We start from the raw sequence: 60,948 nt of genomic DNA, 5'->3' as shown, positions 1-60,948 counted from the left end.
TTTACAGAGGATCTCTGACCTACTTAAGAGTTTACTCTTGGGCCGGAGAGGTGGCTCAGAGATTAAGAGCACTGTCTGCTCTTCTAAAGGTTCTGAGTTCAATTCCCAGCAACTACATGGTGGCTTACGACCATGAGATTACCATGTGTAATGAGATCCAGTGCCTTCTTGTGGTGGGCAGAATACTGTTATTTATTATTTATACAGTATTCTGCCCAATCTTTAAAAAAATTGTTTAAAAAGAAGTTTATTTCTTGTGCATTGAGTGAACAAGTGTTTGGTTTACTATGGACCAGTACCTAATGTAATGAGCTGCTGGGTCTTCTGGAAAAGCAGCCAGTGCTCTTAACCTCTGAGCCATCTCCCCACTAGGTGTCCTTGCTAGATTCTAACCTAGTCTTTAATTAATTAGTTAAAAAAATTTATATGTATGCATGTTTTGCCTGCATGAGTATCTACATACCATGTACATGCCTGGTGTTCACTGAGGCAAGAAGAGGATTTCAGATCCCACAGAACCTGGGTCTTCTGGAAGAACAGCCAGTGTTCTTAACCACACGGCTGTCTCTGCAGTTCTAGTTATGATTTTTAGAAGTATCAGTATATATTTTGGATGCAAAGTTGTGTACTGTGGCATGAAACTTGCACCTTGAGTGGGGGTTTGCCCAAGTCTAGTCCCCTCACAGGCTTCCAGGCATCTTGTCTTCCATTCTGTCACAGGAACAGTGACTACAGACGTCACAGACACCCCTGGGTCTGTGGATGCAAACTGAGGTCCTCTGACACGTACAGCAAATGCATCACCCCCTGGGTCATCTCTTCAGGACTGACCCTCCTCTTTCTCTTTTGAGACAGGGTTTTTCTGTGTAGCCTTGACTCACTCTGTAGATCAGCCTGGCCTTGAACTCATAGATTTGCCTGTCTCTGGCTCCCAAATGGTGAGATTAAAGGTGTGCACCACACCAGATGAGATGACTTCATTTACTTTGAGACAGTCTCATTATGGAACCCAGGCTGCTCTTGAATCCAAGCTCTCCTGCCTTGGCATCCGAGGTGCTGTGATGATGTCTATTAAGTTAAAAAGGTGTGTGTGTAGCTATGGAATGGTTGCTTTTTAAACAGGATCTTTCTTTCTACATATCCCTGCTGTCCTACAACCATGTAGATCAGGCTGATCTCGAATTCAGAGATCTGCCTGTTTCTACTGGGATTAAAGGCATGCGCCACCATGCCCAGCTGATATTGAATTTTGTTAAATACACCTTCAGCCTAACATTATAATCTTGTATGTCATAACCCCCCCTCCACCCGCCTCCGGCCCCGATACAGGGTCTGTGTTAGCCTTGGCTGTCCTGGACTCACTTTGTAGACCTGGCTGGCCTCGAACTCACAGCGATCCACCTGCCTCTGCCTCCCAAGTGCTGGGATTAAAGGCGTTCACTACCAGGCCCAGCTCAGCTGTGTCTTTAAAAGTGTCTTATGAGACTACTGTGAATAGGCTGAGTCCAGGGTACACATTACCTGGGATCCTTAGCCATCTCTCCCAAGGTAGGAATTTGAAAGTAGCCATTTTCATCCAGTCAAGATCACTCCTGCCTGATGTTCCCATACTGATAAGGCTTCATTTAAGCAGAGTGGTAGTTTTAGACATGTCTTTTATTATGCTTTAAAGTTTCTGGGTGATAGTGGCACCTACCTTTAATCCCAGGCAGAGGCAGAGGCAGAGGCAGAGGCAGAGGCAGAGGCAGAGGCAGAGGCAGAGGCAGAGGCAGAGGCAGATGGATCTTTGTGAGTTCAAGGCTAGCCCCTGGTCTACAGAGTGATTTCTAGGACAGCTAGGGCTACATAGAGAAATCCTGTTTCAAAAACCAAAATCGAAAACTTCTGTTGGTGTTGCATATATTAATTTTGAATACTTTGGTACAAATGAGACGTGCTACACACACACACACACACACACACACACACACACACACACACACGGTTGGGCCAGCAAGATGGCTCTGTGGGTAACAGTGGCTGCTGCCATGCTTAGAGACTTGGGTTTGATCCCTGGAGGGTGGAAGGAGAGAAAAAAACCTCCAGGAAATTGTCCTCTAACCTCCAAATGGGTTCCACAGCACACTTGTGCCCACACACATTAATAATGTAATAAAATACTAGCCGGCCAGTGGGGCGCACCATTAATCCCAGCACTCTGGAGGCAGAGGCAGGCTGATCTCTGAGAGTTCTAGGCTAGCCTGGTCTACAGAGCAAATCCAGGATAGCCAAGACTGTTACACAGAGAAACACTGTCTCGAAAAACAAAAACCAACCAAAATATAAAACAACAAAACCCCAAAGTTATTGTCCTGTTAAAAGAATAGAACAGCAGTAGTGTTTAATTTTTAATGACTTTGCACAGATAGAACTTTATTGCAATTTATAACCCACACGTGCAGTGTGCAGTAACAACAGACTGTCAGCCTGTTAGTGTGGTGGCATACACACGTGTAAGCCTGGGTAGGATGCTCAATATCTTACTCTCTCACTTGCCACCCTATTTCCTTGAGACCAGGTCTCTTACAGCCACCAGCCCGCCCATGATCCTATTGTCTCTGCCCTCCCCCCACATTGCAGTGCTAGAGTTACAAGCAGGGACAAGGTCATGCCTGGCATTTTACATGGGTGCTGGGAGTCAGGACCCCATGCTTGTACAGTAAGCTACCCTGCCTTCAGCTAACTCCCATCCCTGAAGCTGCTACACAGTGGTGGAAATGCATTCCAAAATCTACTAAATAGAAAATTGGGGCAGGTCTGGTAGTGGCATAGGCCTTTAACCCCAGCACGGGGGAGGCAGAGGCAAGTGGATCTCTATGAGCTCAAGACTAGCCTGGGGTATATGGTGAGTGCCAAGATAGCCAGAGCTACATAGTGAGCCCTTATCTCAAGGGGGAAAAATTGGAGCATCCAAGAGTCTTAAGGTGGAAAAGCTAAATCAACTTCATAAATGCTTTAGAAATACTTTGGTGCAGTAGGTATACTGTGTTAGAGACTAGCAGCAGTGTCCAATGCCCAATTCTCTTCCTCAATAACAGAAACCTTGAAAAAAAACTACTCCAGCCTCCGCCTCCACCACCCGATCGTTTCCAAATGGCTCAGGTGCTTATGGGAAATGTGTAGTGAAAGTAGCTGTCTTCAGCCACTAGGAAGCAACACAGAGGGATACTCACTGTCACATTAGACCTGCGTGTGTGCATATTCATGTTTGTGCAGGTTTGCATGTGTGCCAGAGACTAACAATAGTTGTGTCCTCTTCCTAACTCTCCATACCTTTTAAAAGGCAGGGTCTCTCTGAACCTGGATCGCAACATTTTGGCTAGACTGGCTGCCAGCAAGCCCCAGGATGTTTCTGCCTCCCCAGTACTGGGATTATAGGCCCACTCTACTGCTGTTTTTTTTTTTTTTTTTTTTTAAATATGGGAGTTATCCACTACAGTTTAAGGATGGAGCCATCTCCATAGATTTTTATATGCAAAAGAAACAAATATTTTAAGTCACTACTGATAGGAATACAGCGTATCAACTTACCCACAAACCAACTAATGCATGTCAAATTATAGTCCAATTTCTTTGCTCTAAAAGGTCACACCTACTAAGATGACCTATGGTTGTTCCCCTTGGAAGGCATTATCACAAATGATCAACCCCACTTCCAGGGTTTCACTCTGTAGCCCTGGTACTTACCTTGTAGTCCAGGCTAGCTTCAAACTCACAGAGGTCTACCTGCCCTGCCTCCTGAGTGCTGAGATTAAAGCAACGTATAAACATTCCCAGCTGAAAATGCTCATTTTCAGATTTTTTAGCTTCAAATATTTGATTCTTTGGTGGCAAGTGCGAAAACAATGGTTTTACAGAAAGGAAAAACAAAACCCACAAATCAAAGGCCCGATATCTTACATAGAACACAACATAAAAGGACAAAGTCCCTTCCCACATAGAATATAACAAACAATTTAAACAAAACAAAAATGGTCTGTTTTATTTACATCACTCAGTGCATCTTACACATGACATATTTTCATTCCCCAAGTCTTCTGAAAGCAATTCCAATTCCAGTTTGTGCAAAGAGTTTACAGGAAAACCTTAAGATAGCCATTAGATACCTTAAACCTAAATGCTAAGTTTTGATATTTCACACTATATTAATAGAGGATTGTTTTTAATTAAGAAAAACTAAACTCAGCAATTAATTACTACCCTCTGGGATTTTTTTTTTTTTTAAAACTTAAAATACAAACTGAATTAGCCTATGAAATAATACCATTAGATTTGGATAAATTATTCCAACCTCCCCTCCCCAATAAAATGCATGCACAAATTAAACATGGTAAATTACATAAATGCTTTCTTTTTGGACTCTCTCAACTGGTTGTTTCTCAATTTAGGGTATAGATAGGGACAATGCAGCTGGAGAGCCCTGACATGTCCGTGCTCCGCTCCAGAGCAAAGGCTTTTCAGAGAGGCTTATTTTGGAGAGGCAGGTGGCACCAAGGGACCCCACCCCAGTCAGCACAGAGCATCAGGCCTTCTCCATTGCCACTCCCTAATCACCATTACCTAGATTCCAGAGTTTTCTGTTGACGACAGAAACCAGCTTCTCTGATCAGTGACAAGAAATCACTGTCTTGCCACATAAAGATCTATAAAGAACAATGTGAGAGAACTGGCTTAATTTTCACTCGGATAGCTGCCTCCTAAAAAACAAAATGAATGGCTCGGCTTGTAAGCCAGAGAGAAGGCAGGCAGGCACACAGGCCATCTCTACACTGACCCACCCAATGAGTCACTGTGCCTGCCCACTCCCATGATCCGCTTCTCCTCAAAAAGACGGTATTCTTGATACCTGGTATAAGGTCCTGTCTCCTATAAGTGATTGAATTGGGAGCTATTGAACTGAGAAACAATTTCATGTTTGACCTAGCCCAAAGAAGTCTAAGAGAAAGGAATGGTGAGGTAGAGTTGAGAGAGTTCAATTAAACTTGTGAGCACTGACCTTTTGGCACACTCTGTAATTACAGACTCCCCTTCAAATTCTCCTTGAGACACAGCGTGGCAGCCCCATGAGGGAACATGACGCTCACAGCAGCCATCTGCAGGCTCGATTCCTGGCACATTAATTGGTATTCACCCCAATAGTGAAGCAAATAAAAACAATGCTATCCATTTCTGAATTTATTTAAACAATTCAATTAATTTAGAAATCCCATTCAATCAAACGTAACTTCTGATGACATATAAACATACTGCCATGTTCCTGAAACAGATATTAACACCCAATAAAAAAGTTGTTAACTGCCTGTGAGGAAAGCTGTCCATTAATAAGGCCAGTCTTCAGCAGAACTAAAGCCATTTTACATCTTGTAGCTTTCCTAGTTGACAATACTATTAACTATAGTCAAATATAAAGACAGGATTTAATGGATAGATCAGTTCCATTGGTTATAGCTTTTAAACAGGGTCATTCCTGGCTCCACATGAAAACAAGCCACTCACATCAATAAATCATGGCTTTTTTTTAAAAAAAAAATCACAATTCACTAAGTGATGTTAATTATGGTCCTTGTCAAACACGTTTGGTAAAGGCTATTTACAGTGTACATGGCCGAGCATGCACTATTAACAGTTACAGAGAGGCCTGCCAGTTTCCTAGGGATCACACAGTGCCTGAAAATGGTGACAGATCACACATCAATTATATCAACACAGTTTCAAGCAGAAAATGTTCCTTTTTTGACCACAATTTAATAGTTAATGAAAATTCTTATAAAAACATGAATCCCCTCCAAGAAATTGATGCATATTCTACGCACTACAGGTTAAGGCAGTAAAAAGACGTATTCCTGATAACTGGAGGTCTCGACAATGTCAATTAAAGCTGTCTGACTACCTTCCCACTCTCTATCATATGCTCTGAAGTTATGAATCACTTCATTTTTAAGGTAAAAAAAATTGCTAGCAACAAAGAGTTGACACTGGAAAAATTGCTAGGGAAAGGAAAAATATTAAGTTGGATTTTGCCTGAAAAGTTTTCAAATCATAAACAAGAGCATTATTTGTTAGTCTCAGTCTTAAATGTATCAAACAAATAATATAGTTTACCTTTCTTAATTTAAAATATACTGTTACTTTGAATAATTCAAGTAATGTAAGACTATCAAAAATAACTTTGTAAGCCATACAAGTGTCTGTCAATTGCATTTTTTCAATGTTTGAATTAAGAACTTTTAAAGAACTGTAAACTAAACCAAGACAGTTTAGTTAAATGATAAATGACTTTTTATTTGCACTTGTGATTCTTTTAATACAAATCGCTACAACAAATACGTAAAGATATGGCAGATTATGCATTTGATCAAAGCACTTTGATTTAAGCATAAATAGATTCAAATGGTCTAAGTTCGTGCATAAGGTCCGAGGAGCTGCCTGCTGGTTTCTAGGCAGCCTTTTCTCTAATTAGAATCCATTATTCCTCAGCTGCAGGTGAGACAGTGAACAATCCGTTGTAAACAGGGAACTGTTGTAAAACCAGGATAATATTGTTAAATTAAGATCATTCTCGTTTAATTGAAAAGACTCTCCCAAGTGTCTTCCAGTACTGCAGTATGTATTCTGTTGACCTCTTAATTTCATAAATTAACTTTCTTTTGATTCCATCTTATGGTGGTTGTGTTCAGTTTTGTTTTAAAAATTGGTTTAAATTTATATAAAACTCTGTACATGTTCACAAATTATTGCATAAACAGCATAATCTTCAAGACAGTGTTTGTAAACACATGTCCAATTCAGAGGAAAAAATTCACGTTTCCCGCCTGGCTTTTTTCTTCTTTTTTATTTGTTTTGGAGATTCCCAGTTAGTTTCAGACTTGGCTAAAAGGAAAAGAAAATGGGGAGGGAGGAGGAGAGGAAAATATAAGGATGGTTGTACACATCAACAATATTAATCCCAACACTTGAGAAGCTAAGGTAGGCAGATCTCTTGAATTTGAGGCCAGCTTGATCTATAGAATGAATTTCAGGATAGTCAGGGCTACAAAGAGACCCTGTCTCAAAAAGACAAAAACAAATAAACAAAACAAAATAAAAAACCCACCCCCAAACAAACAACAACAATGAAATAAGCTTGTTTGTTTTTTATTGAAATAAACTCTTTTAAATATTCAAAATTTATAGTTTCCAAGTTTTCCAGTCTTGGATACTTTCAAGCTAGCTATTATCTACCTCTCTTCTTCTCTAACCCAAGTTATTAACTTTAACTGCTGAGCCAGGCGTGGTGGCGCACGCCTTTAATCCCAGCACTTGGTTGGCAGAAGCTGCTGGATCACTGTGAGTTCGAGGCCAGCCTGGCCTACAAAGTGAGTCCAGGACAGCCAAAGCTACACAGAGAAACCCTGTCTCAAAAAACCAAACCACCACCAACAACCACCACCAAAACAAAAAATAAACAAAACAAAAACAAACCACCACTACCAAAAAAAAAAAAAAAAAAAAAAAAAAAAAAAAAAAAAAAAAAAAAAAAAAAGAAAAAAAAGAGAGAGAGAAAAACAGAAAACAAAACAAAACCCAAACCAACCAACCAACCAAAACAAAAAACAAAAACAAACAAAAAAACCAAACAAAACACACACCCACAAACAAAACAAAAACCCACACCCACAAAAACTGTGACTGCTGATACTCAACTGATAGCAACCTACAGAAACTTTCTTCTTTTTCTTCTACTCCTTCCTGCCTCTATTTGAGATGGGATACCATTATATTACTTAAGCTGGCTGCCTGGGACAGCTGGTGAAAAGGTGGGAAAAAGTAACAGGAAGCCCCAGGGACATGTGCAAGTAGTCAATGGGGCAGGTACGGCCCAAGCTGGCTTCTCATTCTCACTGCTTACAGCTTACAGTATTTTAGCAATCTGACCGTTATAACTCGTCTATGAAGTTTCAAGGAACAAAATACATTTTCAGAAAGCAGGTAAAGAAAAAACCACAACAAGACAAAGTACTTACTCTGTGAGGGAGGCACACTGTTTTGTTTAGCATTTGACTTGGGTTTGTCTGTGTCTTGTAACATTGGTGGCACTTGGGAAGAGCTCTTGTCAGAGTCACCTTTTGATAAGGTAACAGATGGCTCGGCAGAGATAGCAGGTGGAAGAGTCTTGATAGGCTATTTTGGAATGAAATTCTCAGAATTTTGTATAAATTTCATATATTAAGTATTACAGCAGTATCCAGAGACTATTTAGCAGCAAGCAAAATTAAAATGGTTTATAGGTGGCACTGTAACTCATTTCTGCCCTCTAGTGGCAGAACTAAACATTACCTACAGTATCTATGAATATAGTTCAAGATTAAAAAAGATAAACATTGCCTGGCAGTGGTGGCACACACCTTTAGTCTGAGCACTCAGGAGGCAGAAGCAGGGGGATTGTTATGAGTTTTAGGCCAGCCTGGTATATAGAGCGAGTCCCAGGACAGCCAGGGTTACACAGGGAAACTCTCAAAAAACAAAACAAACCAGCCAAACAACAACAAAACACTAACATGTCAAGCCACTTTTTGCTGTAATCCTCACCTCTATGCATACTGAGGTATTCTTTACCTTAAAGGCATCAAATCTAAATGGGGAAGTATGACTACCACTACTTTAGAACAATACTGCTAGAGGGGCTGGAGAGATGGCTCAGAGGATAAGAGCCTGGCTGCTCTTCCAAAGGTCCTGAGTTCAATTCACAGTAACTGCATGGTGGCTCACAACCATCTGTAACGAGATCTGGTGCCCTCTTCTGGTGGGCAGGCATAAATGCAGGCAGAACACTGCATATATCATAAAACAACAACAACAAAAAACAAAAACAAAACAAAACCTGTACTGCTAGAGCTCCTTCTCTTAGCAGTACTGTTTGTTAGAGCTGGTCTGCTACCTGTGAAAGTTTCCTCAGAGCCGGGTGTGGTGGCACACACCTGTAATCCAAGCACTCAGGAGGCAGAGGCACGCGGATCGCTGTGAGTTCGAGGCCAGCCTGGTCTACAAAGTGGCTCTAGGACAGCCAAGGCTAACACAGAGTTCCAAGGCCACACCTCTTAATCCTTATAATCTATCAAAGAGTTTTATTTCCTCATGACTAAAACATTCCAATATATGAGCCTACAAGGAGGCTTATTCAAACCACCACATGCAGGTTACCCAATTAGAAATCATCTTTATTTCATGTCACTGATTTAGATCTTTCATAAACTAGTCTTCTCTGACTCGTCAATAGTTGCATGGCAGGAACATGATTAAAATACTTGTCACTGTTGGTACAAAGGTGGACACCTAAAATCCCAGCACTTGGGATGTGAAGGCAGGAGGTTCAGCAATTTATGCCAGCTATACAGTGAGTCTGAGGTCTGCCAGCGCTGTATGGAACCTTGTCTCAAACAACGACAACAAAGCAAAATGAAAACAAATCCTCAAAACTGTTATCAAATTTTTAGACAAGCCATGCGTGGTGGCGCACGCCTTTAATCCCAGCACTTGGGAGGCAGAGGCAGGCGGACTGCTGTGAGTTCAAGGCCAGCCTGGTCTACAAAGTGAGTCCAGGACAGCCAAGACTACACAGAGAAACCCTGTTTTGAAAAACCAAGAAAACCAAACCAAAACAAAAATTTAAACAAATGTTACATTTTGGAAAACTGATCTGGTCATACTGAGGTGTGTACTTTGGGTAAATGTGACTGGTAAGAGCTCTTTCTCTTGGGTCTTCTATCTTTTCTTTATATAACTAGATGTTTAGGAGGGGAAAGCATAGTGTAGCAATCCTCTTTTAACATTGGAGGAATCTGTTTTGAGGTCAGCAGTGGGTGCTTGAAATTGCAGGTAGTAAGAAGCAAGCCCTATGGTTTTCTTTCTTTCTTTTGTTTTTGAGAGAGGGTCTAGAAATATAGCCTTGGCTGGCCTAGAACTCATTATGTAGACCAGAATGGCTTTAAACTCACAGAGATCCACCTGCCTGTGCCTCCTGAGTGCTGAGATTAAAGGCGTGTGCCACTATCCCTGGCTTCTCTCATGGTTTTTCCCCCCCAGCACAGGGCTTTTCTGTGTAGCCTCAGCTGTCTTGGAGCTTCCTGTATTTTTCGGACCATAAGACGCACTTCCCTCTCCAAAAGTGTGTGTGTGTGAAATTGGGGTGCGCCTTATGGTACGATTGCTGTTTTTACTGTTTTTCTTGTTTTCCAACTCTAAAAACTGGGTGTGTCTTTTTAAAATATTTTTATTATTATGTATACAGTGTTCTGTTTGCAGATACACCTGCAGTCCAGAAGAGGGCACCAGATCTCATTGTGGATGGTTGTGAGCCACCATGTGGTTGCTGGGAATTGAACTTATGACCTCTCGAAGAGTAGACAGTGCTCTTAAATCGCTGAGCCATCTCTCCAGCCTAGGTGTGTCTTATAGTCTGAAAAATACAATACTTTGTAGAGCAGGCTGGCCTCAAACTCAAGAGATCCACCTGTCTCTGCCTCCTGAGTGCTGGATAAGAAGCATGTGCCACTGCACCTCGCTTTCTCTACATTTCTCTTTGTGATTACCGCATCTCATGTTCAGCATCGTACTTCAATAAAATATTAAGTATTGTACAATTCTTAAGGCAACACAACTTTATTATTCTTTTAAAATTACCTGGCTATTTTTGACAAGTATTTCAGCTGGATCACTAGTGCTCATGGTCTTCAGGGGAAAAGCTTTCTCCTGTTTTGGACGGGCTTTGGAGGTATTCACTGGAAGCTCTTCTCTAACGTCCTTTTCTAGTTCTGTGTCCTGCAGAACATAGTTGTTTACTATATTAAAGCTCTTGATGACTGTAATACCTGATTACAAGATGACTGTAATACCTGATTACAAGAATCATTCTTTACTGATTAAAATCCACTCTGCTTGTTGTCCTGAAGACATCCTAAGAAAATCATTTCCCTTAAAAATGGTGAGCATATTCTTGTAATCTCAACACCTGGGAGGTCAAGGTAGCAGACTGTTACAAGGCCAAGGCTAGCTTGGGCTATAGATCCTGTCTGCTTAAGTTACATAAACTAAAACACATCCCAGAATAGGAACCATTGTAATCAAATAGACAAACTCAAAGAGAATAAATGTGGCATTCCATTTATAAGAGGCACACAATAAAGAAGCTGATACTGGAGACAAAGCTTCAAACACAGCACTTCATTCAGCGACTTCTTCAAGGAGTAAGGTGCTCACACGTACATATTATGAAGGGTATACAGAGAATCCAATCTGGTCATGACATGATTTAGCCATGTAATTCCAGGGACACATCTCTTGGCTTCCTTCTGTTTTTTATTCCCTTAACTGTAAAAGTTTGCACAGCTAATTTCTACGGTCCTGTCTAAGTTTTAATGTGCCCCATGTTTACTGTTTATATTTTTAAAGTTTAACAAAATAATGTTTATTTATAAAAAGAACACAAGAATTTAGTGTGTATCAAGGCATACTCTAGCAATAGTTCTAACAACTGCACTGCAAAACTTTCCTTCCTGGCCAGGTGGTGGTGGCACATGCCTTTAATCCCAGCAGAGGCAGGTGGATTGCTGTGAGTCTGAGTCTGGCCTGGTCTACAAAGCAAGTCCCGGACAGCTGAGGCTACACAGAGAAATCCTATCTCAAAAATCCAAACCACCACCCCCACCCCCCACCCCTCCTTTCCTTCCTGGGCAGTGAGAGGGATCAGTGGGTAAAGACACCTGCTACCAGGCCTTGAGTCTGATCTCCAGCACCCATATAATGGAGAGAACTGACTTCCCTGACCTCCACACACATGCTGTGGCACATACACATGCAAATGCCACTAAAAAGTTTCCTTCCAATATTACTGTTCTATGAAATGTGACACATGGTAGTTAAGTTTTAATAGCAACTCAAATTTCTCATTTGTTGATACAGTTTTTTCCCCCCTTCTACTCCAGGCAGGGTCTCCTGGCCTTTACTCCCAAGATCTAGGATTAAAGGTGTGGACCACACAGCCAGCCACTTTTTAGTTTGTTTGTTTTCTCTTTTTTGAGACAGGGTTACTCACTGAACCCGTAGCTCAGCAATTTGGTGAGACTGGCTGGACACTGAGCTTCAGGGATCTGCCCGCCTCTGACTTTATCCTTCCCTGCTGAGACTGGGATTACAAGCACATACCACCACCATGTCTAGTTTCTCCTGTGCTTCTGGAGATCCACACTCAGGTCTTCGTGCTTGTGTAGCAGCAGGTACTTCACCAAATGAGCTACTTCCCAAGACACTACCTATCTTCTCGGTGAACTTGGCCATTTCATTTATAATGAAACACTCCTTGGGGCTGGAGATGGCTCAGTGGTTAAGAGCACCAACTGTTCTTCCAGAGGTCCTGAGTTCAATTCCCAGCAACCACATGGTGGCTCACAACCATCTATAATGTGATCTGATGCCTTCTTTGGCAGATAAAGCACATATACAAAAAAAGAACCACTCCTCTAGGAAGTCAGAGCTCAGGGAGGCGTAAGGGGGTACGGGCAGGACTGAAGAACCAAAAGAGTACATGGATCAGGTTTTCTTCAGGACCACACAGTTCTGAGGCTTCTGTTTTCTACTGTATTTGAAGATCATATTGATTTTTACCCTGTCAACCCTGCATGTCACAATCAAGTAGCTTGGGGAACAAATAATGCCTTTTTGAGCTATACTATCCTTGACTCCATAGTAGCTTAGAGAGGCCCACACATAGAAAGTGAAACGTGGCTGACAGCAGCCTCCGTCTTGGTGGACTACTTCTGAAGTATATGGAAGGTCATGGTTAGTTGGAAGTATGGACAGAGCCATAAAATGGTGTTGGCTGGTTTTGGAGGCAGGAAATAGGTTAAGATGTTCCTCGGGGATGTTACCACTTCAGAGAAGGATTAGAAGGTAGAAGGAGAGGGAACAGGAAGTGGACCCAGCCTGTTCCAGCACCTGGGTGCTGCTGAAGCTGAAGGCAGATCTGCAGATGCTCTGGCTTTCACAGTGATCTTGTACTGCTTTCCCTACCTCATCATTTCATAATAACCAGTATTGTGTAGAATTTGATTTAAAGGTATAAACCCTTGATTTATTTTTAGGGCAATGCAATTTTAATTGTAATAATATGATGCAGCAATTCTCTAACATGTCTAAATTCTCAAAAGCCCAACTTTCATATTTTAAAAACTCATTACAGGGGGCAGGAGAAATGGTACAGTGGCCAGGATCGTTTGTTGCTCTTGTAGCATAACTGGGTTCAACTATCACCATCTACATTGTAGTTCACAATCATCTGACTTCAGTTGCAGAGGATTTGATAGTTTCTTCTGACCTCTGTGGGTACTAGGACATAAGTGGTACACACCCACATACAGGCAGAACACTCACACATTTGATGGTTTACATGCTGTCATTTCTCTCTACATATTCTTAGTGCCTATACATTATAGTTCCATACAACCCACAGTGGGTACATCATAATGAACGGTCAATGTTCAGGTACTTTACCTGTGTGAGAAAGTTTTCTTCACCTTGCTTCTTCTTTTTCTTTTTTTTCTTTTTAGATTTTCCAGTTGGAAGAGCTCCCTCTCCTTTTTCTTTATCATCATCTGAAACCTGGTATTAAAAAACAAAATACTGAAGTAAAACCAACAAGTTTATATTATTCAGAATAATCGTGAAATAATTTCAGTCACTATGTTTGGTCTTTATCTTCCAAAATCCAAATAACAATAAGCTAATAAAAATTTAATTAAACTTTCATTATTTTAAAACTCGCTGGCACCCCCTCTCCCCTTGCCACCTGAGGCAGTTGAGAGAGCTGGCCCTGGGGGTCATGACTGCTGGCCCCTTGTCTCCTGTGGTGGTTGGGAGAGGTGGCTTGAAGTCACAAGAGCAGGAGAGCTCGCCCTGCACCTTGCCTGAGTAATAAACACAGTGGAGCTGGCCCTAATGGTGCGAGAGCAGGAGAGCTGGCCCAGCCTCTTGGCTGTAGTACTTGAGAGAGTAGGCCCTGTGCCTTGACTGGGCAACACAGGGGAGCTGGCGGTGTAGGTGTCGGTGAGCCGGTCCCGAGTGAGAGAGCTGACTTTGCCTCTTGCTAGTGGCAGCACTGGGCAGGCTAGCCACACAGTGCTGAAGAGCTCACTCTGGTGGAGCTGATCAGCTAACACTCAGGCCCAGATCAAAGGCTTTGAGTTGCCCTACCCCAAAATCTACTTAATCTGTGAAGTGTTGGAGAGCATGAAAGGGCTGGTCCTGCTCATCCAAAGCTGCAGACATCATGCCACAGGACAACAGCAGGATAATGGAAAGGAGTCCTGGTAAGGATTCAATATTAATAGTGTGGCAGAAGCCACAGGTCTTGAACCAGACCTTACTGCAATGAACATTTGCAAGTAAAGATGTGTGGACAGAGGAGCACACTGTAGGGACACATTGTGACACACTACTGCTAACAGGGCAAAATGTTCTCTGTGTTTGTTTTATTTGGATTTTGTTTTCTTTCGTGGGAGAAGGTTGCAAAGGCGGAGGGCGGATATGAGGGGAATGGGAGATGAGTGGGACTGGGTTGTATGATGTGAACCTCACAAAGAATCCATAAAAATTGAAACAACAACAAGAAACCAAACCTCACTGGATGGAAACAGGAGGATCAGGACTTTAAGGCCAGCTAGGGCTGAATGAGGCTGTCTCAAAACTGCCGCAAATCATCAACACCAACTCTCAAACTTTAGATCCCATTCTCCCAAGAGAGGACCATTACCTTGAATTTCTGTATCCATTCGATTTTCTAGAAATTTATATGAAGACATAAAATCTTATAGAAATATGTATTATCATTTAGCTTTTGCTTACTCTTTAGTGCATTTCTTTTTCTTTCTTTCTTTTTTTTTTTGAGACAGGGTTTCTCTGTGTAGCCTTGGCTGTCCTGGACTCACTTTGTAGACCAGCCTGGCCTTGAGCTCATAAAGATCCACCTGCCTCTGCCTCCTGAGTGCTGGGATTAAAAGTTTGCGCCACCACGCTTGGTGTGTTCTTAACTCTTGAGCCATCTCTCCAGCCCGCTAATACTAATCTCTTAACCACTCATCTTTCTGAAATACGGCTTGTAGTCCAGTGTTCTTTTTAATCTTTTTTGATGTTGAGGATTGAACTCAGGGCCTTGTACATGCCAAGCACATGCTCTACCACAGATCTACACTTCTAACGCTAATTCCAAAATTTGTATGTGCTAACTTACAGGGACGTAATACAGTAACAATCTTTAGACATAACCGCCCTTGTCTTACGCTGTTCAATACCACCTCCTTTCTGAGACTCAGTTGTCCTCTAGTCTTCTGTGGCCTAGAATTCTCCTCGGTCTCTTTACTTACCTTTAGATCATTAGAAACTGGTTCCTGGGACTTCAGAAGTGAAGCTCTGTCTTCATCTACCCAGTTCCCCCATTCCTCTGCTGGTGCATTCCAGTCTGAGCTGGGATCAGCAGAAGACAAACCATCTAAAAAGTTAACAATGTGAATTAGACATCTGTCATTCTCCCAGAAGCTAAAATCCAAACACTAAAAATTCTTTATATGGAGTTAAGCTGTAACTTTAAACTATTCTTCCTTCACCTGAGCATATTTTAAGAGCTAGGAAAAAGTGGAAATGTGGTAGCCTTTGACCAAATGTTGCTAGGCACAAGATTAAGTAGGATTTTTAGACATACCACAAGACACACTTCCTACCTGTGAATGTCACTCTTCTAAGTCTGCACTTTTTCCTCTGTCCCTTTTCAACCTAGCCATTTTTTCTTGTAACTGATTTATCTTTTTTAGGGTACAGAATTAAGCTTAAATAATAGTACCAAAATTACGCATTTCAGTCCCCTCTTAAAACACTTTCTCCCATCCTTATAAGCTTTTCAAGATTAGGTTCTTCAGATTCACCAAATCATGATAGACTATGTATCTCCTTCTTTCCTCTTATAATAGTTAACTTGTAGACTCTTAACATCTTAGATAAAAGTATTTGAGTCACTTGCAGGGCTTTGATCACCCTAGTCTCAAAAATAATCTTACTCTAGTGTTCTGAGTCCCTGCCTTCCACGTTGGAGGCACCGCCATTTTACTTAGGAGACTATCACTGGGCAGTGCTAGAGGGGAGCACAAGCCTTTGCTTTTCTTTGGCTAAGTGGTTCCCAGAGTTAACTCTTCCCTCTCCCCCTGCAAACAACCACTCCCACATACATTCTTACAGCATCTATTAGTCGAGTTTGTTTAAGGTGACAGGGGCTATATTTTACTTCCAAATGGTAAGTCTTCCTAGCATTGTTTAACTGAAAGAAGCCCAACACTTTCCAATCATTTCTTAATGTTACTAATACCAAATACTAAAGTTATCTTTTTTTCCCATATGCACTTCATTGTTTCTGGAATTTCTAATCTGTTCCACTAATCTGTTCCTAGGGTAATACTAAACATGACTTGGACACACATTTTAGTATCAAGAAGGCACAGCTGCCTGTCTTATGTTTACTGTTATTTTTTGCTACTTTAATTTCCCCAGGTCAACTTTCTGTTTAGAGGAGATACTTAAGGATCTTCACAAAAGCTTTAATACACATTTGAGAAGACCAAAGAATGATCTGAGAGAATGCTTACAGAAAACCAAACAAACCAGGCAAAATCTTCTGTATGGAATGTTTCCAAGTTTATGTGAGGAAGACACACAGTAAGTATTCCTTCTCAGGATTATAAGAAGTTTATCTACTCACAAGGAAGGTTCTTATTAAGTTCTAAGTGTGTAGTAGAAACAAAGTTACGTAGGTCCAGGAGATAGAGGACATGTGTACAGCGCTACTCTCACATGCAGCTAGTAGTTTAACCATTCAGTGGACATATGTATGCATAATAAGACAATAATTATACATTCTACCACAGGAGACTGTGAAAATAGAAGGGTGGGCACGGGCTAAACCTCAAGATGACAGAGGAGTCCAAAAATAAGCAGAACTTATAGTCAGGAAAATGTATAACAAGTGATTACAAATGCAAAGTATGTTACAAAAAGACAGCCTTTTCTTCCATCTCAGAATCTATGGTCATGCAGACGGATATTCAGTCAGTACTTCAGAGCATTCCTACAGAGGTTAAGAACATGGGTCTTATTGTCATGCAAATGTTCATTAATAACCCTTTATCACTTAATGTGCACAACAGTGCTCATTTTACCTCCCCCCTTCTTTCATCCTTGCTTTTCTTTTCAAGACAGCGTTTCTCTGGGTAGCCCTGGTTGTCCTAGAACTCAGAGATCTACCTACTTCTCCTTCCATTACAAGGTATGCACCCTGGCTTATTTTGCGACAGGGTCTCTATGTAGCCTTGCCTGTCCTGGAAATCGCTATGCATACCAGGCTGCCTTGACAGGGATTAAAGGCACTCACCACCATGCCTGATAATTTCTTTTCCTTCCTTCCTTAAGATTTACTTAATTTTTATTTATTATTTATATATTATTTATTTATTTTTAGGTACATTGGTGTTTTGCCTTCATGTATGCCTGTGTGAAGATGCCAGATCCCCGAAAGTAGACTTATGGACAGTTAGGAGCTGCCATGTGGGTGCTGGGAATTGAACCCAGGTCCTCTGGAAGAGCAGCCAATGCTCTTAACCACTGAGCCATCATCACTCCAGCCCTCTGGCTAGATGTCTTAGTCTGAAGGGGCTCTATGTCAACTTCACACAGTGCTGACAGGACAATGTAAGGGTGATATACGTAAAGCAGAAGTTCACAGCAACACAGCAAGCGCTCAACAAACAGCTATTGTCTGCACTGTCAGTGATGGCACTAAAAGCCAGTTCTAGGTATATATAATCAAAGCGACAGATTCCTGAGAAATCTCTGAGATACATTTGTTTTTGTTTTGTTTTTTTTTTGAATGCTAGAGATTCAACACAAGATCTTGCCCAGGACAGGCAACTAACTGTTCTATAATGCAGCTCTGATATATCTGATACATCTTTTTTGTTTTATTTTCTTTCCTTCCCCCCCCCCCCCCCCCCCCCCGATACAGGGTTTCTTTGTGTAGCCTTGGCTGTCCTGGACTCGCTTTGTAGACCAGGCTGGCCTTGAACTCACAGTGATCCTCCTGCCTCTGCCTCCCAAGTACTAGGATTAAAGGCCTGCGCTCCCAAGCCCAGCTTATTTGATACATCTTAAATATAGAAACACAGACTCATTTTGTTTGTTTTTGAGACAGGGTTTCTCTGTGTTAGCCCTAGCTGTCCTGGACTCGCTTTGTAGACCAGGCTGGCCTCGAACTCAAGAGGTCCTCCTGCATCGGCCACCCAGAATCATTTAAAAAAGCACAAATGGATCCAGCAGATGTTTTGCCTTATACCAATAATACTTCTTACCAATATTGTTAGGGGACTTTAAAAAATATATATTTATTTATTTTGTATAAAGTGCTCTCCTGCACGTACACATGCAGGCCAGAAGAGGGCACCAGATCACATTATAGATGGTTGTGAGCCACCATGTGGTTGCTGGGAATTGAACTCAGGAAGACCAGGTGGTGCTCCGAACCACTGAGCCATCTCTTCAGTCCGTTAGGGATTTTTAAATATCAGAGCTTCACTGTGAGATTTAAATCTCATTGATGAAAAACTCTGGAAACCTGTCCATTAGTCTTGTCTCTCAGACCAGTTGCCAGAAAAACAAACAAACAAAACCCAACCCAACCCAACCAACCAAAACCACATAAAACAAACAAACAACAAGTCAAAAGAGTTTCTAGACAACTAAATATGCAGCATAACAACATATGACCCATTTCCTTAATGAACATGATAAGGGAGGAATAAAAATCTAGTTTAATACTTAGTGAATTACTTTTTAAAAGGCGTAAGTGGCTTTCAAGTCTGAGAAACTACTATACTCTTTGGTTCAATTTCTGTGAAAACATTAACAGAAGCATATATTTGTGCTGACTATATAAAATCCTATGATATTTTTTCTATTGAATAGAGATTTAACTCAGATCAAATAAAAACTTCTTAACAGTTTAATAACCCAAATCAAAAAATTATTACCCAGACATTCTTTTTCCCAATGAATAAAGCTGACGATTCATAGGTTTACTGTGCTAATAAACTATGTAGTTTGCCCTCTTTGGTAATGATGGTATCTGAACACAGGGCTTTGTGCATGCTACCCAAGCATTCTGCCAATAAATCCCCAGCCTTAATGTGCTTCTTAAATATAATTTTCTTGAAAACGAGTCATAGTGTAGCCCTCCTCTCCCCTCCCTTGCCTCTGGGCCGTAGCACTGGCTGTCCCGGAACCTGCTCTTGTAAACCAGGCTGGTCTCAAACTCACAAAGATCCACCTGCCTCTGCCTTTGGGATTAAAGACATACTCCACAACTGCCTGACTTCATAGTGTAGTTTTATTTATTTATTAAACAGGGTAATTTCCCTACCCCCAAATTTTTACATGAGTTTTTAAAAGCTAACATATATACGTGTATGTGTATATGTATGTATGTCTATAGATATAAATAAGGAATTCATCTCATTTAATCTTCTTGTGGAATAATGTTTTAGGTTCAAGTGTTGCTAGTCTTAACGTGGGACCAACTATTTTTGTCAGAGCCCCTGTAATAGTACAATTAGTGATTTAGTAGAACCCAGTTATGTTTGAAAGACATTCTCTAGCGCTTAAACACAGAGTCAACGTGCCAATGAAAAGCCTTAATTTGCCTCACTGCTGCTGCTGTGCCACTAGCTCACAGCAGACCTCATGCTTACAAGCTTTTATCACAGACTAGACACCAGTGGCTCTCCAGGAACATTCCAGGCTTCTGGCAATAGACTGGGACTATTGAAACACCCTACCCTGCGTGCTGAGTTAGTACAAAGTGTTGCGGTACAATTAGGCTGACATAATGGGTTTATTCTAATTTGTGGCAAGTTGACATTAAAACCAACCGTAATGTGCTATATAATGCACTCTGTAAGTTCAGGAGTAATAGTATAATAGTAACTCAATGGGTACAAAAAGGCACACTAAAGATGACACATACTGTGGATGTGGAAGACTGTCAATATGACAGAGCGAACTTGAAGATGGTATTCTTCATACATAGTATTTTTCTCACAAGAGGTTGGCCTTCAACTTGATACTCACTATAGCCAAGAAAGATCTTGGACCTCTGATCCTTCCAAGTTCTCCTACCTCCCAACTACTGCGATTACACTCGTTCAACCCCACATCTAGCTATGTATAGTTTGCTTTTTGTGTGTGTGGTACTGTCTGTCTTGGAACTCTATAGTCCAGGCTGGCCTTGAACTCAGAGATCAGCTGCCTGTCTCCTGAGTGCTGGGACAAAGGGCATGCACTACCACCACTTGAGATTTTTCTGTTTGTGTTCTATGTGCATGTCTGTTTACTTGTGCTTGTGTAAGATGTGTGCTACGCCCATGGAGACCAGACGAGAGTACTGGACAGCTGGAACTGGAGTTACAGATGGTTGTGACAGGTGCTGGGACTGAACTCAGGTCTCCCAGCATGCGCTCTTAACCCCTGAGCACCTCGTTAGACCCACCAGGACCTCCCCCACCCATTAGTCATTCATTTTTTGTGAGTCCATGTGTATATATGTGGACAGAGAGGACAACGTAAGAGAACTGGTTCTTTGTTATCATATTGGTTTTAGGGCTCAGACTGAGGTTGTAAGGCTTGGAGGCAAGTGCCCTTACCCACTAAACCATCTTGCCAGAACACACCTGGCTTTAAGCATCTAAAATCTTACCGACACTCTTTAGCAGCCAATGATGGTTTTCATATTTAATAACCCTCCCGTGCAGGTAAGGTAAAATGTCCAGCAGGAAAGTCTTGTAGCTGCTGGCTCAGTGTTCTTGTCTTAACTCTCAGCAGCTCAGATCTTTCACTGGTGCTTTCCTGCAATCACCCCCTAGTTCTGCGCTGTACAGAAGTAATTATTGTTCCTAAAGCAGCACAGACTATTTTGTCTTTAAAATGCATGCTTTTGCATACTCATGCACCCTGATATACTATATCAGGATATATTTACAGCGCTTTCCCAAAACTACTCGTCAAAGTAGACAGAATGGATTATTTGTTCTGCTTTACAGTTCAATATCAATGCTCTTTTTAAAACCCAGACAGGATTTCTCAGTGTAACTATGGCCCTGGCTATCCTGGACTTGCAAGCAAGTACCCTTAGTTGGGCATGGTGGTACACACCTGTAATCCCAGAATTTTAAGGACTGAGATTTTGGTGCCAACTCAAACATAGTGAGACCATGTCTAAAAAACCGAACACTATACAGAACCAAATACAACAATATGGATTTTGTTGTCTGTTTTTCAAGACAGGGTTTCTCTGAGTAGTCCTAGCTGTCCCGGAACTCACTTGGTAGACCAGACTGGCCTTGAACTAGGGGATCTGTCTGCCTTTACGTCCCAAATGCTGGGATTAAAGGTGCCACCTCCCCCAAAATAAGAGTCTTGACTCCAGTCTTCTTAATCTTCAGACACGGTCTCTCTAAGGCCTTCTCCCTCAATCATTAAGGACTCTGCTTTAGTGCTGTAAGCTTGCCTTCATATTTGCTATTATCACTGACTACACCAAGCAGGAGTCAAAGAGAACAAATGGAGCAAGACTAGTAAGGTCTGAATCCCATCCTCTTCTTCCTTCCTCTTCCTTTCTCTCTTTCAAAAGGTTTTTTGAGAGGGTTTCTCTGTGTAGCCTTGGCTGTACTAGAATCGCTTTGTACACCAGGCTGGCCTTGAACACAGAGATCCACCTGCCTCTGCCTCCCGAGTGCAGGGATTACAATCATGTGCCACAGTGCCCAGCTTTGCTTCAATTTCTTAATCTGAAAAGTGTGAGAGAAAATAGTATCTACTTAATACAATTTTTTGTGAGATGCAGAAGACTAGGACCAGTTCCAGGCAGATAGTCTGTGTTTACTTTTATCACACATTATATTAAATTCTCTATAAAGAACTGCCGTAGTTGGGGATTGTGGTGCACAGCTTTAACCCTAGTGCTTAGGAAGCAGAGCTGGTAGATGGATCACTATGAGCTCTAGGCTAGCCAGGTTTATTTAGTTAGAATCAGCCCCCGCCCCCAAAGTACTGCGGATATGAGTAATCAACTTTTTATTTTAGAAGGTTTCAACTCGAAACAAAAACTATTAAAATAAGGTCAAAGAGGGGGGAAAACCATTCAGAAGATTCATTTTCTTAAAAAGTTACTTTTAAAAAGTTTATACGAAAATACTAACTGTACTTTCTTTTCTAAAATAAAGACCAAAATGATGGAATACACAAGGTAGGAAAGAATGTGACATAAAAATTCAGGAGAGGATAAATTCTGAAAGTTTGAGTTTTTGTATGTCAAGACATGGTTTTTCTGTGTAACCCTGGCCCTAGCTGTCCTAGACTTGCTTTGTAAAGCAGACTGACCTTGAACTCACAGAGATCCACCTGTCTCTGCCTCCCTGAGTGCTGGGATTACTGTGCCTGATTGAGAAGTTTGTAATTTAAATAAAGATGGTAAGCTTTTTCCAATATGAGGACTATTTTCTTTTTCTTTTTCTTCTTTTTTGAGACAGAGTCTTGTATGTAGGCCTGTCAGACTGGAACTCCAACACAGACCAGACTGGTCTTTAACTCACAGAGATCAGCCTTGTCTCTGCCTCCTGGAGCAATGAGGTGCAGCAACACCCAGTTTACTTTTTCTTTTTAAAATTCTGTTTTTTTTTTTTTTTAAACTTATGTTTCTATTGGAAATTGGGCTACGAAAGTGTTTGTTTACCAGCACAAAAATGTGCACACATCACAAGTAACTCAAAGCCGCTGCTATAGATTCTATTTCTTCTTTTATACTAAAACCAAAGAAATAGAACTATTCATTTAAACAGAAAAAGTTAAGAATTAGTCCTACAGAACAATTGAGAAAACTAACACTGCTTCAGTCATTATGGGAAGTTAGTTTTAAATCCACAGGTATTCAGAATCAAATCCAAATAGTACAGTTGGTGTTAAATTGTATTACTATGACCTTTAAAGGGGAGAAATTAGGATTAAAATTAAGACATAAAGCATAAATTCAGGGTGCTAGAAAGAAAATTCTGAGAAAAGTAACTGAAAAAATTTAAAAGGACATACTTAACCCAGACCATTCATCATCGATATAGGGTTGATTACGGCTAACATCCCACTGATAATCAGAAGTGGTAGACTGAGAAACTGGCTCAGCAGTAGACCCTTAAATGAAAAACGAATGCAATAAAATTAAAAATGGAATTTCCTAAGGATGCTTCATAACAATAGATCTATACTTTGTACATGGACTCTATTTTTTTTATTTCTCTTAAAAGGGAAATTTAGACATAGCAAAAGAGTTAAATTAAAAGGAAAGTAAAACTGAGGGCAATTTTAAATTAAGTATGATAATTACTAGATCTAATTCAACATGAGACCATCACCACCCTGTACCAATCAGAGTATGACTTTTGTTATGTGCAAATTCAGAATGTTGAAAAGAGTTCCATTTTTCTTCTTAAAGGTAAAACACATATGTCCTCAGAACTCAGAAAAATGATTAGAAAATGTTTGAGTTAGCTAACTCTTAGGCCACAGAAAGCTAAAGAAACAGGATTAATCAGAGAGGAGAAACAGAGAAAACAGAGAGACAAGAGTTGTTGAAGTTGAGAAAGGTAAGTTCAGGTGCATTCAAAAGAATAGAGTATTATTAGAATGCTATTTTCTAAGTTTGACTGCTGGAATAGTGGGATGAAAGTTAGGGTTACAAGGTTTCTTAGGAACATGATGAAAGCAGTGGTGGCCCAATGTCCAAAACTTTATGCAAAAATCTGAATATAGATTTGGGGCATAACAGTCCATGAAAGTTAGGTCAAATGAAAGCATTCTATCATGTGTACAAAGAGATACACACATACACACCAGACCTTCTGAACCAGAGTTTCATGTGTATTAAGAGTCCTTAGGTGACTCTTGGATTCAGAGCCACTGACAGGAAAAAATGGCTTAAAAGTGTATGTTCTTGGTTAGTATAAATAAGTCTTCACTAATTTATACATTTATACATTTTTCACTTGGCTGTGTAGATGAGATTACTAGCACTTCACTAATGGTCACTGTCCATATAATTATATACTCAAAACAGTAATATATTTTCATGCAAAATTTAGCAGAATACTAATTTTAATTGGCTCATGAATCAAATAGTTTTATATTTTCAAATGGTTGAAAAAAAGTCAAATGAATAGTGTTTTAAGGGCAATATACTCATTTGGCTATGTATATCTGTTTGCTTTCTTGTTATCACGGTAGAGCTGAATTGATAGGTATAACAGAGACAGTACATTCCACAAGCCTAAGCTGTTTACTATTTGATTTTACAGAAAGAGTCTGCTAGCCCTGTTCTAGGCTAGTGTTGCAGACTCTATAAAGTAACACCGTTAGTAAATGAAGTCCATAGGAAGCTCTGTGAATCAAGCAGTATAAATCAAAGTGTTCCCCTTACTTATGCATAAGAAAAGACCTATCCATTAAGTGATGCTGGATGGACAGTTCATCATAACAGTGTATACTCTGAATCAACAAGCACTCAAAGAGCTACTGTGTATGCGTGTCCATATAAGTAATTAGGCTTATTTATAAACGTGTAACAAGTAATAAGAGTGAATAGAAATATACCAAATTCAAACAGAAGTTTGGTGGACTGCACTAGTAAGAAAAGCATGGCCCTAACCTACTGGTTCTCAATCTGTGGGTCACGACCCCTTGGGGATTGAGCCTTTCATAGGGGTGACGTCACCTAAGACCATCAGAAAAGAGATATTTACATTATGATTCATAACAGTAGCAAAATTACAGTTATGAAGCAGCAATGAAAATAATTTTAGGGTTGGAGTCACCTCAGCACAAGGAACTGTTTTAAAGAGTCACAGCATTAGGAAGGGTGAGAACCACTGTCCTAACCTAAAGGGAAGGCCTTCTAAGAGTATTTATGCTAATAAGTTGCCAGTGGTAAACCACAGAATCTACATCACTGGCACCTAAGGACTTACATGTCCCCTACTACATAAAAAACTATGCTATTACATATAGTATGTTGATAGCAATAGTTGATGCTAATCCATTTTTCAGATTAACAAGTGCTAAAATTAAACAAAAATGCTTTGGTTAACTAAACGAAAGACTGTTTCACATACCAGAGACAGCAGAGTTAAGTGTGAGAGACGCAAAAGAAGCAGAGTTCTGTTGAGAGGCACTCATCCCCCTAGCCACACTAGACCAAGCAGCTGGCAAAATAAAGAACGTCACTTGCAACCTTCAATTTGCAATGAAACTTGAAAGATGTACAGATTTAAAACTATGATAGCAATATTTAAAGATTACCTTAAAAGTTCAGAACCAATCATAAAGCAACAGCTATTATTTACTGAGTGTCTGCTATGTGGGTGGCTCCCCTATACACTGCGTTCTAATCCTTATGGCAACCTGCTAGGCCACTTTACACCTAGCAAATGATTTGCTAACACTTAGAAACTACTTAGGTATAACTGGAACTTAAAGCCAGTTTCCAAGCCTATTCTTCCTACTATACAATGATTATCTATCATAATTTAAGCAACACTTTAGACTAGGTACCAAACTTGGTGCCTGGCATCCATTACAACCAATTCCCACAACTGGCTACATGACTAAATGCCTGTAAGCTCCTAACAGGTCTGTCTAAACTAGTCTGTCTTCATTCTACTATGTCATGCTATCTTGGGGTTTTTCCTTTAAAAAACATTTTCAAGCGATTTCTCCGAAAACAGAATGACATTTTGGTCAATAGCAGCCTACACATACAGTGGCCTCATGAGGTTTTCTCAGCTAGTGACATCCTAGGTTCTTAGTGTAAGTACATGCCATGATGTCCACACAATGGCAAATCACCTAGCATGCATTTTTTAAAAAGGAGTCTTGTTACTCGACTGTATTCTAAGGAACGCACACACCTCCTCATGATCAGTCATACCTGCCTTTCCTCAACAATCCATCACCAACTTAATTTAATCCAGTCCTCTTTCAAATTCAACAAAATCTTAAATCCATCTAGGGAATGCCATCTATCTTTTGTTGTTGTTTGTTTGTTTGTTTGTTTTGGGTTTTTGTTGTTTTTCAAGACAGGGTTTCTCTGTGTAGCTCTGGCTGTCCTGGACTTTGTAGGCCAGGCTGGCCTCAAACTCACAGAGATCCGCTTGCCCCTGCTGCCTCCGAATGGTGGGATTAAAGGTGCGTGCCATCACGCCCGCTGAGAAGGCCATCTATTTAATCTTTGTCTGTAACAACATTAACCAAACAGCACCTAACCTATGTTCTAATAGTGAAACTACACAGCTTCTCCAAGTAAGCTAGAAATATATTACAAGGGCAGTGTTCCTAACATCATTTCATAAAACCTGGTCCTTTTTTTTTTTTTTTTTTTTAAAGTAAGTATGAAGGGATTACTTTTAGTGTGACAGTTTGTTCTTCTCCTTTCTCTGTTAAAAATGATGGTATGAATTTAGGAATTATCTTTGTAGACAGATTTTAGTATTTCTATATAGTTTTTGTACATCACAGGCAAGGAGACAAGAGCAACCTAGAACGGTATCAGTGAATGAATCAAAGCTTGCTTGTTGAGGACATTAATCTCTAAAAAAGGCTAGAAAGCTAAGAGCAAAGGAAGAGGTTGTGTTTTTTCTATAAACTAAGAACTTCTTAGTATCCAAAACTTCCCAAATTAAGCTAAGTTACTAAAAATACTTGCCACAAGTACAACAGAAAACAAAAACAAAAACTGTATGTTCAAGTGTGGCATGGTGGCTCACAATTGTATTTCTAACACTTAGAAGGCAGAGATAGAATTGTCCATGAATTCCAAGCCAGCCTTGTCAACAGTTTTCTAGGCTAGCTAGGGCTACACAGTTTGACAAAACAAAAACCAAACCCCCACAAAAAGAAAAAAAAAAATTAGTTTATTTATTATATGAAGAATTATAATTCAAATTTTAAAAGCCAGCAAAACAGTGTAAAGACACTGCAAAGAACACAAATAGATAACTGGTGAAAAGAAATAAAAAGGATCAATTAATGTACGGAAAAAATCTAATTGTATCAGTGATTTAAAAGCCAACCAAAATAATTTATGCTTTTTTGCTTATCAAATCAGAAGAGTAAAAAAATGTCCGACCTTGGTAAGTAAACGGCACTTACACTGAAGATCAAAGTATGAGAGCAACTGGCAATACAATGAACACTTTTTAATTCAAGGTATTTCCAATAATCTATTCTAAACAAATACCTAAATATAACATTACCTAAAACAGTTTTTAAAAAAAAGTCTCCAATGATACAGAAATAACTAAAGTAAACTATGTTGCATTTAAATAACATAACACACAAGGCCATTAAGTAAGCATGCTTATAAGAGCTAGTAAAACTTAAGAATTGGGGTTGGGGAAAAAGGAACATAAAAATGTATATTTAGTTCAGTGTATGTAAAACCAAAAACTATACACAATGCAGAAAAAAACCCCACAAAAACTGACTGTAGCTGTCACTGGGTGGTGTGATAAATACATTTCCCCTTACTGATGTGCAGTTTTCCATATCTAATAAAGACTCCTTTTCTACAATATATAAGCACATATTGCTTAAAACATATTACTTCCCAACAGAAACAAACTGCTCAACTCCTAACTCTTTCCATTAAGATTCAGGGAAAAATAATTATAATAGGCATTTTACAGACCATAAAATAAAATGAATGCTACAAACTTCTCTAGTGCTTTCATTTACTATTTTTATTTAGATTCACTAACCCTGCTATAATCTATCACGTCTGCACAGATTACATTTATGACATCACCAAGACATACAGTCCCGTCAGTCAGCCACACGGAGGAGCAAACATGACGGAGAACGTGAAGTACTGTCAGAGAGCAATGACATCCGTCACAATGGTTTTCATTTATTCTACTCTATGCAAAGGACCTGAGCTAAGTTAACTATAACTATTACTTCTATATGGTAGGACTAGTATTTCTTCTTTTTCTTTTTTTAAAGACAGTATCCCATGTAGCCCAGACTATTCTCTGACTCATTATGCAGCTGAGGATAACCTCCTGATCCTGCAGCCTCTACCTTCCAAGTGCTGGGATTGCAGGGATGCACTACCATGCCCAGTTTAGGAATATTTCTATTGATGGCTTGCTTTCCTTCACCAATTTTAAATGAATTAAAATTTTTTCTAGAAGTTCTTACCAATGCCAGAAAATATTGAACGATCACTCCAATTCCTTCCCCAGTCTTTCCCATTTGCATTGGCATCACCAGTGTCTTGAGTCCAAGCAGACGGCTCTGTTTTCCTCTTGCCTGCAGAAGCAGGTGGGACAGAGTTCCACTTCTCCTCTACTGCACTCATTTGTGAGGAGAGTTTTACAGACTTTTCACTCCAGCCTCCTCCATTCACAGTAAGATTTTCATTCAATCCTGAAGAAACTTAAAGAAAAGAGAGTAAACATTAAAAAGAGATACATGATTTCTCGGGCATTCTCAAATTTCTATGATAGCTCAGTTTATACTTAGTACTCTTCTTCTTACTGTCCTTTAAGTAGCTTGAGTGTAAAAAAGGTAAACTATACAGTTCTGACATGGTTACTACAGATCTCTTTTAAAGCTTGCTTCTGAGACAGGGTCTCTCTATGTAGCTCATATTAGTCTCGTGTTCTCCTACCTCTGCCTCTATAGTGCTGGGATTACAAGCATGCACCACAATACCTGACTAACATATTCCTTCTTAATTTAAAAGTCAACAGCAAGTTTAAAATGTAACATGCATACTGGTGATGGTCTCAGTGGCAAACTGACAAACTGAAAACACATATTCTAGTAATTTGTGGATACTCACCCACTATAAAAGTGAAGACTTTTCCTTAGTTACATGTTCTTTCCTTAAACACACTTTTGTATATCATATGATATATAATGACTACACATTAGAACCAAATGAGAAATTTAAATAGACTCTATGGCATCAGTCCAGACCAGCCAAAGTCCGGACCTTAAGGACAGAGTCCCGGTCTCATGTGTCTGTGTGTGTTTTAGCTTCCTAGATGTGTAGCCAGGATTGCGACATGTGGGCATAAAGCAAGCAACAGTGTTAAGAACAAGCCTGAAATAAGAAGGCGCTTTCTTTTTTCTGTGACACTTCTGCTTTTAGGCCGCCATACTGCTCTGCTTGCTTCAGTGATGAAAAATAAGTGAATTCGGTCATTTTTGTTTGTGAAGCACCCAATAACCTTAGACTATATTCATTTATCATAACATACTTGACACCATTAAGGAAGCAGTTAAAATTTATAAGAACTACATTTTCTTAGGATTCAGAGTAAAGTCTTTTATCTCAAATATTCCGGTATTACATTCATGCCCAACAAAGACCTTTCCCTCTTTACTTAAATGTTGCAAGCAAGAAGCAAAGCTGCACATAAATTATTACTAAAATTTTTATATACAGGAGGGGGAGGAGCTAAAATATATCAAACCCAGAGTGTGAGTCATATTCCTTTTCCATTTTTCAAAATCTCTGGACTGTGATCATACTTTAATCCCCTTTCCTTCCTTTAGTGTCATTCATGTAAGGAAAGAGACATGTAAGGGCTTCAGTTTAAGTTACGTGTAACTTCTCTCACCCTGAAGTGTAGAGTCTCCTTTTCCAGACTTACAGTTGCTAACTTGAACATTTAGATGAGAATCACCTGGGTTGAAATAGAAATAAAATTTATTTAATACTAAACAGGTCACTATGAACATTAAATCAGGAGGAACACACAATTGTTATCTATAACAAACTGCTCCTTCAAGTGCCAGTTTTGACATTGAAAAAAGTGATTTTACAACATAGTTCACATGTCCACAGGAACATAATCTCTAGTGACTACAGTTTTAGTCAATTAAAATTCTAAGTCCCTGAAAACTGCCTGCTGCTCAGCAATGCTTTTGGATTCTGATGTTCTTTTAGGTAGGAACTGAAAACTTGAGCTCTGAGATTGGATTCAACTTCGCCTCATCTCAACATGAGCTGCCTTTTCAATAATCCCAGAAGCAAGCACATCAAATTAAGAAGAACATTGCTAGATTTGGGATTATAACATAGGAAATATGATAAAAAGTGAGAATACATGTTTTAACATGAAAATTCCAGTTCTCTGGCACAAAATAAACATAATTATCACAGTGTACCAAAACCAAACCAAACTAACTCAAAATACCCATGAAACACAAGGTGCAAGCAAAGAAGGCATGCCCAAACCAACAAAAAAGATTTACCAACAAAAACCCTAAAAGCATCAATAAAACTGACAGCAGAATGGATAAGAACTCATTGCTCTATTATGACAACAAATTTCAGTAAGTTAGCAGGCAAAAAGTAAAAATAAAAAGCAACAATGTTTTAAAAAGGTGATCTGCTAACAACTGAGGGACAGACACAGGAGGTCACTAACAGATGACAGAGGAAATACGCTAACGCTTTGCAGCAAGTTGGACATCACTTTGCAGACTGGTGTCTTCAGGGTACAATGTCAGCAATACAAAGTGCTACCATGAGGTAGTTACTAAATATTGGCTCAATCATCTTTGAAGTTCTGGTCTAGCTTTACCAATAACTTATAGAGCTGCCAAAACAACAACAACAACAACAACAACAACAAAAAACGAAAACCAAAACCTGGGGTGAATAGACAGATCCTGCACTAACCAGAACATGCTTGTTTCATCTTGGAATAAAGTGCCCAACATGCAGAATGGTAATAAATATTCCATTTACTCAATGTCTTATCCACTGTAACAAATGGAGATGTAAGGGGATTGAGGCAAAGTAACACACACAAGGAAAAGCAGCAACAACATTTTCTAATGTGACTCAAGGCAGAGAGGCAAATTTTAATTTAATAAGCCATTCATTAGGCAATATTAACAACACTGCTGTTATGAGGTAAACCAGGATGTGGTTCACAATACTCTCATGAAGAAGGGTATATCAGTACAATGTTAGCAGGTCAAAATAGATCGTGACATAATATTTTGTACATCTGACTTAAAGGAGTTTGATTTGATGTACCACTCTTATGTTCCACTAATATACCTTTATTCTTCTTGGAACCAACAGGAAATGATGCAGTTGTAAGTTGCTCGGTGGTAACTGTGATGGTACTTTCTATCCCAGGGATAGTTGAATCCAATGAACCAGAATCAGTCAGCACTTTATCACGTTTACGCTGTTGTCGTTTCTCTCTGTGACTAATTTTAGTTTCCCAGGCTCCTGATATAGCCCGAGAAAAAAAATGTTATTCAGTAAGGGGAAAACAAAAAAGTTGTAGTTTTGAGGGAAAAAATAGGATGGGGCAGATATAATAAATTTAGATATTAAGCTAAAAACCAAGAGTGCTGATTATATTAATTTACCCTAAGAATTTATTCTAATCTCATGTTATTTTAGGCAAAAAACTATTTTTATTCTAGTTTTGTTTTTTAATAAAATTTGTCAACTATAGGTTAGAAAATGTAACAGAAAAGAATAGTCTCTTATCTTTTTATCCTGTTGGGTAGAGGTGATAGGAGAGTTATATCTGCTACTGATACATGACTTTAGGGTGTGATGATAATAAATGGCTTATTCAAGAATTTTGCACACAGCCTTTTAGGAATGGTATATTTAAGAAAAATGGGAAACTCCAAACCATATTTTTAGGAAACAAAGACAAGATGAATGGCCTCTCAATTGCTCAAAATATTGAGCAAACATAAATTTAAAGGATAAGTAGCACTATTGAATGGTTAAATGATTTAGATAACCAAAGTGTTTAACAGCGTCACAGATCTTTAGGATAAAATTTATGGCAATTAAAAAAGAGCTACATACCACACACCTCAGTTTAAAATTTTAAAAATATTTTCTATAGGCCTTTCCCTTGCTCAAATACCTTCATCAACTTCCTTTCCATCATGGCGTGAACTGTTTTGCACTGCTTTAGCATCTGACTTTGATTTCTTCTTATTTTTCTTTGACTGAAATAGTAAAATAGAATATTACTTATTATTTTGTTATGTTTTTGAAAAGGTAGGAGTCAGTAAAATACATAATGAAATGTATGAAACTGACAACTAAAAAATTTAAGTTTGATCCAAAACTTAGCATATTAAGTGGCAATGAGAGGTTATCATTTGTTGAGTGGTTACTTTATGCTAATTACAGTAATTTTCTTGTTTATTCTTTAAAAATACTCACAGAAGGTATTACCCCATTTTAAATATGAGAAAACAAAGGTAGAAATATTAGTTAAATATTAAACTGGGTCAAATTAAATTAGTAAAGAAAGTTAAAACTCAAGGTCTGCTTGTCTCCAAAACCACACTGTGCTCTCACACATACTGTGTCCTACATTATAGCACAAATATAATACTGTAATATGCTACTCTAGGAGCAATACAATTAAATCCCACTGCCATTTTCAGAAGGAAAACTTTGTACCAAATAATGGTTTGAATGCATAAGGTACATTTGATGATAAACCCTAGGTACTACAAACCAACAAATCAACTGTATAAAGCGGGGGTATTTGATCAGTTTCAATGCAACGTGAAAAAATCCCTTAAGACTGTATATGTTTAACAATTCACTAAAGACAAAAATATCAATATAGATACATAAAATTCTAGAATAGTCTTCCAACTTCTTTCTGCTTATTTAATATTCTCCTTTCACAAGCTTGCCAAAACCCCCACATGATGTCTATACTTAGACAGGTGTCTCCAGAAAAGAAGTAACATTAACAATGTGGTTGGGGCTTTGTGCTGTGTTTTAAGTTGAGATAAGCTCTCCTTTAGCCCAGGCTGGCCTCAACTATAGCAGAATGTGACCTCAAATTCCTAAGCCTCCTGCCTCTTCCTCTAGAATACTGGGATTACAGTATAGGCACTTGGATTACAGGTGTGCACTACCACACCTATCCTTAAATGTCTGGTTTTATATACACTGTCTAATTTATTTACTTATTGAGCTTAGCTATTCACTCATTACTGTATAATATCTTTTAAGTTACAGGTTGCATTTTAATTATAAGATATTTATAATCTGAATAAACAATAAGAACAGTTTGAATGAACTGAATAGATGGCATCAAAGTGCTTTTTCTATCTATGAGCAACTTGAAAAAAAAAGAGTCAGCCTTATATACTTGTGAATTTCCCATGTATGGCCTCAACCAACTTCATATTAAAAATAGGGGGAATAAAATGCTCCTTTACAGACCTTTTTTGGTCCGAATTTCCTGAACAACACAGCATAAAAAACTATAGCACTTACTTATTATTATATACTGCAAATAATTTAGACAAATTAAAAGCATGGGAGGTCATGCATGATAGATATCACAAACACAGTGACATTTTGTAGTATAAGGGATTTAAGCACCTAAAGATATTGGTATCTGCATGAAATCCAGGTGTCAATACCATACAGAGACTAAGGGACAACTAACTGTATTCTTAAATAGTATGAATTTGGGAATGTAGTAAAACTGTTTTTTGTTTTTTTTTTTAACATGACTGTATTTTTTAAAAACAATAACTTATTTTATAAGTTGTTTTACTCTCTTTATACCTGATATCCATTTGGCTATTTGGGGGGGAGGATGGTTTCATTATCATATATCATGTTTTCTATACTGCTTTATTATATTTACCATGTTGTTCATATCTACTTTTTTTTTTTAAATCCAAATTTTAAAACAATTCAGTAGCTTTAGTATATTCAAAGTACTTGTAAAATATCCTAATTTTCTTTAGTTCTACATAGATATTTTGAATTGACTCGTTAGCAGTCATTCCCCATCTCCCTTTCCTTACTAAACTACTTATCTCTGTCTCTGTCATTACATTTCCAAAGAAAACACATTGAATGTCTGTTACAGTCTAGAGCAGAAACAACAAACTTAGTGTGTTAAAGACCAAAGAATCAGTGTTTTAGGCTTTAAAGGCCAGATGGCTTTGTGACATCTCTAGTATAAAATCAGGCTTATACAACATAAAAATGGGTTGTTCTAATAAAACTTCATTCATGAAAAAAGAATCAGCATAGATTTGGGAGCCAGAGTTTGCTGTTTCTAGTTTAGAAATATAATGTAAGCTATATAGGTATATTAACATTTTATCACAAACAATTCATAAGGCTAGGCACTTAATACAATATATCCAAAATACTATCACTTCAACAAGTAACCAATTATTAAAACTACTTTAATGAACTAATAATTAATGAGATAGTATGAAAGGGGGTAATCTAAATCTTTGATCTGTTGCAATCATGGCTAATCCTTGTCTGAAACATAGTTATACATTATACCTAATCTCAATCTGGATTAGTTAAAAATATTCAGCATCTGCACATTGCAGAGGTTGCTATGTCTCCAGAAACTATAGTATGCATCAGTCCTTTACAGATAATGGCATTGAGGTCATAAGATTACAGAAAATGTCTATGATCATGGGTTATTAAGTGTGAAACTAGGAATAAGGTCCAGTTCTAAACCCAGACTCTGAACTTACAAATACCCTGCTATTCCAACTAATTTAACTGCAAAAACACATTTAATAACAATAAATGAACAAATTTACACAGCAGACAAGCCAAGGTAAAGGTGAGCTTAAAAGTTAATCTGTTGTCTTGCTTTCAAGTGCTAGAAGGTGCTACATAGGCTGCTAGGAGAGAACTGTCATCAATGGTCTTACCAGCTATGGATCCTGAATGCTATTCTGATCTGACAGGCAAAGATGTGCCCACTGGTGCAATAGTGGCAATGGACCGGTATGGGAGTAAGTAACCAATCACTTTGATTGGATTTGAGGCCTGCTCCACAGGAGGGAACTCACGTTTGATGCTATTAAAATTAAAAAGGCTGTGGTGAGGATAAAGTCATATGCTTCAGTGAGGAAGCTACTAAGATTCTGTTAAATGAGCACGGTGTTCATAAAGCGCCTTCTAAACATTTGTTTATGACAGCAGATTAGGGCTGCTGTCGGCTTTGGTAGAGAAGCTTCTTTTTGCAATGGGCAGGAGTTATTTCAGACTTGTAATTGTTCAAAATACTGAGAACAAGTGACTAAAGTGCTCAGCCCTACATGGGACATCTGTGTCACTCCCGCTAGGGCTCTGAGAACAACTGTGGATGAGGAGGTGGAAAGGATTCAAAAGCCAGAAGAAGAGGTGGAGCGCTGTTTTTCAGCCACAATAAGGCCGGTACAGTCTTTAACTCTTTGATCCCCAGTATCCGCACATGGCCTGCACAAGGGGAGGCCTGCCAACATGTCATCATGGAGCGTGGGGTGCTTACAGGGCTCTGCGCTTCTCTGAGCTATTGCGACCAGTTAATGGTTTCTAGGAGGAGGAGGAAGAGGAGACATTTCCTTCAGTAGTGTAGCCACTGGATACCCATGCTCCTGTGTATAAATAACCCTTTAACCATGCCCCTCTAAGCTTAGAGAAACACACACACACACACACACACACACACACACACACACACACACACACACACACTCCCTCCCTCCCTGACACCCCCCTCTCTCTAGAAACTGGGGAGAAAAAGGATAGAACTTAACTCACTTGAGTATACTAAGATTTGTTAGTAAATAACACCCGGGACTAGACTTAAATATGCTTTAACTTTACCATTACCTCAACGATTTTACCAAAAATGTACATTTAGACGAGGCTGAATAATATGCATGTAAAGCTTTAAGATGAACATGCAAGTCATAGGTATTTACCTCCGTCATCTTGCTGACACAGAAAACCTTTTGTGTACAGAGCACACTCACACTACATGAGCACTCTGCCCCTGAACTGTATCTCTAGGCCTCCCTCTGTAGCACAGGCAAGCCTTAAACTTGTGATTTTCCTGCATTGGTCCCCCATGTGGCTGGGATTACAGGCCTGTGCTCCTGAGGTCTTAGTTTCTGTCTTACACTTTTAAGGAGCTCTACTGTAGCTAAGACTTTGGGAGAAACCTTTAGTACAATAGTTTAACTTTCTTGTTACTCCCAACTCTACCTTGTTGTCATGTTCCATCATGGACTCAGATAGATTATTAAATCTTGTCCAAACATCCTAACAGTAAAAATCCCAAATAATTTGATTTAAAAATGGAAATGATCTGCATAGACATTTCTGAAAAGAAGGCATTTTGGCCAATAAGTATATGAAGAAACAAGCAATACCCTAGCCATCAGGGAAATGCAACGCAAAACTACAGTAAGGTATTACTTCACCTCACTTAGAATGGCTCTTAGCAACAAAATAAAGCAAGGGCTAGTGAGATGGTTCAGCAGATAAAGTGCTTATAATGCAAGCCCAATGATGTAATTTTGATTCAGACTCTGTAGAACCCATGTAATATAGCAAACTCATAACTCCTTTGGGGAACAAGAAGGTAGAGACAGGAGTATGCAGGGCAGCAGAAACAAGAAAGACTGCCTCAACAAGGTATGAGAATCAACTCCCAAATGCGGTCTTCTGACCTCCATACATGTGTTTCAGCACACTCAAGCCTACACACCCATGATAGTTAGCTATAAACAAAGAGAACTCTACTACTGACGGGAAGGGAGACTAATACAGCCAGTACTAAAAACATTATGGTGGGTTCTCAAACATGAAAATAGATCTACTATAAAACTAGTAGCACTCTGATAAGATATATATTCAAGGAAGTGAAATCATTCAATCAAGGAGATACTGGATGCTTTCCTTCAACCGTTGAGATTTTATGAGTTAGTAACATGGAAATATAAAGTAGAATAGACATCACTACAGGCTATGAAGTGTAGGGAAAGATGATAGATAGATGGTGAATGACAGACACACAGAATTAAGAAGCAACAGGACCAATGTTCTCTAGCACAGAAGGGTAACTATAGTCCACAACAATTGATCACACATTTTTCAAAACAAATACTGGAAAAGAGCTTGAAGGTACTCACTAGACAAAAATGTTAACACTTAAAAAGATGGAAGACACTGATTACTCTGATTTGACAATTACATATTTGTTTATATATCATTAAACCCCACAAATAAGTACAAGTATTGTATGTCAATTAGCAAGCCGGGCGTGGTGGCGCACGCCTTTAATCCCAGCACTCGGGAGGCAGAGGCAGGTGAATTGCTGTGAGTTCGAGGTCAGCCTAGTCTACAAAGCGAGCCTAGAACTGCCAAGATAGCACAGAGAAACCCTGTCTTAAAAACTAAAAAAAACCAAAAACCAAAAACCAAAAAACAAAAAACTAAAAATCAAAAAACAGTGCCGGGCATGGGGGTGCATGCCTTTACTCCTAGCACTTGGGAGACAGAGGCAGGTGGATAACTGTGAGTTTGAGGCCAGCCTGGTCTACAGAGTGAGTTCCAGGACAGCTAAGGCTACACAGAGAAACCCTGTCTCAAAAACCAAAATCTAAAGCAGCCTTTGGAAAGGCATGGTGGCACGTGACTTTAATCCTAGTGGGAGGCAGAGACAGGTGGATCTCTGTGAATTCGAGGCCAGCCTGGTCTACAAAGTAAGGACAGCCAAGGCTGCAAAGAGAAATCCTGTCTTAAAAAACCAAAAAGAAAAAAAGAAAAAAAGAAAAGAGAGAAGAAAAATCTCTCCTTGAATGGTCTCCATACAACCAACGTCTATAAGCTATTTTCCATGTGTCAGGCGCCGTTTTTGAAGCTGAGTATAGAGAAATACTCGTATCAGTGGACACCAGCTATGCCAAAAAGCTAACACAGGAGAGACACACGTGACAGGTATTAGAACACACCCTCATCTTCAAGGGCTACCTTTTCCCTTCCCTTCTCTTTTCCCCTTTTACTGAAAATAGATTCTTTTCTCATAATATATCCCGATTATTTTCCCCTCCTTCTACCCCACTAATTCTCCCTACATCACCTTCTATCTGGATTTATTCCCTTTGTCTTTCATTATAAAAAACAACAACAAAAACAAACAAAAAAACAAAAAACAGACTTCTAAGAGATTAACAACAAAATATAACAAAATAAACCACGATAAAACAAAGACAGTCACATCAAAGTTGGACAATGTAAACCAATAGGAGAGCCCCCAAAGAAGGTACAATAATCAAGAGACCCAGAGGATTAAGGGCTACCGTCTTTTTTCTTTCTTAAAAGACTGATGGATTGATTATGTATACAGTGCTCTGCCTGCATGTACACTGCAGACCAGAAGAGGGCATCAGATCACATTGCAGGTGGTTGTGAGCCATCATGTGGTTGCTGGGAATCAAACTCTGGACCTATGGAAGCGCAGCCAGTGCTCTCAACCTCTGAGCCGTCTCCAGAAGGGCTGGTTACCTTCTTCCTACTTACCTCCCAGCGAATCTATCCGAGTACATTCACCCTCATTCCTTCTAAAAAGCCTTCAGACGGGCTGCCTGGGAGATAGTTCTGTGGGTAAAGTGCTTGCTAAGCAAACATGGGGTCCTGAGCCCAGATTTCTAGAATGTATGTGAAAACTGGGTGTGATGGCATGGGGCAGATCTCAGGAGCTGGTTATCCAGCCAGTCTAACCAAACACAAAGCTCCAGTTTTAGTGAGACCTTACTTCAAAATATACAGTGGAGTGACTGGAAAGGTGGCATGATGGTTAAGAACACTTGCTGCTCTTACAGAGAATCTGGGTTCTGATTCTAGGATCCACACTGAGCCTCACAACTATCTTGAACTCCAGTTCTATAGGATCTGACACCTTTTCTGGCATCCTTAGGTTTCTGCACAGATAGGGTGCACATAAACTCATGAAAGCAAATTATGTAATACACATAAATAAACACCTAAAAAATACAGGGAGAAGAATGACTGAAGAAGACATCTTAACCTCTGGTACCTCTCTATACACATTTACACAGGCAAGCATACATGTCCTCACACATGGACACATGCAAGCACACAACTGTAGATGCTTCCCATCACCTGTAAAAATCTGGCTTCTTTGCATAATATGTAAGGAGTTACCCAAAGTATGTAAATAAGCAGTTCCAACATTCAATTGTGAACCCAAGTAAACTTTTAAATACTTAAAGTGCATCTATACTTTGTAACCAGCTATGACTTGTAAAGCTCTGACTTAAATCATAATTCCTAAGATGCATTACACAAGTAAACCACAAACGTAAGCACTATGTAAGCACTCTGCATGCAGGAGGCATTAAGCATTGATACAGGTTGTTCTAGTTGATGTTTGTTTCCATGTATGCTGCTTTGGAATTATTTTGTTTGGTGACAATCCTCAAACCTCTATCAGAAGATACTGTTAGACACTAAGGGTTTATTTAGTTATGCTAATGTATTTCAAAATAATCACAACTATCTACAAACAATCTATATAGTAGTATTTTTCAAAACAAAATAACAATGTTGTGAGAACAGCGTTTTATGTACGTGAAATATCTTTAATGTCTGTATAACTTATTACAGCAAGTTGCTGTGACTGGAACATGAAGAAAATCCAGAGACATTCACAGTGTGTGTGTGTGTGTGTGTGTGTGTGTGTGTGTAAGTTTTATTTTGTGGCATTGGGGCTTAATCCCTGGGTCCTGTGGACAGTAGGCAAATGATCTATTACTGAGCTATACCCATGGCCCACACAAAGATATCTCCAGTGGAGAAGGGAAGAAAAAAAATTCTCCCTTGATATTTACATTAGATTAGTGTTTCCAGGGTTGGAACTGAATAAAGGAAAAAGGGAATAATAATTATTAAAAGACATGAGGTTTCTTTTGAGAATGAGGAAACTATTACATAATTTGATTGTAGCTGTATGTAATTTGTTTTGAGAGACGGTGTCACTATGTAATGTTAGCTGTTCTGGAGCTCAGAGATCAACCTGTCCTTGCCTCCTGAGGACTGAGATTAAAGGTATGAACAACCATGCCCAGTTTGGTAAATTTATTATTTTTATTTTTTATTTTCAAAATAAAACTCCCTACCAAGAAGACAAAAAATCATTGTGGCTCAAACTGAGAAAGATTAAGAATTTGAAATTAGGCTAGTTTCACAGGCAGGTGTTTTAGGTCAGCATCAAACTGGAGTGTGGGGCTGGGAAGTTGGTTCATTGGTTAAGAGGCTTATTGTTTTTGCAGAGGATCCAAGTTTTGTTCTCAGCACCCATGTTGGCAACTCACAACTATTTGTATCTCTAGTTCCAGAGGATTTGATGCCCCCTGGCCTCCTCATGCATCTGCACATACATGAGGCACATAAACTAACTCACACAGGCACACATATAAAAAAACAAATCTTAAAAGAAAAACTGTAACAACAACATGACTTCTAAGATCACTGAGAAAGCATGCTGCATTTTTAAAGAAACCATCTATAACTCTTCTAGCCTCCACTGGCACCACACATATAGAAAATATAGCTATATACACAGGCAAAACACCCATATATATAAAACAAATCTTAAACATTTTTTCATATTATACTATATTAAAATTAACTTTGAATGAATGTTTAATGACTTAATTTTTTGTAAAGACAGGGTGTCTCACTATGTAGGCCTGGCTGGCCTTGAACTCAGAAAGATTTATCTGCCTCTACAGTGCAGAGATGAAAGGCTTACACTACCATGCCTGGCCTATACACGACTCTGTGATAAAAGGGCAGTGGTTTAGTACAAAATACTGGTTCACTAAGTTACAGAAGGTTTACGAAACGTTTTTTTTTTTTTTTCTCTTTTTTTGAGACAGGATCTCATGTACCTGGCCTTGCTGGCCTCAAACTGAAATAGTTATTTAGCACAGTTGAAACTACACTGGAATTTCTGATCCTCCCACCCTCACCTCCCAAATTCTGGGATGAAAGGCATGTCTCACCATTTCAAGCCTTTAAAAAAAAGTCTTATTTATAATACCACAAGTGATGACATCAGAATTTTTAAGTATCAGAAGTTGTTAGGTCATGATGGTAAATCTAAATATTCCAATTCTAATTTTCATTTGCCAAGTCCTTTTATCATTTTCAGTAAACATCATCTTTTTCGAGACAGGGTCTCTCTGTGTAGCCTTGGCTGTCCTGGACTCACTTTGTAGACCAGGCTGGCCTCGAACTCACGGCGATCTGACTGCCTCTGCCTCCCGAGTGCTGGGATTAAAGGAGTGCACCACCACGTCCAGGCTTTAATATTATCTTCTTTTACTGAAATGATGGAATCATTTTGTTTATTCTTGAGAAAATGCCTACAGATAGACATCCAAGTCTGAAAACCCAATACTGTGTATCAATCATTATTCAGAAGAACCTAAGTTGCTAGCTCAGCTTATGATTCACTGTACAAGTGTTAAGACTCTTGTTCTTGTTCTTAAGTATGCAGTACACCTTTATACACAGTCACATTTCACCATGCAAAATAATTAAGAATGCGCTTTAAAATGTAAAATTTAGGGCTTGCAAGATGGCTCATCAGTGCTTGCTTCCAAGTCTGATAAACTGAGTTCAATCCCCAGAACCCACAAGACAGAATTAGAGAATGGATCCCTCTGCAAATTATCCTGACCACGTGTGTACCCACAACATATATACACAAAATAAATGTGGCAAACACAGATTAAAAATTAAGATTAGCAGTGGAGCATGGTGGCACACGCCTGTAATCCCAGCACTTGGTGGCAGAGGTAGGCGGATCGCTGTGAGTTCGAGGCCAGACTGGTCGACAAAAGTGAGTCCAGGATAGCCAAGGATACACAGAGAAACTATCTTGAAAAACCAAAGAATTAACAAGCATTTTTATTGCACCCTTGATAAAGTACTCTACAGAGAAACTAGCAAACTTTCTTCTTCCAAAATAGAGCAGACAGCAGTAAGGACAAAGAGCAGCAGTAGTTTAGTGCTGTTGCCTTGAGTCATGGTAAAGAGCCAGCAATTTCACCCACTGCTCTGGCACCATCAGTGCAAATATCAACACATTAAAAAAAGGCAAAATGTTTTAATTACTATGTAAATAGTTTTGTTTTCAGGGATTCAATCAAAGGGTCCTTAGGATTCCTTTCTTAGGGATTCAGTGACCAAACTTTGAGAACTGTTGCCTTATAAAAATTGAGTAAGTATTATTACTAGTTTTGTGGTCTTGTGTAGTTAGCTACTTATTTATTCGGCTACTAAAAATAAATAAAGTATCTCAATGTTGCTTATTAGGATGAAATGATGTGAAAATCTCTTACTCACTGAATACTATTAGTTCTTATAATGAATGATATTAGGATTTCAGTAGGTATCATTGACATGATCTAACCAGCCTTTATACATTTTACTTATTACTGGTTTTCTAACTAGCAATTTTCATTTTCTCCTTTAAATCAGACCTTTATAATCCTAGATGCAAAATGGATTCATTAATAATAAAGGTTGCTGAGAGATAAATTTGCCTACAGTTCTACATATACATAAATTTTAAAAACCATACACCCCTACAATCTTGACCTCTTAGGCTTCTTTAAGGACTTCTGAGTGTATCTGAATATGTCCATTTGTTTCATCTGAATAGCATCCCTGTTCATTTGATTCTTTCCCTCCAAAACAGGCTTTCCTCTTCCAGTTACTGAGATATCACCCATCTTTAATTAAGTCAGTATTTTCTCCCTCCCCCCTCTACCTTTTTTTTGAGACAGAGTCTCACTATGTAGCCCTGGCTGGCCTGGAACTCACTCTGTACACCAGGGTGGCCTTTAACTCACAGAGATCCACCTGCCTCTTCCTCCAGAGTGCAGGATTAAAGAAAGGCATGCGCCACACTGCCCAGCAAATCAGTCTTTTTTGGTTACCTATGTAGGATTTCCTTTCTCCATTGAATACGTGGCACCAAAGTTCCTAATTTTACCAGACAGCTTCTCTATTTGCCTTTCCTTATATAGGCCGTAATCTTTCTGAAAGTACACCCCATGTGGTGGCATGCACCTATAATCCCAGCATTGTGATGGTGGAGGCAGGAGGATGATAAATTTGAAGCTAGTCGGGGCTGTAACAACAGAGACAAAAGTAGCATGTGCACACACAAAACTATGGCAGTTAATAATTTACTTTACACACATCAATTCACTCCAGCTCTCCATATATAAAATGTGTGTGTGTGTCCTTTCTAGAATAAGTTATATCTGTAAGGCTTACTGAAACTACAAGAAAGATAGCCAGCATTCTAACTTGAGGTGCAATTACTTTGTACAAAAATCAAGCTTCTTAGGGCTGGAGAAAGCTCAGTGGTTAAGAGCAGTAACTACTTTTTCAGAGGACCGAAGTTCAATTCCCAGTGTGCACAACAGGCAGCTTACAACCTTAACTCCAGCTCCAGGAGGATTCTCTGGAAGTCCTTTTCTGGTTTCCACAAGTGCGCGTGCGCACACACGGAAGTCAGAGGGCAGTGTCATCTACTATCGTGGTAAATTCTGGAGATTGAGCTTAGGTCTTCAGGCTTGGTGACAAATGCCTTTACCTACTGAGTCATGTTGCCAGCCCTTAACCAAACCTTTTAAAATAATAATCTCAGCAGAATTATCTTGTTAAATAAAGTCAACTGTTTAATAGGTGGATGGTTCAACTTACCTAGCAAGTAAAATCTATTTAAACAACACCAGTGGACAATTTCCCTAAGCATTTTTTTTTAAATTATAAAGTACATTAGCATAAGTATCATGATTCTATAGAATCATGTTAAGATTTGTATCAGAAGTAACCTATAAAGCCAGAACCTCACTGAAACAAAAGATACTCAAGTCATAAGTTATTTTTGGCATAATGAACAGTCTCCTTTAAAAGAAATTTTTTTTACTCTAACTTTCAGTACTTATACAATATGATTGTTTTAGATTTTGCAGTTTCCTTAAATGGAAGATATATAATCCTACCAAACACCAAAGCACAATTTTTGTGTTATTCTCTTTATTTAAAACTTTGCATACATATGTTCCTAAGCTTACCTTTTCATTTTTCTTGTCTGTCTCTGGTGGCTGCTTTGCTGTTATACTTCGGGCTCTAATTACTTCATCCTCAGGAACTTCAACAGTCCGTCCATTGGGCTGCACAGGTAACAAGAAAACACTTTATCATCAAATTGACTTACTGATCAAACCAAAGATTTATACCTGGGAAATAATACATACAACAATCAAGTTCTTCTTTGACCCAAATTAACAAGGTTGCTTTTGTATGGCCATGTCATCTAAATCTCAATGGACTAATAAGAGTGTTTTGTGATTTGTTTTTAACTTTTATAATTTTATTGTATGGGGGCTGGAGAGATGGCTCAGCGGTTAAGAGTACTGACTGCTCTTCCAAACGTCCTGAGTTCAATTCCCAGCAACCACATGGTGGCTCACAACCATCTATTATGTGATCTAATGCATATTGTACACATAATAAATAAAATCTTTTAAAATTTTTATTGTATGTTTTGTTTTGCATGTATGTCTGTTGACATGTGTCCCTGTGGAGATTAGAAGAGGACATTATTCCCCTGGAACAGGAATTATAGGCAATTGTGAGCCACACTACTTTGTGGGTGCTGGGAATTGAACCCTGGTCTTCTGCAAGAGCAGCCAGTGCTCTTAATCACTGAGCTCTCTCTCCAGCACCCCCGTATAATAAACTTATAAACAAAATACTATAACCAAATTTTCTGATCACACACAAACACTCTAATAAAAACAATCAAGTATAGGTAGCTACAAGGGGCCCTGAAGTGTATTTACTTTGTGGTCACTATCAGCTGGGTAATCGCAGAGCATCTTACCGCCTCTAGATTTTATTTCTTTACCTGTAAGATGACTTTGGCTTTATTTAAGACTCAGTAAACCGTTTTGTTTTTTTTTTTAAACATTGAGTGTTTTTGTAAATTATGTGTGCATGCGTGTGTTTGACTGTGCATGTGAGTGCAGAGGCTAGACTAGGATGTTGGGTCTTCCTTAGCCACTCAATGTGGGTGCTGGGAAACAAATTCAGGTCCTCTGCTAGAGCAGTAATGTTTTTAAGCAGTGAGTCATCTGTCTAGACCCTCAGCAATTTTTTTTTTAAGCAGGGTTTCTCTGTAGCACTGACTAGCCTGCCTTTGAGTGCTGGGAAGCAAACTTTTTCTGTATAGAGCTAGACTGAAACTATTTTAGGATGTATGGGTAGTCTTTATTGAAAGAATAATTCTTCCACAGTAGCAACAAAGCAGTCAAAGATGATATCCAGTTAATGCATGCTTTAGAAGACCCTAATATTGCTTCTAGTTCTCTAATGTAATGGCTATGAACCACCGCCACAGACGCAAACAAAGAGCTGCTTCGTTCCCAACATTTCTAAAATGAGAAACACACCTAGGTGTTTGTGGGCAGAATCATTTCTACCTTTTCTTCCCCGTTAAACAATCCTGAGCTCCATTAACAAAAAGGGATAGACTGATAAAAGGGCCCATGTTCTCCATCTATCTTTTTTTTCTCAATCTTTCACTTCTTTTTTGCTTATCTATTCCTCTCATATTCAAACCATTAAAGTCAGCAAGGGTTTTTTTTTTTTTTTTTTTTTTTTTTTTTTTTCCTTTCCTCCCACCCTTACCCCCTCATTTCCCTTGTACTGTCCTGGTTTGCATTTTACTTTTTAAAAAAGATGCCTATCTGTATTCTAATGAGAAAGAAAAAAGGGGGGTATATATATTTAGGTGGCTAAAGAACTGGGAGGAATCTAGGAGGAGCTGGGGGAGGGGTGGTCATATTGTAGGAAAAAAACTATTTTAAATTTCAAAAAAGTGTCCACAATGTGACTTTATATGCATTGTTAAAAATAATCAAGCAGGAGCTGGAGAAATGGCTCAGTAGTTAAGAGCATTTTCTCCTCTTGCAGAGAACCCAAGTTGGGATCCCATCACCCACATGGTGGCTCACAACCATAACAACTCCAATTCCAGGGAATCTCATACTCTCTTCTATCCTCCCCAGGCACTAGACACACACATGGTAGACATGCATACATACAAACCACTCATACACATAAAATAAAAATGCATCTTTAAAATTTACAGGTGCTAGGTTAGGTGGTGGTAGAGTCCTAAGTATATTAACGTACAACATAAAAATGATAAAAGGCAGCCAGGCATGGTGGCGCACGTCTTTAATCCCAGCACTTGGGAGGGACAGGGCAGTTGGGTTACTGTGAGTTCGAGGCCAGCCTGGTCTACAAAATGAGTCCAGGACAGCCAAGGCTACACAAAGAAATCCTGTCTCACGTCCCCCAAAACAAAATCAAACCACCTTTCATAACCAATAGAACAATCTTATAAATATGATCTCTAATATAATTTGCAAATCTTGCCATATAGACTGAGCTACTTCATTTAGTAGCGAAGATCTCAAAGTCCAATTCTTCAGGAATTCCCAAGTATCTCCTGATTAACTGTATCATGAATGCTCAATACTTGTCATAGGGCTAAATTATGCTATGGATGGTTTCTGAAAAATGAAATATAAGCATTGTTTCAGTTTGCCATTTAATGAGAACTGCGATAAGGACTACAATTGATATAGCAGATCCGTATGTTCATGTATTTCTTGCCTGGAATCTGATCACGGTTTTTAGAAGTTTAGCATTCTGTGCATCAGTGTCAACTATTAGTTGAGTTGGACAGAGAAAACAAAGGAAATGTAAAAACTCCCCAGATAACATCAAACTTAGAACTTTCTATTTTGCTTGAATAATAACTTATTTCCAAGGCATTCTTTTCTTTTCTTTTCTTTTTTTGAGATAGGGTTTCTCTGTGTAGGCTTGGCTGTCCTGGACTTGCTTTGTAGACCTTGCTGGCCTCAAACTCACAGAGCTACGCCTGTCTCTGCTTCCTGAGTGCTGAGATTAAAAGTGTGCACCACCACCCCAGCTCTGCATTTAAAAAACTTGTTGTTGTTGTTGTTGTTGTTGTTATTATTAACATCCTGACTGCAGTTTCCTGTGCCTCCTCTCCTCCCAGTCTCCCTGCTCCCACACTCTATTTCTCTTCAGGAAAAGAGCAGGTCTTCCACGGATATCAACTAAACACTGCGTATCAAGTTGCTGTAAAAGTAGGTAGGCACCTTCCCTTGTCTTAAATGAGGCAACCCAGTGTAAGGAGAACAGTCCCAAGAGCTGGTAGAAGAGTCAGAGACAGCTCCTGCTCCCACTGCTATGAGTCCCACAAGAAGACCAAGCTACACAACTGTAACCTATATGTAGAAGGCCTAGGTCAGTCCTATGCAGGCTCCCTGGTTTTCAGTTTGTTCTCTGTGAGATTCCAAGGCATTCTTATGCTTAAAAAAGAACACAGATCAATAAAGTGAAAATAGAACATAGTGTTCAGAGGGTTTATTTGTTCTTGGTATCTAAGAAGAACATAGATATTGATGATCTTTTTATGCTAGGCCTCTGGCAGTATGAAGCAAACAAACAAACAAAAAAGGATAAACAACAACAACAAAACAAACATGTCATATAGCCAAACAAATGGAGCCAAAATTCTGGAGCCTTTTAGAAAGTTATTCCCCCCTCCCACCAGAAAAAACAAACAAACAAACAAACAAACAAACAAAAAACAAAAGCCCCAAACAAACCAGGGTTTCTCTGTATAGACTTAACTGTCTTGGACTTCCTTTGTAGACAAGGATGGCCTCAAACTCATAGAGCTCTGCCTGTCTGCCTCCAAAGTACTGGGATTACAGGCATGTGCCACTATGCTGGCAGAGACTCTATGAGTTCAAGGCTAGCCTGGTCTACAAAGTGTTGTGGGACAGCTAGGACTACAAGAGAAACCCTGTCTCAAAAAACCAGAAAGAGAAGAGAAGAGAAAAAGTTGGGCTGGAGAGATGGCTCAGAGGTTAAGAGCGCTGACTGTTCTTCCAGAGGTCATGAGGTCTATTACCAGCAACCACATGGTGGCTCACAACCATCTAGAATGTGACCTAATGCCCTACTCTGGCCTGTAGGTGTACATGAAGGCAGAGCACTGTATAGATAATAAATAAATAAATTAATAAAAAAAAAGATTAAAGAAAGTTATTTTTTCAAAACTTCTAAAACTAAAGTAGCCAAGATGTAAGTTAATTGGGGTAGTTGGATTTATTCTGTGAATACAATTTAATATACTGGAAGATGCCAAGGAAATCAGAGAGATACAGGAAAAACAACATGACCTAGGCCAGGCAGTGGTGGTGAATACCTTTAATCCCAGTACACAGGAAACAGAGACAGGTGGATCTCTGAGGTTCCTCGCCAGCCTGGTGGTCTACAGAGCGAGTTCCAGGACAGTTACTACACAGAGAAGCACTATCTTGAAAAAAATCAAACACCAAAACATAACAAAATAAAAACATGACCTTCTTAGACTGGAAATTAGGACACTGTTTTGATTCTGAAACTCCTCTGGTCTTATGACCTCGAGTATGTCACTTAATCCCAAGGCTCTTCTAAGAAACCAGGAGAATATACTAATTAAAAGCTTCATCATCATTATTATTATCATTATTCTTATTATTAAAAGCTTCTTAATCCCTAGTATAGGACAGCCAGGGCTGTTACACAGAGAAATCCTGTCTTGAAAAATATTAAAAAGCCCGGTGTGGTGGCACACACCTTTAATACCAGCATTCAGGGAAGCAGAGGAAGGCAAATCTCTGAGTTTGAGGCCAGCCTGATCTACAAAGCAAGTCCAGGACAGCCAAGGCTACACAGGGAAACCCTGCCTCAAAAAACAGAAACAAAACAAAACAAAAAGCCACTACAAAATAAAAACAAAACCAAGAACAATCACAGTTCTACTGGGAATATATTAAACTATACATTTATTTAGCTCAATAACAAATTACTTAAACTACAAGTGCTATTTTAGGCACTTAATCAACAACCAATTAAAGCCTCTCATGCCAGGCAGGTTTGCCATTGCCTTGAACTCCAACAGGCCGCTCTAATCTTGAGAAAGACCTTTAAAAAAGTAAACAAGTAGGACACATTCTGATGACTATTACAAAAGAAACAATCAGTTTGAAGACAGAATACTAAAGAGGATAATGATTTCAAGTAATGACTGGAAAAGAATTTTCTGAGATGATTTTTAGCTTTGATACATACGAACCCAAATGGCTTTTTACCTGCTATGGAACCGGACCAGCCTTAAATTACTAATCCTCCTGCCTCCACTGCCCAAATGCTAGGATTACAGACATTAGCTTTCTAGGTAATTTTTAAAGATAAGATCTAGGGACTGATACAACTAATGGAGACAGACTGTCCTGGACTTGCTTTGTAGGCTGGCCTCGAACTCGCAGCGATCGGCCTGCCTCTGCCTCCCAAGTGCTGGGATTAAAGGCGTGCACCACCGCCTGGCTGTTCTAGAAGCTTTAACATTTATTCATATAAAGACAATGAACTATGAAAGAAAACGTGAAGTACTAAACCAACCAAACAACAACAAATCACCAGTGTAGGTTTGTTTTAGTTTTTTGAGACAGGGTTTCTCTGTTTAGCCTTGGCTGTCGTAGAACTCAGAGATCTGCCAGCCTCTGCTTCACTGAGTACTGGGATTACTGGCATGAGCCACCAGTGTAGTTTAAAGTAGAAAATAAGACAAGGCTAGCAACTGACTTTGAAAGAAATGCAGGTGCTGGGCCTTATAGGCCATGGAAAGAGGTTTTGATTCTGAGCACAAAACCTATGAAGTGCTGATTTTAGGCATGATGGCAATTTATTATTTCAAAAAAAGACTCCTACTAGCTAGGCACAAGGGCAATCACAGCACTCAAGAATCAGAACTGCAATACTGCACAGACGCTGAGACAGGAGGCTCTTGAGTTACAGATGAGCTTGTGCTACCAAATGAAAAGACTGTGTCAAAAACCAGGGGCTGGAGAGATGGTTCAGCAGTAGAGACAATGGTTCTCAAGCTTCATAATCCTGTGACCCTTTAATACAGTTCTTCCTGTTGTGATGACCCCAACCATAAGGTTCTTTCCGCCCCCTCACCCCCCGTCACCCAAGACAGGGTTTCTTTATGTGGCCGTGGCTATCCTGGACTTGCTTTGTAGACCAGGCCTGCCTCGAACTCAGAGATCTGCCTGCCTCTGCCTCCCCAGTGCTGAGATCACAGGAGTGCACCACCATGCCCGGAAGAATGCCCAGATTTTAAGGGTGTCAGGACTTAATCTGAATAACTAAGTGGACGGTGATTTATATTTTACAGAAATAGAGAAGGCAAGAAATTGAGTTCTGCTTTAGAGATGCTAATGCTTGAAAATAAACACCAGGCTTCAAAGTACAGCCTTTGACTCAGTCGATCCTTAGTATTCATAAATCCTGTACTGATGATATTGCCCACTCACAAGAACTATAACCACAGAATCACTATCTGAGGTACTTTTGCAGTCATGCAGCCTGAGGGCACGCACAGATGTGTAAAAGAGTTGAGTTGTCTGCAAGTTGAGATGGCTCAGAGGTTAAGAGCACTGACTGCACTTCCAGAGGTCTCGAGTTCAATTCCCAGTAAGCACACGGTGGCTCACAACCACCTATAATGAAAGCTAATGCCCTCTTCTGATGAGTAGGCGTACATGCAGGCAGAACACTGTAAACATAATACACAAACAAATAAATCTAAAAAAGATTTGAGAAGCCAGACATGGCTGTGTACGCTTTAATCCCAGCCGTTGGGAGGCGGAGGCAGGCGGAGGCAGGCAGATTTCTGAATTCAAGGCCAGCCTAGTCTATAAGGTGAGTTCTAGGACTGCCGAGGATACACACAGAAACTCTGTCTTGAAAAACCAAAAAGTGTAAGCAAAAGTTAGTGCAAATCATAAAGTAGGGCAGTATCATTAAATTAGGGGAAAAAATGATTACAAAAGAACCATCCCATCATTAGAGTACTTTACTGGCTGTCAAAGACTGAAGCTTACAAAAGTAAAGTTAGACAAGGCAGCCATCTCCTCATGCAAAAATAGAAAGGTGGGCTTACATAGCTTATTATCTGATATAAAGATTAACACTTTGCTTGAATATCTTACTGAATTATGTATTTAATAGTTATTTTAAATGTTAAGTAAGGTAATAGAAGACAAAAAACTTTATTTTTAATTTTATTAATTTATTCAGATTACAACTCAATTGTTATCCCATCACTGTATCCTCCCATTCCTCCCTCCCTCCTGCTTTCACCCTATTCCCCTCCCCTAGGTCTGTGACCAAGGGGGACCTCCTCCCCCACTATATGGTCATAGGCTATCAAGTCTCATCTTGGTAGCCTGCTTATTCTTTTTTTGAGTGCCACCAGGCCTCCCCACCAAAGGGAGGTGAGGTGGTCAAATATGGAGCACCAGAGTTCATGTCAAAGTCAGTCCCCGCTCTCTACATAGGTGTGGAGAATGTCCTGTCCAACAAAAAACTTTTAAAAACTCACTTAGAGACACTCAAATTTACACTATAGCAAACCTTTATGAAAATTTCTACCATAATACATAACTTATCCACTAAAATGAACTTCCTTTAAAGTTAATTCTGCTTATGTGTTTCTAACTGACTCAAAGCGGAAGTACTAAAAACCATTCACCTAAGATCATACATCCTCCTAAACCATTACTCAGCTTAAAAGATCAAATGAACACATTTACCCACTTAAAACTTGAACTGAGGGCTGGAGAGATGGCTCAACGGTGAAGAGCACTGTCTGCTCTTCCAGGGGTCCTGAGTTCAATTCCTGGCAACCACATCTATACTGGGATCTGAAGTCCTCTTCTGGCATGTAGGTGTACATGCAGATAGAGCATTTATATATGTAAATAAATCTTTTAAAAAACTTGAAATGACTTGGTATCATGCAAAACACATAAAAGTGATTCCCCCCCCCCCCAAGACAGTGTTTCTCTGTGTAGCCTTGGCTGTTTTGGACTTGCTTTGTAGACCAAGATGGCCTCAAACTCACAGTGATCCAACTGTCTCTGCCTCCTGAGTGCTGAGATTAAAGGTGTGCGCCACCATGCCAAGCTAAGAATGATTTTTTAAAAAATGCCAATAAAAGAGAAAAAGAATGAAGGAAATAAAAAAAAGCCAGCAAGTGAAAAAGTACCTCTTCCTTTCAGTTTTAAAGATGGACAACCTGAAATTTTTACCTGAGACTGTAGGATAAAAAACAAATTGATATATTAAAAATATGTAGGTTGAAAAATATATTTAACATTAAAAAAAGGCTGAGCAGTGGAGGCACATGCCTTTAATCCCAATAGTCAGGAGGCGAGGCAGGTGGATCTCTGTGAGTTCAAGGCTAGCTTGTTCTACAAAGTGAGTTTAGGTCAGCCAAGGCTACAGAGAGAAACTTTGTCTTGAAAAACCAAAAACCAAACCCCAAAAAGGAAAGAAATACAGTGGTGGTAGCCTTTAATCCCAGCAGCTGGGAGGCAGAGGCAGAGGCAGGTAGATTTCTTGAGTTCAAGGCCAGCTTGGTCTCCAGAGTGAGTTTCATGATGGCCAGAGCTACACAGAGAAATCCCAAAACCCAAACCAAAAAACCAACAAAAACAATCCTCGCCCTCCCCTGCAAAAGCTCCTTGGTCTATCAACCACATTCCAGGGCATGCCCCATGCCTAGAAGTAGCTGGCCAGTACAAAACAGAATCATGGTTTTTGTGTACTTTTTGTTATTTGTCTTACTGGTTTTGTTTTTGAGAGTGCAGAAAATGAAAAAGAACATGAAGTTGGGTAGGTAGGGTGGTGGGAGGATCTAGGAGGTTGGGCAGGGTGAGGAACATATATAAAATTTTAAATAAAAATTATTAATTTATTAAGAAAAGAAAAGAAGGGGGTTGAAGAAGCAGTTTAGAACACGTGCTGTTCTTCCAGGGTGGTTCAATTCCCAATACTCATATGGTGGTTCACAACTCCCTCTTTTTGGTCTCCATGGGCACCAGGCACACATGTGGTGCATACTTACGTGCAGACAAAACACTCCAACACATAATAAAATGTTTAAGACAGAGGAGGTTGATTTTGGCATGTACATGTATGTTTACACAAACAGATACACATACATATTTTGAAAATAGGGATTGCATGATTTGTGAAAAACTAAGTAATGAAATAAAACAATAAAATTATACATAGGCAAAATATCCTGCAATACAGAATGCTCAAAGAAACTAGAGTTTGTATCACCGAGTCCACCCAAATAAGAGACTCAACTTAAGAAAAAAAATTGGGGGGCGGGGGAGGAACAGTGTGTTGCAAATTGAAGACATCCCTGCCTCTGCTTAAGCCTTAAGGTCACAGGCACAGCACCACTGTCTGCCTAGAGAGGTCTTCGTTGTTTTTTGTCTCACACCATAGTCCAAAATGGCCTGAACCTCAGTATGCATAGCCTTCATCTCACAGTATTTCTCCAGCCTCAGTGCTGAGATCACAAACATGAGCCATTCTAAGTAGCTTAAGAAAAAAGATCAGGTGGGCATGCTTTTAACCCCAGAACTCCAGGGGTAGAGGCAGGCGGATCTCTGTGAATTTGAGGCCATACCTGTCTACATGGTGAGTCCCAGGACAACCAGAGCAACACAGCGAGACCATGTCTCTAAAACAAACAAAAAGAAAGAAAAGAACACAAGTTCTTATAGTATGGACTTTATAGCTCCATTTTAGTGAGGGGTTTTAAACTAATCAGCTTGTTATGCATACAAATTCAAAAAGCTGGGCAGTGGTGCACACCTGTAGTGCCAAAACCTCAGGGCCAAGGTGAGGCTGGAGGACCACTTTTGCCCAGGGAGTTCAAGTTGAGCTTGGGTAACAGTCAGGTACAAGAAAGCTGAGTCCCTAGATGAAGCTCTAAAAAGCCCGAACTTTAAAGGACTGAAATACAACTCAGGAATACACAAATTTTAAGGGGCATTCAAATTGTTTCTACTGACAACACCTAGGAAAGAATTTAACTTCAGGGCTGGAGAGATGGCTCAGCGCTTAAGATCACTGTCTGCTCTTCCACAGGTCCTGAATTCAATTGCCAGCAACCACATGGTGGCTCACAACCATCTATGTGATGGCCTCTTCTGGCCTGCATGTGTACATGCAGATAGAACACTCAGGCATAAAATATATAAATCTTAAGGGAAAAAAAAAAAAAGAATTAAACTTCAGTGTTTTAACAAAGATCTTCAATTTAGACACATAGTAAGTCAAACAGATTAGGTTGGTGTCCCTGAGACCACAGTAGGCTGTACTGTTACTGTTTTGAATAAAGCCCTAAGTATCCATTGTAGAGGGATTCCAGAACTTTCAAGAATATCAAAATGTACAGATACCAAATACCTTATAAAATACAACAAGGTATTGGTATGTCACCTACACATATCCCCATACACTTGAAATAATCTTAGATTAATTATACTTAGTCCAAAGTAAACACTTTATATACAGTTGTTATGCTGTATAGGTCAGGGAATAATGACAAGGGAAAGTCTTTCTGTACCTAATTCAACACAGCTGCAGTTTTTAAAAACCACTGCTTTGGGGGAGAAGGGTTTTATATATCCCAGGGTAACATCAAGCTCCTTAGGTTGCATAGGGTGACCTTGAAAGTCTAATTCTCCTGTCTCTACTTTGAATGTTAGGACTATAGGCATATGCCAAGCCCCCAGTTTATGCAGTGCCGATCATCCAACCCAGGGATTCAGGCATGCCAAGTAAGCACTCTACCAACTTAGCAACATCAACCAGACCCTAAAAATAAATTTCTGATCCTTAGTTGGTTTAATCCATGAAAGCAGAACACACATAGGAGTGTACTGTATGTAGCTATCTTCTATGTAACTGGAATAAAGCTCCCTGGGGAAGTCACTGAGCTGTTTACTTTTCGGTCCCCTTCATAGTAAGACATAAAGCACTCTTTTTCCTACTTTCAACTTGTATCTAGGCCTTGTTTGTTTTTTCCTCCCCTAAGTAAAAATGCAGCATAGTACAAGGAATAAAATGAACAGGAAATAATGAAGTTTTTACTTAGCCCTGGAAAGCAGTATTTTCCTAACTGTGGGTGGTGGGTGTCAGGCCGAATAATCAAATCAGAAATTAATTTTGTGGTTCACAAACTGCATTAAAGAAAAATAAGTTTATGCCTGTGCTGTAATGTAAAACATATTTCTGAATTGCAGTCAAGTTTTAGAACTGCAGCTTCTCTTAATACATTCTTATTGTCCGATAAAGCTACTATTTCACCCAATTCGCATTCAGTGATATAATCTCAATTCCAGCTCCTCAAAGAGTTCTGTCAATCTTATTGCCCATATCCCCTTCCTTAACACAAATGAAAAGGAGGAGGAGCCAGATCCTAAGTCCCATGTACATTTTCCACAGTGAAGTGTGCTCCTCCTTCAGATGAGTCATCTGGTGTCATGATGTACTTCAAATGGACTCGTAGAGCACCTGTCCCTCTCAAGACCATGTGAAATTCTAACCGTTCGAAACAGGCTTTGAAATTTTCACAACCTGCCACAGTCCACACAGGCCTTAGTATTAATGAATGCAGTTTGTTTCAACATCACCTTTACTCTGAAGCTAAGTGTTCTGTTTTCATCAGAACATCACTTAACCCTTCGTGCTGTTCTAAGTGGATTCTGTTTTCTCTTCTCCTAACTCAAGGAAGTATTATACCAATACTTTTCTAGGTCTCCTATCTTCTATCTTTCTACTCAGCAAGCAAAACTGAATGCTTATGATATGAGTTGTCTGTCTTCTTTTTTGTATTGGTACTAACAATATTCTTTTTTGATGTGAATCCCAGCTTTTCAAACTAGAATTAGTCTCCACCCTCTAAATCAAACTAACACTGTATCCACACTTGGGGTACATGAACACAGACAGTATTTATGAATCTGTCTCCCATACTAGGCACCATGATTGACTTTAACTCTTGTATGCACACCTTACAACACCCATCAAACATACCAGAACACATTTCTACATAGTAAGAACCTGGTAGTGGCTTACTGAATTGTTCTGAAAAGGTGAAGAGTAATATTTAGATGATACAAAAGTAAGAGGTATTCCTTTTTCTTTTTTGAGACAGGGTTTCTCTATGTAGCCCTGGCTGTCCTGAAACTATGTAGACCAGGCTGGCCTCAAACTCAAGAGATATGCCACCTATATCTGGCTAATAGATATTTCTAATACTGCATATCTTTCTTTTCTTTTTTATTTTTGAGACAGGGTTTCTCTGTGTAGCACTGGCTGTCCTAGACTCGCTTTGTAGACCAGGCTGGCCTCGAACTCACAGCGATCCGCCACCACACCTGGCTCTGCATATCTTTCATATTACATAAAATATGTAAAACAGACTAGTAACACTATGGAGAAGTGGCAGCACAGAATACATAAGTATAACACTAAAGACTGATTAAAAAAAAAAAAAGACTACCTTTTTCATTTTCATATGTGGTTCAGCAAGCTTCTGCTTGAAACCTCGAAAACGTCGATATTCCAACCTGTCATTCCTCTTTATTTTACTAAAAACAAGTATTTCCACACTGTGCACTTACTACAGACTGCTTTGCTGAATTTGCCTTACCTTCTGCTCAGAGGGTCATATATCCCGAAGGAATATTGGACAGCCAGTTCCCTCTTGCCCAGCTCCTGTACTAGCCGCCGCTCCCCCCATGCCATATTCACCAGGCCAAGACAGGGCAACCATTTCCCTTTAACATTTCCAAGTGAGATGGAAGTATGGGCACGTTTAATCCTTTTTAAGCCAGAGTTTTTAGGTCACTGTATTTCCTACACTAGCTAAGGTCTCAGGTCTCACCGTGACTTGAGATAGACATCGCTCTCTCTCTCTTCCAGAACTTCCAACGTCCCATTAGCCTCCACATGCAGGCGACTTCCATAGGCCTCTAGGAAGGGTTTGCTGTTGGGGTGGCCAAGGTTTCCGGGCTCTGAGCTTGGGCACTTCTATTTATTATACCTACTCACAGAGTTAATTTCAAGGCAGGAAACGCGACTTTCCGACTTTCAAGGAACGTGTGCACTCATCACCTCGTCTTCGACTCTCGGCGTAAGCGCTCTCGCCTCCCTTGCCCACCCGGCTCCTCGCCCCCTACTCACTTTGGGCTTCTCAGGCAGCTTCTTCCGGCTCTTCTTCTTTTGCTCGTCGCTTCTCAGCGTCTTCGGCTGGGCTGGGTCCTCGGGGGCCGGCGCGGGCACGGCCGCCTCCTCCCGCTTGCGGGGCGGGCTCCTCCGCTTCTTGCGGGCGCCGGCGCAAGCCGCGGCCCAGCCGTAGCCCAGCAGGAAGAGCAGCAGCAGCCCGAGCGCGCCGGTGCCCACCAGGATCACCCAGCCCGGGTACCGCTTCGGCTCCAGCCCCAGGTCGAGGCCCAGCTCGGTGCGCAGGAAACCCAGGCCGGCCGAGAGCAACTCTCGCAGCCGGGCAGAGCCCTCCTCGGCCTGCTGGGCCAGCTCGTCCTGCCAGCTCCGCGCAGCCATCTTCCTTCCCGCCGGAGAGACGCGCGGGATGACGCCGGGGCGCACGGACGCCTCGGGGAGAGTCAGTCGTGGGAGGCTACCGAGGGCCGCGACACCTCAGGCTGAGCGCATCGCGGCCGCCCCTCGCGCTGGAGCGGGGTGGGATAGGCGGCCTCCGGCGCCGCGGGGAGGGGCCGAGGGCTCCCAGTGGCCCGAAGCCGGCCTCACGCCGCCGCGGCCGCCGGGAGGACACGGGGCGGCGGGGACTGAGTGTCTCCAGAGGCGGCCGCTAAGCGGCGTCGGGGCGCCAGCGCCAGGCCCCGCCGTCCTCCCCCGGCGGAACAATGGCGGCTCCGGCCGCGATCCACGCCGCGCGCGGAGGCCGGTCCGAGTCACGTGGGCGCGGTGGGCGGGGCCCGGGTCACGTGGTGCGGTGGGCGGGGCCGGCGGGCTCTGGTCTTTCGGGGGTCCCCTTGTGCCGCCGCGTGCTGCTGGTGGCGGGTGGCGACGCGGAGCTTGAGGAGCCGGAGATGGGGACCTGGCTGCGGCAGTCCTGCGGGCCGGGGCGCCCCGGGTGCGGGGAGGGGCTCAGGTGTAAGGCGTGCGCGGTCAAATCCATCCGGAGTGTGAGCAGGCTTTCCGCTCTTTCCTGCCGTGACGGTGCAGGGGACCTGCTTTTTCCTCCCTAGGTCGCGGGTCAGTTGGTGGAGTCTGGGGCCGCGAGCAGGTGTAATTCAGTTATTTCTTCCGGGCCGACTAGCATATTTAACATTTGCCGATATTCGGGTCCGCTCCCTCATTCACTCCTGCTGTCTGTTGTCAGGCTCCAGAATTAAAAACTTGGCTTTCGGCATGCTCGTGGGCGGCACTATTATTTTCTTTCTAATTTGTAGCCTTAATTGGAAATATTGAGAGGAAGCGCATTAGGTTGTATTTATATGCAGAGAAAGCTTCCGTGTGGCGTATTATTTTAAGCTTTTATACAACACAAAAGGAGTTGCAATTTTTTTGAATGCGTGTGTGGCCCTACAGTCAATGCAGTGTTAGAACGGGGAATGTGCTTGCTGAGCACATGGCAAGGCTCTGGCGTCGATTCCCAGCACCAAAAATAAATAAATGAGGTGCTTCTTCAGTTCTTAATTATAAAAATGCTTGGGGACTACCTTAGTATTTATATTTTTGATTTTGCTATAAGGAAACAGTGTCTATCATTAAATGATAATTATCATATAAGCAACTGAAGTAACTACAAACTAAAAACCTATTAATGTATTTTGACCTACTTTGCATCAGTGCTGTAGTGAGTATTAATTAATGGGTTTGTAGGTAACAAACTACTCTTGCTAAGCTTTATGCAGACTTAAAACAAAGGACTAAATCATAAAGGCCTCAACCTTGGAATGAGATTTGCACGAACTCTAAAAATTAACACATTGCGTTCATATTTTTGGAATAAGTTTTATAACCTCACCTGTTTATGTTGGTTCCAGACACAAAGGGTCATGATCTTCCTAAGTTCTGATCATTCTGGATTGTCACCCGTGGGTTTGTGAATTAGTCGGTTTACAGTCATTGTAGGTGGGCATGCTAGTCCCTTTACAGCCTACAAGGAAATGTGATTTAATACGATCATATCGTGTCTTGCTTTTTTCCTTCTGCTGTATTTGGTATCAGAGACATAATTGTTACCATATCTCCCCTTCTTCCTCCTTCCTCTGTGTATGTACATGTAATGCACTGTTTTCTTTTTCCCCTTCCTTCCTTCCTTCCTTCCTTCCTTCCTTCCTTCCTACCTTCCTTCCTTCCTTCTTCCTTCCTTCCTTCCTTCCTTCCCTTTTGTAGTTATCCTGGGGATTGAACTCAGATCCTTAAGCGTGGTAGACAAGCACTCTCCCACTGAACTGTATCTTTATCCCACCATGCATACATGCATGCATGCATACATTTGTTTGTTTGCTTGTTTGTTTTATTCCCCGAGAGAGGGTTTCTCTGTGTAGCCTTGGCTGTCCTGGACTCACTTTATAGGTCAGGCTGGCCTTGAACTCACAGAATTCCTCCTGTGGGTCAGTGGATCTCTGTGAGTTTGAGGCCAGCCTGGTCTACAAATGGAGTCCAAGACAACCAAGGCTACACAGAGAAGCCCTGTCTACAAAAACAAACAAACAAAAAAGTAAAATGTGCCTAAAACATTTTTTGAGACTTTCAGGGTTAGAAATGGGTGCTTTTTCTGAGAGTAACCCATTCAAGGGACTGTCACTCATAAATAAAAAGGAGCTATAAACTCATACAAGGGTATGAATGTATCAACAAATGCTGGGAGAAAGTACATAGTGTACCACTGGGTATAATTAGAAAATGAAAACTGATCTACAGTGACAGTGAATCAGTGGTTACTTAGGGACGTGGGTTAGGAACATGGACATGTGAGGAAAGCTATCAGGAGACTTGAGAGAGGTGAACATGTTCTTTATGGTGGTGATAGTTTCAGAGGGATATATGTTTTCCAAAGCTTCAAATTATGTACTTCAAATATTTTGGTTTACATCTGAGTGCAGCTCACATCTGTAATCCTAGCACTCAGGGAGGCAGAGGCTGGTGAGTTCAAGGCCAGCCTAGTTTATAAAGTGAGTCCAGCAGAGCCAGGGCTACACAGAGTAACCCTATCTTGGGGAAAAGAAAGAAAGAAAATTTTGTTTAGGGCTTATCAACTACTTCAAAGAAGAAGCCATTGAAGATATTTTTAAAAGTCATTTATCCCTAGATGTGGCAGTGCACACTTGTGATTTCATTGGTCAGGAGGCTGAAATCGGAGGGTTCAGAGTTAGTCAGGACTAGTCAGGACTTCATAGCCATGCCCCATTTCAAACAAACAAAACCCCAAACACTTCATTTTTATTTCTGGGATAAAATACTACGACCAAAGGCAGACTATAAAAGAAAGGATTTATTTTGGCAACTGTTCCAGAGGGTTAGGGTCTATAAGGCCAGGAAGGCATGGCAGCGGGAGGCTGATCACATTTTGATTGACAAGATGCTGAGAGGTCACATCGTTAACCACAAGCAAGAAGCTCAGAGAGGGAACAGGAGGTGCGATGACTTTGTTACCCTCAAAGCCCAACCACACTGGCTTTCTTCTTTCAGCAAGGCTGCACCATCAAAGTTCCGAAACCTTCCATGATACATGCACCTGTGGGGGATGCTTCTCACTTAATCTCCCCCAAATCAAGCAAAACTCTTAGCTTCCAAGCAGTTTTTTCCCACCCATGATTTTCAAGAACAAAATTTCT

General features: G+C 40.1%; 1 protein-coding gene across 4 annotated transcripts; it reads right to left on the bottom strand.

Moving 5' to 3' along the window:
- Positions 1–5,566: 5,566 nt before the first annotated feature.
- Positions 5,567–58,036, bottom strand: Mtdh (metadherin). 4 transcript variants are annotated; one of them, XM_051159450.1, is made up of 13 exons: positions 57,305–58,033; positions 44,167–44,265; positions 32,121–32,205; positions 31,283–31,459; positions 29,829–29,894; positions 28,399–28,635; positions 25,314–25,403; positions 23,242–23,340; positions 15,432–15,556; positions 13,564–13,671; positions 10,699–10,836; positions 8,043–8,199; positions 5,567–6,909 (listed from the first exon to the last, which is right to left on the bottom strand). In XM_051159450.1, exons 1-13 carry the CDS (start codon positions 57,680–57,682, stop codon positions 6,839–6,841), a joined length of 1,830 nt encoding a protein of 609 aa, XP_051015407.1. In that variant the 5' UTR covers positions 57,683–58,033; the 3' UTR covers positions 5,567–6,838. The 4 variants fall into 4 exon arrangements, with proteins under 4 accessions (XP_051015407.1, XP_051015409.1, XP_051015408.1 ...); XM_051159452.1 differs by lacking the exon at positions 31,283–31,459 and having other exon boundaries at positions 57,305–58,036; XM_051159451.1 differs by lacking the exon at positions 25,314–25,403 and having other exon boundaries at positions 57,305–58,031.
- Between the last annotated feature and the right edge of the window lie 2,912 nt (positions 58,037–60,948).

Source organism: Acomys russatus, chromosome 17 (assembly GCF_903995435.1).
Source record: "Acomys russatus chromosome 17, mAcoRus1.1, whole genome shotgun sequence".
NCBI classification, from domain to species: Eukaryota; Metazoa; Chordata; class Mammalia; order Rodentia; family Muridae; genus Acomys; species Acomys russatus.
This window is presented reverse-complemented; position numbering and strand designations above follow the sequence as displayed.

Excerpts from the sequence above, each read along its gene's own strand:
- Mtdh (XM_051159450.1), bottom strand. The coding sequence starts at position 57,682 with ATGGCTGCGCGGAGCTGGCAGGACGAGCTGGCCCAGCAGGCCGAGGAG. Across the intron at positions 25,404-28,398 it reads TTCAATATTTTCTGGCATTG|CTGCTTGGTCTAGTGTGGCT; the intron begins GTAAGAACTTCT and ends TTATTTTGCCAG. Across the intron at positions 23,341-25,313 it reads ACTTAACTCTGCTGTCTCTG|GGTCTACTGCTGAGCCAGTT; the intron begins GTATGTGAAACA and ends TTTTCATTTAAG.